The sequence below is a fragment of the Saccostrea cucullata genome, unplaced genomic scaffold (assembly GCF_032062105.1).
Source record: "Saccostrea cucullata isolate Sc308-1 unplaced genomic scaffold, CSIRO_AGI_Scuc_v1 ctg746, whole genome shotgun sequence".
NCBI classification, from domain to species: Eukaryota; Metazoa; Mollusca; class Bivalvia; order Ostreida; family Ostreidae; genus Saccostrea; species Saccostrea cuccullata.
The window spans coordinates 560,326-632,414 of record NW_026938715.1 but is presented as its reverse complement, the minus strand read 5'-3'; the positions used below and the strand labels follow the sequence as shown (position 1 = coordinate 632,414).

The following is a 72,089-nucleotide window of genomic DNA, read 5'->3' as shown; positions in this document are numbered from 1 at the left end:
AGATACCATTCAGTATAGTATTATCATACTTAATATGCTGATACATAATGATGAGAGCTATTCAACTGCATCATGTTTTGACCTTGACCTTTCCTTTGACCTTGACCTAACTTTTCCTAAATCAGTGTCAAACTTCATATGTTGATACATACTGATGTAAGCAATTCAAACACATCAACATTTTTCACCTTGACCTTTCATTTGACCTTGACCTCACTTTTATCAATTTGTTTTTAAGTCAAATTTAAAGAAATCTTTCAAGATTTTTTTAATCAAACTTCATATGTTGATACATATTGATGAGAGATATACAACTACATCAACATTTTTGAACTTGACCTTTGCTTTGACATTTTATTTGACCTCACATTTACTAAATTAATGTCAAACTTCATTTGCTGATACATATTGATGTAAGAAATTCAACTGTATCAACATTTTTGACCTTGACCTTTCATTTGACCTTGACCTCACTTTTATCAATGTTTAAGTCAGTTTTAAAGAAACCATTCATAATACTTTCTTCAACTTCATATGCTGATACATACTGATAAAAGCTCTTTTTAACTGCATCAACATTTTTTGACCTTGGCTTTTTTGACTTTGACCTCATTTTAAAGAAATAAGTGTCTAACTTCATGTGGTGATACAAATTTTTCATGTGCGCAATACTAGTATACCCTTGGCGGGGCATTCATGTCCTATGGATATATTTCTAGTCTTTAATAAGTCTCAATTTTAATCATGATTGCCTCTTCTTCTATTGATCAGAAAAAAAAAATTATGTGTCTTGATTGAGTTGACTTCTGTGTTTATTTTTAGTATACTCTGGAGTCCTATGGAGAAGGTAGATCCACCTGCTGGGCATATGAACCCTACTCAGGTAGGATTTTATTGGTGGTTCCTCAGATTTTCTCATTATTCTGTCTCATTTTCATAGAGGCAACAGAATTAACACAAATTTTTCCTGGAGTTTTTTCTTACCTTAAAAAGTTGAAATTTATTGTCAGCATGGAAAATGCATTGAATTTTTAGATCATATGCCATGGTTTCACGAGTACACATTGATATATTTATTATCCTTACGTGTATAATTGTTAAAAACTTCCAGGTCTGGATAATTGACATTTTTACATAAATTCACTTAATCATACAATGTAGGAGGTAAATAAATCATCCATTAAATATTGGAATTGTCCAACCAAAAAAATTGGTTTGAATAATGCATGTATTTACATATAATTAATTAATGCTATGTATTTAAAGTAACAGGGTTGAATTTAATGAGATTTTTAATCATATTTAATCTATTTTTAAATTTCCTCAGGCCAGCCAATAGATGGACCACAGAATGGGCCAGCTCCCGGGCCCTGGGACATACAGGCCTCACCCCAGACAATGTTTCAGAACTCGGAACAAACTTTTGAGGTGCCACACACTGCCTCTGTCAAAGTAAGATTTTTTGAGGAGGTTTCAGATTGATATGTTGTAAAATCATGTAATTTTACGGGGTCAAATTTTCAAGGTCTGAGGAAAAAATATTGGTTTGTGGGGACTTGATTTGTGATTGGAGAATAATAAGTAGAAAGGAAAAGGAATTTATATTTCTTGGTGGTCATAAATTTGTGGGTCTCTACATATCTCTAAACAAAATTAGACCCCCATGAAAATTAGTGATTTCACAGTATATTTTTCTTTAACTTTTAGCAAAGCAAATTTAATTTAAGCTATGTAATTGAATTTTAAAAAAAGTTATAATAACAGTCTTCTTTTGGGTAATAGACAATTTTAGCTGACAGAAAATTTGTCATTGAGAATTTCTTGAAATCTAGCTATTTATCAATTAACTCCAATTTGTTTCAATCATTTATTTAAGGTTGTGAGTAACTGTGGTAAATGTTTGATGTTTACTGTATTAAATTTTGGCAATTTCATGCTGTGGTAATTTCTTAATGTTTAATTTGGTATACATGTGTATGTATGTGTAATTTCCTGAGACACTTTTCACAAAAGTTCTTGCAATGAAGACTAAAAAAATTTCCCATTCTACAACAAACACATAAGCTGCAAAAATCTTATTTTTCTATTACATGTAGTGTTGGCAAGTATCGGAAAAAAACGAATTTTTGTAGTATACCGGTTACTCAAAGCGTTTTTCTCGGAATCTTCCGATCGAGTACCCGGTTACTCGGATGATTTATTCATATTCATATACAGTTGTATATCATTATCTCATCCTTTACTCATCGAGTATTGTGAATGCTTAAAGATACCCACGCACGCACAATCTTGAAAGAATTTTAAAACGTGTATTTATAATTAAAAATTAATTAAATCAGAAGAAAAAATATTCAGTGTTTCACGTTATTTTTCAATGGTGTTCATCACCTTTTACTTTTCGACTCCAGATATAATTATGTCATGATCGAGGAGAATAATTATTTAGAAATTTGAAGTAACAACCGTACACGATAACTCCAATTCACATAAATTACATTTTACAGGTATCGAATCGGCTGTTCTTTTAAATACTTCCAAGGTTTATGTCTTTGGCGGCATCTTGTTAAATTTTTAATAAGGTAATTATAACTCTTTCTTCAAAACTTGTATAACCTGCTGGCAATCAATGCTATCAATTAACTGCGAAAACTAATCAAAACGAATCGATCGTATTAGTGAAACTCTAGATCATTAAATCTAACGGTAAGTAAAATAGAGAAATGCGTTTGTTTACGCTTATAAACAAATTAACATTTTTTTTTTGTTATTTACTTTATAAGATGTATTTTTATCCGAGTAACCGAATAGCATTTTTACTAACCGATACTCGCATCGTTCGACGGTTAACCGGTTAACCGGGTACTCGTTGCCAACACTAATTACATGATATTAAAATTTTATTATTTCATTGACTGTAAATAATGATTTAGAAAAAAACATCTTTAGAATTATTAAATAAAACAATGTAGAATATATACTTTAAATGTATTATATTTAGCGTGTACGATATTTGGTGGAATTTGACTTTTAAATAAGTTAGCTTAGATTTGATTTAGTGGATTTCTTCATATTCTTATTTATGTGTATATGTCCAAGACATTTAGCATTGTACATGATTTAGCGGTTGCTGTGTTTCGCCAAAGCCGCTAAATAGAATACACAGCCAAATGTATACTCCTGAAGTTAATCAGAGTCTTTTCCTTTCTCTGTTATAGCCCTGTCATGACTGCAACGCTCTAGGCGTAGTCGTATGTGGTCAGTGTTATGGCCAAGGGATGGTAAGTAATAGCAGGCATTCTTTTTCTGACTCCAGATAGAATGAAGATTGTTTACAAGTAGCTGCAGATCTATAGCTCATTACTTTTTTGTGCACAATAAATACATGTATGCACTAATTTCAGTGGGTGGCACTGTAGCCGTCTGATTGTGCATCCCATTAAAGTTTTTCAAACCAGGGAGCTACAGATCTGCAGCTTCAAGAATTTTACAAAATACTGTATACAGGGAACTTTTTACCACATTTTATTATGCCTAGGGATGGGTATCGCAAAAAATTTCATATCGCGATATATCATGATTTTTTCCCAAAATATCACGATAATATCATGGTTTTTTTACAAGCAGTTTTTACAATGATTTTGAATGAATAGTCATTATTTTTCTTAAAAATATTCTACAAGAACAAAATTCACTTTTTTGAAAGTTTTATGTACGTAAAATTAATCATGTCTGGATGGTAAAATGCCATTCTTTTCACCTTTCACAACATTTTTTAGACTTTCTGGAATTGTAATTTTAACAAATATTTATGAATAATTTCTGGAATTTATGATATGTACCTAAGTACCGGTGTTGTAGAGTAGGATTTCCCCCATAGCCAGCTTCCCCCCCCCCTCCGGAAATCGTACTCCAGAGTAGGATTTCCCACCTAGGGGAAATATCACAGCAGAGCCAAATTTCCCCCTCTTTCTTTCTCAGAGTAAGATTTCCCCCCTCGTTATAGAGTCAATACAAACCACAGCCGCAATATTTTTGTGAAAAAGAAAGATAAACGACAAACTGATTTTTAAAGGTAAATGAGTGGGTTTTTTTTACTTATGTTGTAAGGCAAATCATGGAATCTCAACCAAAATATTTAGCTTTCAAATGAAATGTAAATATTCTCAAAATATAATGAAACAAACAAAAATGGATGTCTAGATTTGTATATATTTTTGGACCTATTTTGGTTGTAAATGATTACAATTATAACAAACTCTCTAAAATATTAAAAAATTGTAAACTTAATTATATGATGTTCAAATTTCCACCTTTCTGTTAACCATACTTATTACTCTATACATTTTTTTTATCATGTTAAATCTCCTTAATTAAATCCCATTTTTGTGAAACTTTTAATGAAAAGTTTAAATTTTATTTTACTTATTAAAATAGGACTTAATTAGGCCATGCAAAATTAATTCCTTGGTTCTCAGGCCTTTTTTCAAGAAATATGATGAGGGAGGGAGGCATTTTTTTTTTTTTACTTTTTATTGCCCCCAAAACATGATGAGGTAGCTTTTTACATTGTACAAAACCTCAAAAAATGATGAGGGAGGTGATTTGTTGTTTTTATTTTATTGATTTAGCAATAAAAAGGGTCAATGAGGCACCCTTGGAAGAGATGAGGGAGGGCCTGAGAACCAAGAAATTAATTTTTTTTTGCCTTAATTTGTAATTTTCAAGGTTTGTGTGTATCATCTGTTAAAGATCCTTAAATTATATTTCATTACTAGGGGGAAATTGACTCAGGGGGAAATCGCACTCTATACCTACTATACAGAGTAGGATTTCCCCTGGAAAATTGACTCTGGTGTGGGATTTCTGTAGGGGAAATCCTACTCTAGAGCCGGTTTTTCTGGAGGAAAAAACTGTCTAGAGCCAGTTTTACGGGGGAAAGTCTATTCTAAAGCCAGTTTTCCGGGGGGAAAGATTATCGGGGGAAAGTCTACTCTACAAGACCGGTATTTATGTCACCGTATCACGCAGCAAAAAATTTTGATATACCGGTATACTGATAAAATCGCACATCCCTGTAACTCGACTTACAGTACTATTAGACAAAAAAATATGATAAGTGTAATCTGAATTGTAGGTGATGTGTTCCCTTTGCCAAGGACGCGGTCATTTGTCTCGTTACCATGATGGCCATCACAGTCATGTTCGATGTCATCATTGCCATGGATGTGGGAGTATACAGTAATTTTACCCCTTTATTTAGGTTTTTTTTTTTTCTTGAAAATCTTTACGATATACAGTAAAACTTCTCTAAACTAGCTTAGAATCTGCCAGGACTTAAAGAATTTGGAGATATTTAGGGGGAAGTTTCCTGGAGCTGGTTTTCAGGAAAAAGGGGGGGGCAGTTTTGAGAAGTTTCACAGTTACTATTGTAGGTTTTTTTGAGTTTACTAGTTTTAAATTGTGTAAAAAAAAAACTACTATATACAACTACTATAAACTAGCTATGTGCCGAAACTTAAAGAGTAAGAAGGTATTTACAAGAAAAGTTTCCTGGAGATGTTTTCGGGGGGTTAGAAGATTCACAGTAGTTGTATAGGTTTTGTTTAAGTTGTAAATTGTGTAGAAAATGTACATTGAAACTTGCCTAAGCCAGGCACCACTGGCTTCCTAGAAAATGACTGGATTAGACAATATTATAATCAACTGGATTTACTAAAAGGGACTGAAAATTGACATTGTTTAATTAAGACAGATTTCAGAAAAAACAACTTTTGGATTAGACAATTTTTATTGTATATTGTGTGGTGCTTTATTCCCCAAGTGAAACAAGGTAAGTGCCTGTTGTGTCAGGTACTTGAATGCCCAATTAAAAAAAAAATGAATAAAATTCTCTTGTTGCATGTGGACATGCATAATTTTTTGTGACAAAGCAAAGCAAATCAATGGACTATGCTTTGAATGTATACAATGTCTAATCTACGATATTTGTTTTAATAAATGAAACAATGAAAAGGAAATGTTGCCCAAGGAAACATTTTACTTCAGAACTCTTTTAATATTTAATACGATGAGTGTAAATAACCCGACCCACATGAGTGAAATTTTTGCTGTTTTATTAGGTGTTCCTTTTGTTGTGGAGTTGGAATGGTGATGTGTAGAAATTGTTCTGGCTTTAGAAACTTAAAGTGTTATATCAAGCTTACAGTCAAATGGTAAGAGGACTAAAAATAGATTCATCTCTCAGAATTAAAGCTCTGTATCAAAAATATTCATCTGACAGTTACGGTCATCTGGAGATACTATATAAACAGAAGAGAAAAATAAAATTCTTCTGTTAATTTGAGCAAACCATTAATTAAAAATTTTTAAAATGCATTGGACTTTACTTAATTGGACTCTAATTTAAAGACATAGTCAGTTTCACATTATTTGCTGTATATAATTTCTGCTCTTAAATTAATCTTTGTGATCAGTATACTTAATTACTGAAGATCATTTAATTTTCGTGACACCTTACTTTCGCGAGATAGTCTTTGACTCTTTATGAGCGAAACAAAATTTTCACGAATTGTGGTGATTGCTCTATATAATCTTAAGGAAAACTATTATACGCGAGAATGAAATTTTCGCGAGCATACCGTCTCGCGTAATTACGCGAAAATAAAGTTCTCGCGAATAAAAAATGATTTACAGTATGCCTTAATTTAAATATTTTTGCTCCAATATAGGACAAACCACGTAAATGATCACATTATGGAACATGCCCCTCTCCCTGATCATCTAATAAGAAATGTGTCAGGACAGACCGCTTTTGAGGAAACTAAGGTTAAGGTATGGATACTGTAAATTACTTTTTTTATTTTGACTACTTTAAGTGGACCTGCTCAAGAAAATTTCATTCTAATCTGTCAAGAAATGTTTTTGGGAAGGGTCAGTTTAATGAAGGGTTTGAGAGACAACTCTAAAAAGAAATTCTGACTTTTTAAATCATTTGATCAAAGAAAAACTTTTTAAATCATTTGATCAAAGAAAACATTTTTTATTAGCTCACCTGAGCCGAAGACTCAAGTGAGCTTTTCTGATCACAGTTTGTCTGTAGTCCGTCTGTCCGTCCGTCTGACTAGCTGTCTGTCTGTCTGTAAACTTTTCACATTTTCGACTTCTTCTCAAGAACCGCTGGGCCAATTTCAACCAAATTTGCCACAAAGCATCCTTGGGTGAAGGGGATTTAAGTTTGTTCAAATGAAGGGCACAGGGGAGATAATTGGAAATTAATAAAAATTTGGTGGCATGTTTTAAAAATCTTCTTCTCAAGAACCACTGTGCCAGGAAAGATGAAACTTATATGGAAGCATCCTCAGGTAGTGTGGATTCAAGTTTGTTCAAATCATGACCCCTGGGGGTAGGGCGGGGCCACAATGGCCGACCAAATTTTTACATAGAAATATGTAGGAAAATTCTTTAAAAATCTTCTTCTCAAGAACCACTGTGCCAGGAAAAATGAAACTTATATGGAAGCATCCTCAGGTAGTGCAGATTCAGTTTTGTTCAAATCATGACCCCCGGGGGTAGGGCGGGGCCACAATGGCCAACCAAAGTTTTACATAAAAATATGTAGGAAAATTCTTTACTTCTCAAGAACCACTGTGCCAGGAAAAATGCAACTTATATGGAAGCATCCTCAGAAGTGCAGATTCAGATTTATTCAAATCATGACCCCCGGGGGTAGGGCGGGGCCACAATGGCCGACCAAAGTTTTACATAGAAATATATAGGAAAATTCTTTAAAAATTTTCTTCTCAAGAACCACTGTGCCAGGAAAGATGAAACTTATATGGAAGCATCCTCAGGTAGTGTAGATTCAAGTTTGTTCAAATCATGACCCCTGGGGGTAGGGGCGAGGCCAAAATGGCAGACCAAAATTTTACATAGAAATATATAGGAAAATTCTTTAAATTTTTTTTCTTAAGAATAACAAAGCCATAATTGATCATATTTATATGGAAGCATCCTCAGGTAGTGTAGATTTTGTTTGTTAACATCATGACCCCCGGGGGTAGGGGGGCCAAAAGGGTCAACCAAAGTTTTACATTGAAATATATATAGTAAAATTCTTTAAAAATCTTCTTCTTTAAGAATAACAAAGCCATAATTGATCATTTTTATATGGAAGCATCCTCAGATAGTGTAGATTTTGTTTGTTAACATCATGACCCCGGGAGGGGGGGGGGGCAAAATGGCCAACCAAAGTTTTACCTAGAAATATATAGGAAAATTCTTTAAAAATTATCTTCTTCTTAAGAAAAACAAAGCTATAATTGATCATACTTATATGGAAGCATCCTCAGGTAGTGTAGATTCAAGTCTGTTCAAATCATGACCCCCGGGGGTAGGGCGGGGCCAAATTGGCCAACCAAAGTTTTACATAGAAATATATAGGAAAATTCTTTAAAAATCTTCTCAAGATTAGCAAAGCCATGATTGGTCATAAGACTACTTTTGGATTTAAACTTTTCAATGATACTGTAGATCACTTAATTTTCGAGACACCTTATTTTCGCGAGATAGTCATTGACTCTTTATTAGCGAGACAAAATTTTCACGAATTGTGGTCATTGCTCTATATAATCTTAAGGAAATGTAAAATATGCGAGAATTAAATTTTCGCGAGCATATCGTCTTGCGTAATTACGCGAAAATAAAGTTCTCGCGAATAAAAAGTGATTTACAGTAAACCAATTTCTACTTTTTCCTAGCCACAGTGCTCAGATGAGCGATGTGGCCCATTGGCCTCTTGTTGAAAGATTTCTTTCTGTCCAAAACTTTGCTTTTTGCCAGGTTTGTGTTTGTTCACAAGTTATTACTAAATAACACAGAATGTCTATTTTACACAAGGGTTAATGCTGCACAAGTAAAGCTCCATTCTAAAGATAATGGAGCCAGGCCCTTAATTAGCCCGCAAAATATGAATGAATCATGGTGTAAATAGGAACGTAGAGAAATTTCAGACTTTCAAAAATTGTTCCGTTTAAGGTTTGGCCAATCAATCAATTCCATGAAAGAGAAATTAACGAAGCCTCGGAACGTTTGATCAGCGATCATCAGTTCCCCTCCGAACGAGTTCTGATGCAGGTATGTACAGATCAGAAGTATAATAATGAGCAAAGCGTAAAAGTGAAAATAGTACAGTAAAGCTTGTTTAGCACAAACACAGATATTGCAAATTCCCAGCTATTGTGAAGTTAATTTAGATTCATCAAATTCCTTATATTGATATATTGTACAGTGTATAAGGCTATTTAAATTTAAGTCTCTGTTTCTCAGGTCAGTTTTCTCCAAAACAGATGCGGGAGGGCGGCATTTTATTTATCATTTTATTGGCAATAAAGTAGATGAGGGAGGTATTTTATTACGCAGTACAGTTAAGGTGCGCATTGGAAATATCGGCTAAATTTTGTATTTGAAAATGGTATTCGTAATCGGGATGGTGATTATTTTTAGTACATCATTTATATCGGATAATTGTAATTATGATTAAAAACTAAATATCAAGGACGATTATATTTTATATTTAGACTAGTCACGTGATGCGGCAGTCATGTGATTTTAGCACATTGACTTGAAGTATTGATGTTACATATAAATATCACTAGTGCAAGGGCATAACCAAGTTAAATTTCCAAGTTTAGTATATAAATATTTTCAAAACGCATTGTAGTTTCTAAAAAGTGCTGCGATCCTGTCTAAATTCTGCAATTTCATTGTTAAAATTATACTTGTATGACCGAATGCTGTATTTTTTGCTGGTCAGCGGCATGAAATATTGAATATGTAATTAAACTGTTTTTAAGATTTCATCAGGATCGCAGCACTTTTCAGATACCTTAATAGTTCTAAAGTTGAAATGGAAAAGCTTACTTTGATCCATTGAGTGTATGCCCTTGCACTAGATCGATTTATTAAGACTCCCCACATTACCCTCCGATGTACTGGCATACAAATATACGGCAGTGTCAATTAAATACATAATGTACAGAAAATATATTAATAAAATAGTGAAGAAGACATTAAATTCAAGTTTTTTGCCCATACAATATCTGTAAATAATATTTTATTTAATTAGAGAATACATATTTTGTTGAGAAAATATTACTTGATCTGTCTCTCACTGCATACAAATTACGTCACTTTGTAAGAAATGACGTCATATTGACAAGTGTATTTCGATCAGTGACTTGTTTATAACCTGTTTATAATGTGGGATTTAACTAACGACAAAACAACACGCTGTAGTAAGTTTTTATGTAGTTTGATGATTTCTTACTGGTTAAATTAGCAGATAAATTAATTTTGTGGTATTTTAAAGAAATGTTGTATGACGTATATTGTGTATGATGTCATAGTCAAGTTTTCCCGTACAAATTAGGCTCCGCCTCCTTTTTGTAACCTTAACTGTGCTGCGTAATTTGAATTTTCTTTAAAATAAAGATAATTTTTTTTATTCACAGGTATACTTTCCATTTCTGTTCAAAGGGTTTGCTTTACGCATTGCTTATCAGTGTGTGAACATTGTAGGCAATGTCTTCGAAAGTATTCTCAAAGGAAGTAGTCAAAATCTCTTTGCAAATGGCTACCAGAAGTGATATCTGGATACTAAACTATGAAAAAATGAGGATGGATCTTTTTTTTGCGCATTGATCCCCGCAATACCAACTTTTTATTTTATCAAAAATACAATAAAATTAGCAATGCGGCTACCTCAAAATGGATGCCTGGGCCTGAGAACCAGAATTTCAATTTTAGGTAGCTTAATGTATTACGGATATAGTGAAATTAATTCACAGGTCCCAATGACTTTGTTTTAACCGAGTTTTACTGTAATATGATTATTTTTATATACAATTAATATGTTTGTGAACATTGAAAATACAATGCAATATTCAACTTTCAAGTATGGTTGCAGTGATTTATCTGGTTTTAGGAAGTTCTTTTAAAATGACTTTATGCAAAAATAAAGTAAAATGCAAATATCTTTGAATTCCTTCCTTTGTAAAAGCACTGATCTTTCCTCAACTATTTTTTTTTTATATAAAAATGTCCACCTTCTTATTTCAGAGACACAAAGTAAGGATAGTTCCCGTGACGCAGTGTATGTACAAATGGAAGAATACAGAATCGGACTTCATTGTTTACGGATTTGAACAGCACTGTTACGCACCCAACTACCCCCAGACCTGCTGCTGTGGATGTTCTATTCTGTAACCGGTCTCTCGGCAATCAGACCAGGGGCAGATTATATTCCATTATATTCTAGAATGTTTTTTTTACTTGTTTTAAGTTGTAGAGGACGTATTTTATCAGGGCTCCTGAAGCATTTTTGTGACAGATTTTCTTTCCATTTCTCTGCACAAGAAAAATGTAACCATCGTGTGGAGACAATTTGATTTAAGTCGTATTATTTGATCCACTTCAGAAAAATACTTATTTTGACAAGTGAGTTACCTGAGTGGATTAAAAGACACAATTTTTATCAGATTGGATGTAGATATAGGTTGTTATCAGAGGAAAAGCTGAAATATTATATTCAGGTTACAACAAAAATCTATGTTCCTCTAGCTCATATCTTTTAAATGTTTTATTTTATGGTTGTGAATTCAAGTGCAATATTATACAATTATTGCTGTTTTTTGAGGTCAATACAATGATTTAGCCACCTGAGGAGTACAATATTCACTGAGCCCGAAGGAATAACCTGTTGTTTTAATCTATTTTTTTAGACATTATTTGAAATTACATTGGTGCTTTTAACATATCCAGTAATGTGGAAAAAAAGTAGTTATAACTCATGTAGTTTTCCATTTTAAGGAATTAATATTTAGAATTTCAAAAATGTGTTAAATGTACAACCTGGAGACCCGCGCAAACAAGAAATACATGTATCATCCTATTTTAAAGAAAATGTTGACATGTATATATCTACATATATTCATTATACTACAATACCAACCACTGTGAATTTAAGGACTTCTGATATAAATTTTATATATTTACATTGCTTATAACTATGTACAAGGATCGCAACATTTAGTTTTGATTATGAGGTCTGTTTATACATTACTTACATGTACTCATGTATCTATGTATTGTTAAAGCATGAAAGGTTGTTATATTGTTGTATTAATTTTTCTGTATAAGAAAAAAGCAATTTGAGTATTCTTTTAAATCCTGTAGCATTTATATTTCAGAGTCATTCTTTTCTCTCTTTAATACAAGAGCAGTCATTTCTTTACAGCACTAGTGGCAACTAGGTACATGTATAATATGATTTTGTGAACGTCTAAGAAGTTGCTAATTTGACATTCTTAGTCTCTGTGTTGCCACAATATCTATTCAAAGTAGATGTCTTTTACTTAATGTACCATTACAACTAAGACACGATCATTGCTACCAAATTGTGTGTGATAAATGTCTTGTTTTGGCCCATAATAAAGAACAAAGTTCGAGAAAGTTGTTTAAATAGCCTTTATATTTTGTTTATTATTGACTGTGCTTGTTTATACTTTTAATTTTTATATTTCTTGAAACTATTCATGACTATTAAAACTATATAATATCAATGTTTTAGTATTTGTCAAAAAAGATTAAAATTACCTGCCAGTTACCTGCTTAAGTTGGAGGGGTGCACGTGGGGTTGGGGAATGGATTTTGTTTGTCATTCCCATGGCCAATTCTGTTTCTTGAGAACAAGAGACACTTTACTTACACATGACAGTCCCTTTGCGATTAGATGTTATAGGACCATGCACACTTCAGATGACATCTTATAACAAGAGGCCAATGGGCCACATCACTCACCTGAGTACATGGGCTAGTTAAAAAAACACAAATCAGCTCAGTATTGAAAAGTTTACTTGTTGGGGGAGGGGGGATTTGAATTTTCTATTACTTGAGAATGTCACTATATCAACTAGAGGTACTGCGAGCAATAAGCTCACTAAATGATACCCCCCACCTCCAATTGGGAGTGTCTGTTTTATGTTGTGGAAACCCATAATATGTGTCCGATCGAAAAATAAAATAGGAGGTGCACAATGGCAATATGTAATAATTAGATTCTGTGAATGTTTCATGAAATTTCATTCAATGGTATGGGAAGAATTGCAGATAAGAGATGGGTACCCCAAAGTGTAACAGGCAGACGGATGTACAGGTAGATGGACATACCGATTACTATATACCCTCCCGCTTTTTCTAGCGGGGGTTATAATAAAGCATATATGTATAATTTTGCCATACTTGAAAAGAAGACTTTTGATCTCCCGTTGTGACCCCCCCCCCCCCCCCCCCCATTCAGGAATTATCTTGACATTATTTGAATAAATTTGAATCTTCACTACGTGCAGATTCTTACATGTCAATATGACTAAACAAAGCTTTTCTGTTCTGGAGAAGATTTTTTTTCCTATAATTATATTCTTATGCAAATCTTTGATCCCTAATTGTGGCCACATCCTATTTTGAACAAACCTGAATCTAAACCACCTGAGGATATATACTTCCATAAGTTCCATATAAAAATATTACTAATTATGGATTTGGTAGGTTTTTTTTCAGATATTTTAGTATAAATTCATCCCACATTGTGTCCCCGCTCTACCCCCAAGAATTCGGATTTGAACAATCTTGAAACTACACTACCTGAGGATGCTTCCATATAAATATAACCAAGCTTGCCATGGCTTTGCTGTTCTTGAGAATAAGATTTTAAAAGATTTTTCCTATATATTTCTATGTAAAGAATTTCAAGACCCCTGGGTCAGGGGTACCGGGGGGGGGGGGGGAGGGGGGGGGGGGGGGGGGGGGGGGGGGCTCTTCTTGAAGAATTAATTGTTTGAAATCTGCTCCTTGGTATTAATCAAACAATTTTGATAAGCAAGGATGCCTTTTCCAAAATAGTGAAATGTGTGGACCAAGGGTCAGGGGTTTATGTGTGGTAGTGGCGCTACTGATTATTGCTGAATATTACTGATTAGTCGAAATGCATTTTTTTGTTCCCCTACTTTGTCTATGGGTATTAAGTAACCAAAATAAGCATGAAAAGTGTATAGCTATGATAAGTAATGGTGCCTCTTTCAAAACTGTGAATGCCATGACGTGTAGTTTAAAACATGAACCAAATTCAATCGTTGGAAAGTTGTTGCATGATGCTCAGGTGACCTATAAGGCCTATGGGCCTCTTGTTTTTTAAGATGTCACCCAAGGTACGCAGGGTCCCCACGTCTTATACCAATAGGACACCTTATTATCTCAAATTCTCTTCTGGTCTCTAACCAATACAGCTTATAATGAATGATTTCTTTTTGGTAATAAACAAGTCAACCATGTGTTTACAGTTACAAATATCAAAGTTGCTTTTTCCAGAATTGTAAAATTCATGACCCTAGGGTCAGGGTTTCCGTAGTCAGATGGGACTCTCTAGTCAAAAGTGCATCGTTTCTTTGAAAATGTTTTCTCTTCTCCCGGGTATAAAGCAAAATATTTTACCTCATGTCCTTGCGTATGATCTACTTTTTTTTTTTAAAATTTGCAAATCGTCATATTTCCTGGATGGATTGTTTCAGGGTTTTTCCTTTGACAAGACCTTTTATTTTGGTATCAACATTTTTGAACTCTTGTACTTGGGATTCTTCCGTTTAAAACTGTTTTTCTCACGCTGGTTTGAATTGGCGATGACATTCCATCTTGAAAGATTACTACACTACAGATTACTGTACCGGAATGTTTTACGTATTCAACTTTTCCCGGTCTATTTTACATTTATACTAAAGTGTCCCACAACTTTGAGTATGTTTTTTTTTTTGTAAATAGAAAACAGATTGGGTGCGTTCACAGTTCTGCCGTTGGTAGACAAAAGTTGCCGTTGGTAAAATTAATTACCATTGGCATGCCACTGGTACCAATGTTTTTTGCCAAAACATGTATATTTTTGCTCCTGTTTGTCTAGAGTGTGGTTTTGTGTTGGTAAATGAATCACAGCTAGTTATCAACATTTCAACAAGTTATAAATGGTATCCACAAAATGTGACAATATATAATACATTTAATTGCAGCATCCTTTTTACAAAATAAAATCACATAAAAATCATATCAAACACTTATATTCATGATTTTGAAGTATGATTTAACATTTATTAAATTTTTATATAAAACTGTAGATTTATGGCAACTAAAGAAAAGTGATCCCTGTGGTTTGTTTGTGAATAGGATATGCTATGATTTTCTTCATTCTGGCATGTGCTAATAACTTAGAAGACAAAGAAATCTGTAATTTCCTTCCAATAGCAAAGAATGTCTAAAAAAAATACCCATTGGTAACATTGGTAAAATTGTTAATTTATGCCATTACTGACAGGGTTTATAAAACTGGTACCAAAGATCAAAATATATTGTTAAAAACCTTGTATATTGAAAGTTTTCAATCTCACAACACTAAGCACCCATTGTTGTTTCAGTAATCCTCTTATTTTTTACATTTCAGAGAACTTTACGGAATGAGGAATAACCAATTTTCAGCATGTGCTTTAAAACACCGTAAAACATGCTATAAGTTATGCTCTTGTTTGGTACTATGATGTACTTTTGCTGATTCGTAGATGAATCACAGACTTTCAAATTTCAAGTTATAAATGGTAGACACAAAATGTGATAACATAAATTCATATAATTGCAGCATACGATAATAAAGACAATTGAATTGTATGGAGCGCCGGGACGCCGGGTCTTTTATGAGGATTAAACATTTATACGATGTATATATACGGTATATGATGACCGTCAAGCGAAAACCACCCTTAAGTCAAAATTTTGACATTTTGAGTTGTTTAGTGATCATGATAGACAATTTTCTTCTCTTTCAAATGATATATAACATGTCGTTGTTCAAAGAATAAATATTGGTGATTTTTTTAAAATAAAAAATACATATCCTTTGTCATGACGCTGTGTTTTATCAGACAACGTCAATTATTTTCTTCTCACAATTCCATGGTTGTGCTGTAAAAACTGCACAAGATAAATCACCTCGGACAACGAATGACATTGTACGTATAAAAGATTTTTATTTAATTAATTTTTTATTGTTCCTTTTTATGATCGATAATTTTAACATTTTAGAAGAAAAATCAAATTTTTTTTAATTAACTCCCTCCCCCAGTCCCCTTAGAAAGGAGACAGGAGAGCACGAGATGTTTTGTATCTTTTTAGCTCACCTGAGCCGAAGGCTCAAGTGAGCTTTTCTGATCAAAATTTGTCCGTTGTCTGTCGTTGTCGTTGTAGTCGTTGTTGTCGTTGGCGTTGTCGTCGTCGTAAACTTTTCACATTTTCATCTTCTTCTCAAGAACCACTGGGCCAATTTCGACTAAACTTGCCACAAAGTATCCTTGGGTAAAGGGGATTCAAGTTTGTTCAAATGAAGGGCCACGCCCTTTTCCAAGGGGAGATAATCATAAATTTGAGAAAAATTAATGGCATTTTAAAAAAAAAAATCTTCTTCTCAAGAACCACTGGGCAAGGAAAGATGAAACTTATGTGGAACCATCCTTGGGTAGGGTAGATTCAAGTTTGTTCAAATCATGACCCCCGGAGGTAGGGTTAAATTCAAAATGGCCGACAAAGTTTAACATAGGAGTATATAGGAAAAATCTTTATATATCTTCTTCTCAAGAACCACTGGGCCAGGAAAGATGAAACTTGTGGAACCATCCTTGGGTAGTGTAGATTTTTGTTCAAATCATGACCCCCGGGGGTAGGGTGGGGCCAAAATGGCCGACAAAGTTTTACATAGGAATATATAGGAAAAATCTTTATAAATCTTCTTCTCAAGAACCACTGGGCCAGGAAAGATGAAACTCATGTGGAACCATCCTTGGGTAGTGCAGATTCAAGTTTGTACAAATCATGACCCCCGGGGGTAGGGTGGGGCCAAAATGGCCGATCAAAGTTTAACATAGGAGTATATAGGAAAACCCTTTACAAATCTTCTTCTCAAGAACCACTGGGCTGGAAAGATGAAACTCAGGTGAAATTATCCTCAGGTAGTGTAGATTCAAATTTGCTCAAATTATGACCCCCGGGGGTAGGGTGGGGCCAAAATGGTGAAAAGTTTTACATAGGAATATATATGGAAAACTTTTAAAATCTTCTTTTCAAGTACTTTAAAGCCATGATTAGAGATATTTATATGGAATCATCCTCGGGTAGTGTAGATTCTAGTTTGTTCAAATTATGACCCCTGGGGACACAATGGGGGATCAAAGTTTTACCTTATTTAAAAATATATTTTAAAAGTCTTCTTATCAAGAATAGCAAAGCCATGATTTTTTTTATATTGAAGCATTCTTAGGAAGTGTAGAATTAAATCTGTTCAAATCATAACCCCAAAGGGTAGGTTGGGGCCACTATTGTGGAACAAATAAAGGAAAAAATCCCAAGAACAGAAAAGCTATGTTTAGTCATATTTGCGTGTAAGCATCCTCCTGTATTGAAGATTTAAATTTGTTCAAATCATGGCCCTTTAGGATAGGGAGGGAAACAATGGGGAATCAAATTCAAATTGTTACGCAATAATATATACCGGTAGGAACAAAATGTTTAAAAAAGAAATCTTTTTATCAATAAGAGCAAAGTCATATGCTGTATTGATATGAAAAATTCTCAAATTTTATTAAAATTGAAGCCCCCCCCCCCCCCCCCTTCACCTCAGTAAACTTTCAGTTCTGATCTGATGATGTGTTATCTCCTAGTCGATGTGCTCAGGTGAGCGATGTGGCCCCTGGGCCTCTTATTTAAAATCATTTTCGTCAGTTTATTTTTCTTTTGGGGGGAGAGTGTTTATTGTGCCTTTAATGTCCTTTATCTGATTATATGGTCTACACTCGTAAAATATCGACGGAAAACTCATATTCATCTAAATACTAGAGACTTTTATGCCCCCCCCCCCAAATATACAGTTAAGATTAGATTTATGGAAAGCCGGGACTGTCTTATATGATGATTAAACATTATATGCAGTGTTTCCTTCATTATATGCGGTACTATTTTAATTATATGAAGTAGTTTTTACATTATATCGTGTGCAACTTCCATTATACACAGTACTTCTGTCATTATATTATGTACCTTTATCATTATATGAAGTGCTTTAAGTTATATTTACAGTACTTTCTTTCGTTTGTAAGGAATTTATTGTACAGAGAGGCGTGGCAGTCGAGTCGCGCAGCGCAACGCCTCTCTCCTTACAAATGAAAGAAAGTGTCTGTAAATGTCTTGTGTCATTGTCATTTGCATAGTCACTCCCTCGACATCAAACTGCACGCGACATTACGTCACAGGCCTGAGTCCAACGTAGACGGTTCAAACAAATCAGAAAGTACGAAGGAGATATGTGAGATGGTTGCATTGGAAAGTCAAGTGATGTTAAACGAGTGTGCAGTTGTATATGATGGATTGATTTAAGCAGAGGGAATATTTCAAAAAAACATAAGCATGAAATGGTACTAGAAACCTGGATCCGTCTGCAAAATGATCCGCTTTATTACTGTTACAACGGATATGGTTGCATGTCCGGAGGCGGAGGAAATTTGAATGGAGTACCGTAGGCTAGCCACAGGTGTCAAAATTATGGAATGCATTGTGAAAAAGTCCGAATGCATACTTGTTTATTATACGAACATGTATCAGTGTGCAGTCATATATGGTATATATCATTTCGATAAAAAAAAATTGCTTTCAATTGATTTGCTCTACTCACTATCACCCTCTCCACACTCTTACTCCCCACTGTCTTTCCCCACTCTTACTCTCTCTACACCCTCTCTCCCCACTCTCACTCTTTCTCTCCCCACTCTCACTCCCCTTTCTCCACACTCTCTCCCCACTCTCACTCCCTCTCTCACTCCCCTTTCTTCACACTCTCTCTCCCCACTCTCACCCAATCTCACTCCCTACTCTCACTCCCTCTCCCCACTCTCACTCCCTCTCTCCCCACTCACACTCTCTCCCCACTCACCCACTCTCTCTCTCTTCCTCTCCCCACTCTCACTCTCTCTCTCCCCACTCTCACTCCCTCTCTCCCTACTCTCACTCCCTCTCTCCCCCCCCTTTCTCCACACCCTCTCCCCACTCTCACTCCCTACTATCACTCCCTCTCCCTCTCTCCCCACTCTCATTCCCTCTCTCCTCAATCCCTTTCTCTCCCACTCTCACTCACCTCTCTTCCCACTCCCTCTCTCCTGACTGTCACTCCCCCTCTCTCTTTCCCCACTCTTACTCCATCTTTCCCCCACTCTGTCTGGGGAGAATGGGAAAAGATAGAATAAGATTGGGGAGAGATTGTGGGAATGGAGAGAGAGGATCTACTCTCACCTCCACTCTCTCTACTCTCACCCTCTCTCTCTCTCTCAAAGACAGCAAGAGAGATCGTAGGAGGCTAATGGTGATTAGGGGAGAAATAGGAGAGTAGGCAGAAGTTGTTTAGATAGAATGGGAGGTTAGTAGCCGCCCACTCTCACCCTCTTTTCTCTCCCTCACTATCTCTCCGTCTCACTCCTCCTCCCCTCCCATTGTGTCTTCCTTTCTGTCTTACCACATTCTCACTCTCTCTTTCTTTTTTTGATTTTTGTCTTTCTGACTCAGTTTCTTCTAAAATGAAATTCCTGAAATAAACTATTTATTTGCATTATACATCGATTTTTCATAATTGTTTACAATTAAAAATAATAGAAATAATTCTTTTTCCAAAATCAAGAGAACATTCTTTCGTTGCTGTAAAATAAATTATAAAATGTCTATTCTTGATCTTTTTATTTTAAGTAAACTTATCAGAATTGACCATTTGTGCGAAAAAAATTATGTCATTTAATTTTACAAGGGCGATAACTTAAGACAAGAATTTATAGAGAAGAAAATATTCTTCATTTCATTTTATATATATTTCGGGATTTACATTCACCATCTTTATCCCTTGTTTGCAATCAGTTTATTTGAATTCTATATTTTAAATATGTTTTTTCTGCTCATGCAGACATTGTGATGTTGCGTTGTTACTAGCCAAATGCACTTGCATCTTGACTCCCTCGTTGTTCTACGCTGAGACCAGTATTTTATATTTTTGCTTTGAATTGAATTGTTCGTTTGGTATTTTATTCAAATGTGTACTGTTTGTAAAACTACAAATAATTTTTATCTGTTACATGGTTCTACTCTTCTAACCATAGATTTTAACTTTACAGCTTTTGAGAGGTTAACTGTTAGCCCTTCAGCGTATGAGTAAATGATCACCTATAATTACGGTTTCTGGCCATGCATGCCTCTGGGAAAATACAAATCATTCAGTGTAGCAGTAGAATAATACATTAAAAAAGGAAATTCGACAAAATTCCTTGAAAAAAAAAACATGGCCGTAGGAATCGGAGGGGACGGTGTCCGGGGGAAGGGCGGGACCCTCCTCAATAATTTTCCCGATGTATAGAATACTTTAATAGAAAACTAAGCTACATTTTTTTAAATTACTTTGAAAAGGTTTTGTTAAACAGGATTGCATTTTACAGAAATCAGACTGGACAATGTGCTTATGTAAAAAACATTTTGTCGAATTATCCATAAATGCATTGCACTCTTGAAGGTGTATATCTAGGATCCTGTTTTTTTTATATATGCACGAAATGAGCAAAGTTTAATACTTGTTAATTCATCCAAAATTCTCCCAAACTCAACCTAAATAATTCAAGTTTTACCTCACGCACCCAGTTTATACTTGTAATTGTTCCCGACCGATTCTCTGCATCATGTCGCGAGTATAAAAAAAAGATTCATTTTTTAGATGTTTATTTCTGTCCGGAAAAGCCGTAATGGTGGTCTCATTGTTTTAGTTCTAAGTATTTTGTAAAGCGTGCTTCCCATGTTGGTTACATGTACATGTATATATTTAAATCAATTTCATTATATTTTGTATTAAACCCAATCAAAAAAATTACTTTTTTATTTTGTTTGATGAGATATTGTGTTATTACATTTTGCGTTGTAAAATAAAATAAAATAACGCAAAATGTGACAACCATAAAAAGCACAGTATTACATTTTGTGCTGATCTCAACGCAAAATGTAATAACGAAAAATGTAATAATCTAAACTCTTGTTATTACATTTTGTGTTATTGCATTTTGCGTTGTAACACCGCTGTCAGCTCTTTGATACATATGTTGGCGGCGTTTTATCGTATGGTAGTGAAATCTGGGGTTTTCATAAATCTCCAGAAAATGAAAGACTGCATTTGTCCTTTTGTAAAATCACCCTCGGTGTTAAGGTCATATAAATGCATGCACTTATATGATTTATAGAGAACTGGGGCGATATCCACTTATTATACATGTACAAAGAAAACTTAAAATCATTAAAAAAAAAAACAAAAAAACTGCATTTCAAAATCTTCATACGAATACTCGCGACATGAGAATCGGTCGGGAACAATTACAAGTATAAACTGGGTGCGTGACGTAAAACTTGAATTATTTAGGTTAGGTCCGGGAGAATTTTGGATGAATCAACAAGTATTAAACTTTGCTCATTTCGTGCATATATATATAAAAACGGAATCCCAGATATACACTTCCTAGAGTGCAATGCATTTATGGATAATTCGACAAAATGTTTTTTACATAAGCACATTGTCCAATCTGATTTCTGTAAAATGCAACCCTATTTAACAAAACCTTGTCAAAGTAATTTAAAACAGCATATTTCCTGCATCAGACTTGAATTTCGTCGCGCTATCTTATAAAATTCTTTTTTAGGGCCGTAAGAAGCAATTTCAGTTTGGGGGGAAGGAGGGGGTTTTCAGTTAGGGTACTATTAACTACGAAAAATTCCTTGACAAGCAAAAAAAAAAAAGGTTATTAAACGTATTTATTGAGGGGACACAGACATAATGTAGCTTAGTTTTCAATAGTATTCTATACATAAATTATTGGGGAGGGTCCCGCCCCTCCCCTGGACCCCGTCCCCTCCCGATTCCTATGGCCATGTTTTTTAAGGAATTTTGTCGAATTCCTTTTTTTAATGTATGTTTCTACTGCTACATTGAATGATTTGTATTTTCCCAGAGGCATGCATGGTCAGAACCCGTAATTATAGGTGAGCATTCACTCATACACTGAAGGCCTAACGGACCTCTCAAAACCTGTAAAGTTAAAACCTATGCTTAGAAGAGTAGAACCATGTAACAAATAAAGATTATTTGTAGTTTTACAAACAGTACATATTTGAATAAAATACCAAACGAACAATTCAATTCAAAGAATATAAAATACTGGTTTCAGCGTAGAACAACGAGGGAGTCAAGATGCAAGTGCATTTTGGCTAGTAACAACGCAACCTCACAATGTAGTATGAGCAGAAAAGAAATATTTAAAATATAGAATTCAAATAAACTGATTGCAAACAAGGGATAAAGATAGTGAATGTAAATCCCGAAATGCATATGAAGTAACATGAAGAATATTTTGGTAGACCGTCTCTGTAAATTTTTGTCTTAAGTTATCGCCCTTGTAAAATTAAATGACATAATGTTTTTGGCACAAATAGTCAATTCTGATAAATTTACTTAAAATAAAAAGATCAAGAATAGAAATTTTATAATTTATTTTACAACAACGAAAGAATGTTCTCTTTATTATGGAAAAAGAATTATTTCCATTATTTTTAATTGTAAACAATTATGAAAAATCGATGTATAATGCATATAAATAGTTTATTTCAAACCAGTTAGAAGTAACTGAGGCAGAAAGACAAAACCAAAAAAAAAAAAAAAAAGAAAGAGAGAGTGAGAATGTGGGGAGACAGAGAGAAAGACACAATGGGAGGGGAGGAGGAGTGAGACGGAGAGATATAGTGAGGGAGAGAAAAGAGGGTGAGAGTGGGCGATTACTACCTCCCATTCTATCTAAAGTCCTTCTGCCTACTCTCCTTTTTCTCACCTAATCACAATTAGACTCCTACTATCTCTCTCGCTGTCTTTGAGAGAGAGGTGGCAAGAGTAGAGAGAGAGAGTGCGGGGTGAGAGTAGATTCTCTCTCTCCCCACTCCCACTCTCTCTCCCCAATCTTATTCTATCTTTCCCACTCTCCCCAGACAGAGTGGGGAAAGATAGAACAAGAGTGGGGATAGAGAGAGGGGTAGTGACAGTGAGGGTAGAGTGGCAGAGAGGAGGAGAGAGGGAATGGGGAAGTGAGGCTGGAGAGGGAGTGAGAGAGGGGAGAGAGAGAGAGGGAGTGAGAGTGGGGAGAGAGAGTGGGGAGAGAGCAGAGAGGGTGTGGAGAGAGAGAGGGGAGAGAGAGGGAGTGGGGAGAGAGAGAGGGGGAGAGAGGGGAGTGACAGTGGGGAGTAAAATGGGAGTGAGAGAGGGGAGAGTAAGAGTGGGGAATGAGAGTGTGGATAGAGCGATAGTGAGGAGAGCAAATCAATTGAAAGCATTTTTTTTATCGAAATGATATATACCATATATGATACCTTGATAATGAAACGTCATCACTGCCTTATAGCATACAACTAGGCATTATTATTTCAATTTATCATTACGTGATGTGAACATATATTTACCTTATGTCATTTCTTTATAAGATAATGTAAATATATCTTAACATCATGTCAATGCTGCATTACATAAAGTAAATCCTTTCATTTTTTCAGCACTTCATAACTTGAAGTAAAAAATTCATTATGTGTTTACATTGTTTTAAAACTTTATTACGTGAAATGGATGTTTCTTTACATAATTTCATTTCTTTAATATATGAGGTCAAAATTGCATTACGTCAAGTAAATTGCAGTTTATAATTTAACTTATCATTACATGAAGTCAAAAATCCATTCTTTTTTTTTGGAGAGTGTATATTTCTGTTATATCAAAACATTCTTACCTGATATGGCTTTATCTTTATTTTACGGCGAGAGCATCATGATGTTAGTCGAACACATCTTACCTTTATGTCAGTGCTTTATTACGTGGTCTAAAAAGTGTATAACATTATGTGAACATATCTTTATATTATATCAATACTTTATTACATTATGTCAAAACTCCATTCCGTGATGTGGATATATAATTACGTTATTTCAACTCTTTCTTATGTGATTTAAAAATATCTTTATTATACAAATATGGACTCATTGCAGGTCAATATGTATTTATAATGACCCAGGATGACAGATATTGACCGAAGATACATGTAGTATACCGACCGAGGGCGTTAGCCCGAGGTCGATATACTTCATGTATCTGAGGTCAATATCTGTCATCCTGGGTCATTATAAATGCATATTGTCCGTGCATTGAGTCCATATTTATTATATTATATAAATGATACTTTCCCAAAGTTATTACTGCAATGTATTTTATCCTATTATTTACAGAGATAGTATTAACCATAAATAAGTTGAATGTAAATGTTTCAGAATTCATTGAATATTACTCAGAGGAAATTGTTTTGGCAATAAATTTCCCATATCATGATAATGACGCAAGATATCTATCTCCGAATAACACAGAGTAACCCCTCCCCCAGATAGAGAATCGCTCTCGTTTACACTTGCAGACGAAATGCACTGACAAAATATATACTGTAAATACCTATGTCTTCAAAGAATAGATACAATCTTACATGATATGCTTGTCTATATTTTCTTCAGTCTCCGTAATCGCGAAAACAGCGTCAAAACTCTGATGGCTGAGTGGAAAGGTCGAACTCAACCATGAAATGTTATGTGTTAATTATTCCCGAAAAACATTCACAAATATACTAGTAATTGTTTTGTATTATCAGTCTCAGAGTTCTTCACTATATGTTTTAAATTTTCCTCACCTACAACTTGCGAACTTCCATGTTTGTCTAAAGCGAAAGTGAAAACGAGGCAGCTCGTGCGAGTCATTATTCGCTTTCAGCGGTCGTTATTAAAAAATAAGTACTTCGTATTGACCAATCAGATTACCGGATTTCACAAAGTTATATAATATATTGTGTTAACTCTTTATCATGTCGATTCCAAAAGTTCATTACCTGATGTAAAAATACATTTACAATATCGCACAGCCGTATATCTAGTATATAATGAATGTTGACGAACGTGTTTTAATGACTGGTAAGAGAGGGGGGGTCCTGATTGATGAGGACGAATTACAGGCACATAATATCAACCCCCAGACATAACTTTACTATAGAAAATGTAATGTTCATTGAAAGTACAGCCCCCGCCCCTACTTTTTGTTGAAGTATAGTCCACTGAGGATAGAGTAGTATATCTGAAAAAATTAGGACTGATCGAAGTTGGTCCCCCCTCCCCGAAATAGGATTTTTGGGCTTGGACAATATACCACACGGAATGCTAACTGGACCGGACATAATATTATCAGCATCATCATAACAACAGAAATACTACACATAAGGATCAATATACTTTATATAATGTGAGAAGTACATAATTACGGAAGCCCATTTAGGACCTCTCAAAAATATTTTTGAATTCGTTATAACGATTTTTAGAATTCGTTATAACGAATTTAATTTGTTATAACAGATTTTTAGAATTCGTTATAACGAATTTAAATTGTTATAACAGATTTTTAGAATTCGTTATAACGAATTTAATTTGTTTTTATAGCCTTTTAGATTTCGTTATAACGAATTTAATTTGTTATTACAGCCTTTTAGAATTCGTTATAACGAATTTAATTTGTTATTACAGAGATTTATTGAATTCGTTATAACCAATTCAAGGAATTTGGTTATAACGAATTTAACAAATCTGTAATAACAGATTAAATTCGTTATAACGAATTCAACAAATCTGTATTAACAGATTAAATTCGTTATAACGAATTCAATGAATCTGTTATAACAAATTAAATTCGTTATAACGAATTCAATGAATCTGTTATAACAAATTAAATTCGTTATTACGAATTTAATAAATCTGTTATAACAAATTTAATTCGTTATAACGAATTCTAAAAAATCGTTATAACGAATTCAAAAATATTTTTTGATAGGTCCTAAATGGGCTTCCGTACATAATATACTGACACGCAAAAGAAACGCAACATCCTACTTTAGGGGGAAATAATTATGTAAAGTGAAAAAATTTGGATCTTAAAATTATGGATATCTTCACTTTGGTAAACATCGGTAATTTAACGATTGTTGAACGATTTTCATACCATAACCGGAAGTCAAGTTGAGTCTGCTTAACAAAAATCAAAAATTGCATGCTTAACAAAACATTTGGCAATATTATGGAGTTTTAAGGGTTTTAACTGTTCACCATAAGTAATGCAGCAATATTTCAAAAAAAATAAACTCTCCTTTCGATTCCCGTAACGATGCTAAGGCTTCTTGACTTAAGTACGCATTTCCATTGCTCTAGCTGGAAAATTTCAATGTAAAGGCGATGGAGAGTTGGTGATGCAAAAATTCACAACAATACGCCTCAAAATTAAAGGGTCTTACGTATTATATTCATTAAGGACAGTCCTTGTACCGGAAGTCCAGGGGTGGCTACACTGCTCTAAGTTAGGGAAAATTCGACCTAATTTAAAAATGGCAAAGAATAATTCCTTCGCTCTGATCTCGATATTGATGAACCTATTGTATCGTAGAAATTAAGCTGCAATTGTTGTTTAGGGCAGTCTTGCACGTTTTACTTGAATGGCTGGGAGGGGGTGTTTTAAATAACAGTCATGTGTTACTTAGTAAAGTAAAAAGATAAGCATTTAACATTTTTATCAAATCTCTGATGTTCTGAAAAGTGAGGTTAGCCTTATTGTATTCATTTTTGAAGATCATAAGATAAAAAAATTCAAACATTTGTAGATTACTGCTTGTTGCGTTTTTTTGCGTGTCAGGATATTATTGTTGTGTTTACTGCACAATTGTATTCTTAGGGCCTGCTATGAAGATATGGTTTTACGGGACGATAATGGGATTATGTGTATTAAAGATTGGTTTGAGCTATTTATGTGACGCCAACATTGTTAACATTTGTACATATAAAATAATTGAGCAAAGGATGGTTGATATTTAGAGACAAAATATTTTTTTTCGTGTGTAACGTCATCTTCAAAAGGACAATTGTATCAATACGTTGTAAATAATTTTGTATTACAAAGATATTCAACAAAACCTATTGATGATATATATAAGAGAATGCTCACCAAGATCAGATTATCAAACCACCAGTTAAAAAATCAAACTGGTAAATATAATAATACACTTAGAGCTCAAAGAATTTACACACTATGCTCCTCTAATGATATATTGAAGATGAATTTCATTTCATATTAAAATGTTCATTTTATGAAAATCTGAGAAGTATGTACATTAAGAAGTATTATTATGTCAAACGACGTGTATTTAGAGTTGTAAGTTTAATGAATAGTCAAAATGTAAAAGAGTTGTCTATAATTTAGGAATATTTTTATATAAAGCTACAGCTCTACGAAAGTCTTATTTGTAACTACTATTGATATTTATATCCTTTGTGTACTTTTGTATATAATATTGATATTTATTCTGTACACTTTATCATGTTTGTATGCTGTATGAATTTAAATCTGATGAGCCTTTGGCTTAAAGAATAAAGGCATATAATGTTAGAACTACCGCATATAATGTTTAAAACACTCCATATAATGATAGGTGTACATAATGTAATAACATATCTACATCATATAATGAGAGAAGTACTGCATATGATGGAAGTTGTACACGATATAATGTAAAAACTACTTCATATAATTAAAACAGTACCGCATATAATGAAGGAAACACTACATATAATGTTTAATCCTCATATAAAACAGTCCCGGCGTTTCATAGAATTGCTTTTGCACAGAACGCGTTATGCAATCAGCTCCCCCTAAACATTAATTTGATCAAGTAAATTGAAACGTAAATTAAACCTACATGTATATTCTTTATAATATTGATTTTGTTTTCATTGGCCCTTGTATGTAATGCAAGAAATTAAGGAAATAAAAGTATGGTAGATCCACCCTTTGAGTATAATTGTTTTAGAAACAGGATGTGTTTGTGAAACACTGATGCCCCGTATACTCAACCGTGTAAAAGTTTTGGCAATGGTTTAACTCACATTTTTCAAAAGTACATGTATATCCAACACCAGGCTTATTCAGGTCAAATTATGAATCAATAATGATTGCATCTGTAAAAAGATCGTATCATGTTTAAATGTACCCATGTGATTAATGAAAACATCAGTACCAAGCCTTCTAAAGTTATCATCAACTTGAAGGTAAAAGTTTTGGCAAAATTTCGCAAATGCTGGTCAAAGTCAAAGGACAAAGACAAGAGGTAAAATATGTTGGTACCCATAAAAAGGTCTCGTCACAAGGAAAATTTGAAATAACACCGTTAAAGCCAGCACGTTGTCACTGTTAGGGCGTTATAATGACCTTACTGACAAATAAAACATATCATATGATATACGAGGGCTGTTCGGAAATTATTGAGACAATTTCATTTACTGCATAAAGGACGGAGATACTTTCATGAAAATTCATCAACATTTTATAAAGAAAGAATAAAACACTTGTGCAAAATTTCTTATTCCTATGATAATAAGAAAAGTTTCGGTGAAATGATAAACATGCATATGTCTATCGACCCGGAGCAGCATCACTACGTCATTTAACGTCACGTCAGCCGGAGATGGTTTCGCATGTAAAACGATCGGGAAGCATGTATACTTTTTCCTCTTTGTAATTACATTTAACAGTACAAAAATCAAACAGTCTCTTTTCTTAAACTTCCTTAAAAATGTATGCTGTTGCTACCTGATTGGAAATTTTCATTTGTGGAAAAGGATGACTTAAAATCATGCAGTGCTGATTTGTGCAATGCAGGTCAACGATATAAATACCGTAACGACGTTAATATCGTACGTAGTAACTGATGGTCGTCCGGTGCTTTTGATTTTACTCTGGTTGAATTTTTGAGAAAATGTATACCAATGAAATAGTAAACCCTAACACATTTTTTTCTCGTTGTTGTTGTTTGAGCGGGTCGTTGAGCCTGCAAAAGAGATCTACATTGCGCTACATAAAATTTTAGGTACTGTAGAAGTACTTTTTTCCGCGAGGTCATAATTCCGCGGAATCTCAATTTCCGTTTAATCCGCGGGTAGAAAATTACGCGGATTTCTTAGACTGTCACTTTATGCCTTATATTTATATTAAGTACGCTTGGACAAATTTCCGTGGAAAATTTGTGGCCGCGTACATAGCGTAAATTAATACCACGCGGAAAAAAGTACTTTTACAGTATGTTCGCTGCTCCGCCCTTGACGTCAAAATCCATTTTTTTCATTCTTAGCTGATTTCTCTACCGCGCTTAATTTTTTAATGATCTTAATATTCCTGATCAAAATTCTAACAAATTTGCACAAAATGAATTTGAATGACAGCTGAAAAATTATAACATAAACGGAATTATTTTTTGCTCTTATTATGGGTCCAGGAAGAGTTAGAACGTTGGTGTTACATATTTTCAATATCTGATTTCGAGACTGCTCCGGGTACCCCTACTGATGACGCATTTATATACCATTGTACAGAAAATATTTAATATTTGTAAAATATTTTTTGCTTATATCAATTCTTAGTGTATGTCAAACGTATATGCAAATTTTCACCGAAAGACGTTCAATAGAAAGCAAAATATACACACTATCTCAATAATTTTCGAACAGCCCTCGTACATGACCAGTTGCTAGCTTGCTAGTCAGGTCAACAGTAGATGCTGACTTCTCCTGGAATTTACTGAGTATATTGTTTTAGAATTTATATATAGATCGATCAATGTTTGTTATCTTAATCTATTTATATTTGTCTATCAATGTTAGTACAAGAGGAATACCAAGTACCAATGTATTTTTGTAAGTAGGTACAACCAATTAAAGATCAATGGACTTGGCAGTTTTGAGTTTATGATATATTTATATACCTCTATAAAAAAAAGTCTAATCAATAGGACTGGTTTTATTCTAGACAAATTCTCATTGAATATTAAAACTGCGGATACATCAAACAATTATATTTGAAAAGAAACCGAAAGTCATGAAGTATATAAATTGGTTGAAAGTGATTAAGCTTCTCTCGGATAACACGTCAAGGTATACTTATAAAAATCGAAGGAATTAACTCTTTGAAGTTAATTGTCTTCGAAAAAGTATGACAGTAGCAGATGAATCTGTATCTTAGGAAACCATCGCAGTGCTGAAGTATAAGTACAAAAAAGTCATTAAACAATGTCCAGCATCAAAAAACGAAGATAAAATCATGGATCTGGAGAGAAATGTAATCGTTGTATCCATTTTCTTATCTCTTTCAATTCTTTTCAAATTGTGTATCTGTATCTTCATTTTAGAGGACAAGACGATGAAAATAAACCACCGAAGTAGAATCTATCTGATCATCAGTTCCAACGAAGTGATTGTGGACATCGTGTTGATGATTCTGCTTTCATGGACAGGCGACAGATATGGGCAGCGGAAAGAGCAAAAATTACCATAATGAGAAAACAAACAATTATTTTAATTTCAATGATCATAAAAACTTAACAAATGATATACGAGGGTCATTCAAAAAATACGTAGACAATGTCCTCCATCATCATATTATTCTTACAGAATTTTAGATCAACACATTTTTATATTTAAAAACATTTATTTTGTCAGTGTGTAAAGTTTCATTCCATTTGATTTAATGGAACTCGTGTTAGACAATTTTAAAAGTAGGCATGCTTTGTCACCACGGAGCACGGTTAACAACGCTGTGACGTCAAAACAACGTCGAGAAATTTTCGTAAAATTACATTGCCTTTTCATTTCATCCACGGTGTGTTGCTTCTTCTAAATTCATGAATCTATAGCCCAGTACACCTAGTTCGCTAACAATTGTTTGAGTACCTTAACTTACATTGTCAATGTTTTCAAATTCTTTATAGCGTAACTCTTGTTTGCACAAGTTCCGCAAAAGTGAATCGCACATGACATTTTATGACGTTAATAACTCTTTGACAAGATTTTTTACTATAATTTGTTTCATCGCAGACCGTTCATGGTCCGATTCCAAGTCTCTAACACTCAAAAAATAGTCATTCCAAGTATAAACAAATGCATAGCACATTTTGTATCAATTTCCTTATTCATCAAGCATTCTCAGTGTTCGTTTTAAAGGTTTCCCGAATGCAAAAACAAAATTTTATCGGTACTCCCTGCTCCGTGACGTCCTTCGACGTCATCATTTTTTGCTTTTTTTTCAGGAAGTCTATCTGCGTTTAAAGATTGATATCTTTTAAACGAAGCGATGTATTACATTAAATTTCAGTATCTGAAGTAATTGAACAATTCTAAATTTAAACATTTCAATTTTATTTCGTTTAAGAGCCATTTATTAGAGGTATAAATCTAGACATTATAAAGTATATAATTAGAAAACAGGTATATTTTGACCCTGCTCCGTGACCCCATTTTTTCTGTCTTAAATCTTTAATATTTTTCATAATTATCAATATATTTTCAACTTTTTAAGCTCAAATTATTTGAATTTATTGTTAAAATATGTGTTCTAAATTTGGTTATAATATGATGTTAAATAAAAAAGTTATGACAGAAGTCTACGAACTTTTTGAATGACCCTCGTACAATGCATAATCAACAGACCTTTTCGCAGAACAAGTATACATTAAAGCATAACAAACGAACAAGTACGTAACAAACATACATGAATGCAAAACCAACGATCATCTTTGCAGTACAAACGTACATAAAAACACGACAAACGAAAAAAACTTAACCAACGTGCACGCGGTAAATCTAGTCTTCCCGACTCCCGGCTCCCGACGGTATCGGATTTTTTTTTTAATTTCTTTTTTGTCGGTGCACAGAAACTCTTCAAACTTCTCAGGCACATTTTCTTTTTAAATGAATTCAATAATATGTAAAAACTTAAACAAATTTGCGTATTTATTACTGAATCAGCAGTATCACCTTCAAAAAGCGGTAAATGTAGTACTCCGTTATAATTATGAAAACCAAAAACGGACATCGATACAGAGAGACGTAAGTGTCGTAGATAGTAAAGGTGCATGGGCACAGATTTGAACTTAATATTTTCTGTATAATATTAGGACATGTATATTTTAATAGCATTTCACACAAAAAATATATTAAAAATCTTATTTCATCTAAAAGTTATTAAAACTTCAAATTTTATTAGACGGGTTTGATTGACACATCCTTGCACTCTCACAAATTTTAATTTTATTCTTAATACTTAGGAAAAGTGGCAATCTTGTTTCAATAACTTTAAGACGAAATAAATTAACTTCAAATCTGTGTCCATGTATCTTTAAAGATATTTAAGGTATTGATATTGAGAAGATATTTCTTCTCAAAAAGATTGAATTAGTATTTCAGTGAAAATTGGTGGTGTTAATAAAAAAATGAACAATTAAATTCTATAAAAATTCATAACATCAAAATGATTTGATTTCAAAAAAGATTTTTATCAAATTCTTCATAAAAATAGCTAAATCTAACATTGCACTTATGGTAAAATAATGCAAAATGAAAGTACTGCATTATTATACATTGACGTAGCATCATTTTTAAAAGGAGGGGGTAACCAAAGAAAAGAATTCAATCTAGCTGAAAAAAAGATTTTTAAAACTTAACAAGCAATAACAAAAAGGAAATTTAAATGATATAGCCCAAACTCGAAAATCTCGTGTGTGTGTGTGTGTGTGTGGGGGGGGGGGGGGGGGGTACATTAGGTTCAACTTCTTTCAGTGCCAATTTTTTTCCTAATATACATGTACTACATAACCCTTTTTTGACCTTACTCTTAAAATTGGGAATTGTTGCTACGTACCTGTCATATGATATGCCACTGTAATGTAAAGTTATCATAATAGATTCTTGTAATATTTAAAGAATTGGGGAAAACCAACTTATGTAACAAGAACAACAAAAATTGACGAAACGGCCTTCAGGAGAATGAGATATCTTTCTACATTTTATGTAAATTCTTTTCTTTCATTTTAAATTTTTAAGATGAATTAACACCCCCCCCCCCAAAAAAGTAAAAAAATTAAGGGGGATCCGAGGTAGAACCACGTCCATGTTGTATAGCCTGGGAACATAAACATAATGTGGCAAAGAGTTCTATACAAAAAAAAATGTGTGGGGGAATTTCTATGCATAAAAATTATCTAGCATGTAAATGAGGGTTTTCATTTATTAAAAAATATAAACTGTACCTCAGTTTGTTGTTTTTAATCGCGATTTTTACGAAAACATTTGTGTCCCTTTTTCAGTGGTTTTCGCATTTATAGCTGTGTACTAGATTTACCGCTTTTGGCAAATGATACTGCTGATTCAGTAATAAATACGCAAATTTGTTAAAGTTTTTATATATTAATGAATTTTTTTAAACCTAGAAATTTGCCTGAGAAGTGTGAAGACTTTCTGTGCGCGCCGACAAAAAAGAAATCGGCAAGAAAAAAAAAAACGGGACCGTCGGGAGCCGGGAGTCGGAAAGACTAGATTTACCGCGTGCACGTTGGTTAAAGTTTTTTCGTTTGTCGTGTTTTCATGTACGTTTGTACTGCAAAGATGGTCGTTGGTTTTGCATTCATGTATGTTTGTTACGTACTTGTTCGTTGGTTTTGCTTTAATGTATATTTGCTCTGCGAAAAGGTCTGTTGATTATGCATTGTATATCATTTGTTAAGTTTTTATGGTCATTGAAATAAAATAATTGTTTGTTTTCTTATTATTGTAAATTTTGCCCTTTCCGCTGCCCATAGGCAGACTCTGGTGTAAGGTTTTCCTGTACATTTACCCTATTGCACGTCTGTTTACCTATTTTCTGCTTCTTAATCTCTGTTTAGAAAGACTTCTAGCTGTTTATCCCAGTAAGCAGAACATTTTCCACAAAATGAGGTCAAGCCGTGGCAGGTTATAGTATATGGTTGTCTCTGTTCTCCTGGCTTCGTTGATATACGTACCTCTTGTTTATAATGTACAAGTTGAGAGAAAAACATCTGTAAACATTAGATGCAACTATACAAAACACAACCTTATGGCTACATATTCCAGATTTGTAATTGCAACATTCTCGGTTCTGATTCTAGGAATTTACGTTTTCCTGCTGAGAAAAATTAAAAACCAAACTAGAAAATTTACTTGCAAGCAACTGAATGTTGTGAGGGAAAATAACTCTTACGTCTAAGACCGGCATGCAAAATGATCAAGAGATACAGGTAACACTCAGTAAGCAAACAATAGAGAAGAAAACAGGAGAAGAAAACCAGGATTTCAACTCAACCATCGAAAATCAGAAAGAGGAAAAGAATTTACCAACCATGCCAATTGCTTCAAAAGTAGAAGGTAGATGTACAGCGAACAAGCTTCATTGCTCTTTAAAGAAACCAGCTTCCCAGTTAAATCAACATGTTTGGCAACAGCGTGCTCACAAAATGCTGCAGTATGCGATTCTCGTAATCACGATACCCTCCATCGCTAACATTATAATACAGGCAATTATTTTTGGGTTGCCGAACGTTGACAACAGAGCGTTGGATGTGAGTTCTTTGTTGTGGATACTTTTACCGTCTTTTTTATACTCTTTCTGTTCATCATTACTATTAAGGGTATTTTGTGTTGTAAAATGCGTCGATAAAAGATTGATGTCAATAAAAGGACTCGAAAAACAGGCACGTAGCAACAGGGGGCCAGGAGGGGGGGGGGGGGGGGGGGGGGCCCCAAACGTTTTTTCTCAATATTACCTTTACTATTGAAAATGTCCAACTGAAACGTTGGTTCTCCCCCCTCCCCCCACTTCTTACCACAGTATAGTGTTATGAAGGAAAGGTAGTATTGTATGCAAAAAAATGGAAGTGAAAGGTAGTTGGGCTTGGAAAAATTTGGCCACTAACTGTGTTAAAATCTAGGAATCAAAACTTATGAGTACTGTACATTTTTTTCCTCTAGAAAATACGCTACAAGACGCATGTCAAGTTTATACCTCAATGCATGTCATAATGAGTGGAATTTGAATGTAATTATAAAGTTAATATTCCAATAATTTCTTTGAAGTTAGTATCAAAAGTGATAATGGTTGCATCTTGCACATATTATGAACTCATTTATAATTTATCGTTTTCTCAAAAATCTACAGCTAGTGATTGAATATATACGTAGAACAAGTTATATAACCGATTTATAGAGCGAAAATTACAACATAATGAATATCTGTAAAACGAAACACAGTTAAATAATATTCATGTTAAGTGGATTAATTTGATTTATAGTAAATGCATTTCCATGTAGAAAGATTGCATGTCATAGTACATGTATTTATTTTAATGTGATGAGATTGCTATACGCTCTCTTTTTACATTTTTTTAATAAGTCAAGATTTGATTCAAATGGCAAAACCGCAGTATTGCAAAAAATGTAAAAGATGAAGAAATTATCAAAATTAAAAGTGCGTTCATAAGACAATAATAAAATTAAGTAGTGTTTGCCTCTAAATGTACATATGTACAAGTTCCCTTACACCTCACAAGTGAGCATTTAATAAGGTCCAAAATGCACAAGTGGGCATATGTTCAGTAACCCAGTGCAAGACATGGACACTGTCATTCTTTCTTAAAAATATTGAAGGGTATCCATCTTTTATCCGCAACTCTTCCTACACCTCTGAATAATTTAATGATACTTTCACATATTTTTTTATTACATAATGCCATAGTGCACCTCCAATTTATTTTTTCATCCAACACTTTTTTCGGGTCTCCCAGAGTAAAACATGGACTTTGCCATTATACATCTAATCATATGGGAGTCAGAGGGTATCATTTAGTGAGCTCAGTACTCACAGTACCTCTAGTTTTTTTTTCAACACCAGCTTGTATCTTTTTTCTGGTGACATACATGTATCATTTCAAAAGTAGAAATAAATCTTTTAAAGGATGATGGATGAAAAGGAAAGTTACAATATGCCTTTGATCATTGCATCCCAACCACAGACACCATAAAGGGGAGGGGGCACAATTATAGAACCCTTCTGTTGGTATGTTTTTTTAAGGAACATGTAGCAAAAATCATAAAATCACTGAACTTACAACATAAGGTACTTAACTTTCAGTAAGGGGAGTTCTCAAGGACTGACTTATACCTCATGCAAACTCTGAATTTCTAGCAGATATAATTTAGGAACCAATGACCATTCCTTAAGTTTTATATTTAAAACAGCTAGAATAAAGGATAAAATAGCTAGAATAAAGGTTATGCAAACATTTCAAATTACTTTTCCAGTGTTTCTTGAACAAATGAAAAACACAAAATATATACCTCAAAATCTTTTAATTAGTTGAAACATAATAACTCAAAAGGTTCAGCACTACATTTTCACTTTTTCCACACAATAAATGTAAATGGTCTTTCATCAGCCTGTCCTTGGTATGATATTAGTGAATTTATTCAGTGTCTAAGTGTTACATATTCATTACAAAGCTGCTGCTCCTGAAATGATCTCAATCAACTCTCTAGTGATCACAGCCTGTCTGGTTCTGTTGAAGGTCAAGGTCAGCTTGTCAATCATCTCTCCTGAAATTTGAAAATAATTTTTAATGAAATATGGAGATAATTTACAGTTATCAAGCTGAAAAGTTCACTGAAATATCACAAAGTAGGAGCAGAGCAACGAGGTCCTCTTAAAAATCAAAGGCCTGAAGGGCCACAATGGCGCCGCGCTTTAGATATGGCAGTGATACCGTGAAATAATTATATAGCTTAGTTGTACATGTACATGTATATCTAGATAAAATACCCCGATTTCAGCATTTATGAAATAAAAGCATTCAACTCATATGGTCCAACTGAACAGCTTGAGAACAGGTTTTAATGTGTAGTCACTAGTCAGTACCCCGGTAAAATAGTATTACGACCATACTTGCCAACACCCAAGATGTAAAAATCTGGTCATTTGTGTACATGTATTTATAATTCTTCTATTTAAAAAAAGGCTATACTGAATTATTTACTTACAATGATGAAAAATTATTGATTAAATTGATATGTTAAATAAGAACATTGGTTTCATTGTCCAGCATTGACCTGAATTATGGTAAGTCTGCATTTAAAAAAAGCCTTTTCGGTTTGTGCTAACAGGGACCTATATCATGTATATACTAATATATATATATATTGTTTATATATAGGTCCCTGGTGCTAAATTTGAAAGTAATTCCAATTTTAGAGAATTTGAAATTACTTTTCCTCTCTCATAATTAGGCCTAATTAATTTAATTAACCAGTGTAATGTGTACTAAATGTACAGTAAGACCTACATTGTTTTCGAACACTATTTTATGTGATGAAAGTTGTTTTCCAAGATTCATTGACGTGTACATAAATATTGTTTCTCTTTCTCTTTGTTCAATTTGTTCCTGCTGGTCTTGATAACAATCTTGTTCTATCGGAAGCCATTTTAAAATTTGATTTGTCAAAACAATTCCAGTTAATTGTTTACACCCCCACCGATAATTTACTGGCCTACTGAACCACATAGCCAACGGGTTTGTTTACGTAGATCAAGCTTGGGTTGTAACTGGAAGTTAAAAATACAACCTAATTTCTTTCTCGGGGATTCGGGCGATAAGCATGACTCGCCGTGTCATAAAAAATAATCAGGTTAAGGGTCGAAAAGTAACCCGACGAAAGTGAGTGAGTTGTCAACTATGTATAGGACTGTTGAAATTGTATGATTTTCAAGCAATTTATGGAATAAACGCAAAAAGTGGCATGTATATTCCTACGCCAGATACATGAAGGTCTTGGTTCGAGTACTATATTATTTGGCGCATGAAGAAAGCGGTGAACAGTCAGATATATTTCATCATAGCTATATGTGCGCCGAGCTAAAGCTCGACGCCATAAAAAAAATCAGTGGGATCAGGTACCATGGAGGAGTAAACTTCCTCTGTTGATTTGTAACATATTGGGTCATTTGAACATTTAAAGTTTTCAGAATTTTTCATCTTTCAATAAGAAAAGGAAATGTCAGGTCTAAGGCAATTTTTAATAATTTCACGAGAATGAGAAGAGATTTTATTCGTAAGATTATGTATTTTGCACTTCCCAAATCTGCTATTCTCCTACAGTTTGATCATTATAGTTTTAAACTTGAATCATAAAAGTAACACTTATGTATCCACAATTTTGCTTACACAGTTACATTCTGATCGCACACACAAGTACCTGCATTTCGTGCTTGGAAAGTATGCCAACTTAAATACACACCACCAGTGTACCAACACAATAACCTACCTGCGTTTTTGCTAGCACTGTCCATAGCTGTCATTCTGGAGCTTTGTTCACTGCACTGGGCCTCCTTCAGACCATAGTAGATCATGGTGGCTAGTGTGAACTCGTTGTAGGCCTGTAGGACTTCATCATCAATGCTGTCATACAGATTGTAATTCTCTGCTCCAGCTAGGTTGTTTATGGTTGGCAGGGCAACATTGCGGGTATTGAAGGATACAACACTCCTGTTATTAAAAGAAATTTATATTTACATTTGCATATTTAAGTAAACAAGGTAAGATACTTGTGTGCAATCATGAAAAAAAGTTCTTACATTTGAATTTCATCAAATCTTAGCCGGTATTTTCCTATAGCACAGATATCAACCTCAGGAACAGATGAATTTTTCAATTTTATGCAAAATGTACAAGTCTGGATGTAAGTTTGATAATAATCCACAATATTGTTAACCAACATGACATAATTAATTTGATGGGTCTAGAGCATGACATACCATAAATCTGGAAATTTTTACATCAATTTTATTTTGCGAATCTGGGTCAAAATGCTGTTGATAATTTTTTATCTTTCAAAATTTTTCAAACTACTTTGTATACATTTTCTTATGCTGAATTATTTTTAAGAAAGATATTTTTGCGAATGCAATGAACTCGCAAATTTCCTAACAATTTATCTATAGCAATCTTATCTACAGCAAAAATTTCCAAATTTACAGTATAAAAGAAGACAATTTTTGATGTCTCCCTCATTAGATGTAGGGTAACAACTGTATAGTTTCCTTTCAGATGAAAAGAAAAAGGAGTAAGCTAACAACTGTGTCATCTCCCTTTAGATGAGAATAACACAACTCCTATAAATACATGATATGGAAGCTTTAAACATTAACTTCTTATGGTTATATCAGAATGATCTTTTGACATATTCATTCATGTCTTTTGACTGTTGTAAAAAAAATTCTGCATTAGGCCATCATTAACATTCCAGGGCACAATTTTTTTTTCTTTTTATTACCTTATCTGTCAACAAATATGTTGAAATTATTTGGGTTTCCCGACTACCACCCAATAATTTTACCCTGAGTCAGGAGAAGGCAAACAATTATTTCAGAGTTCTTGAAATCTTTTGGTCCTGTCGGCAAGACTGATAAAAACAACCGAGGACCAACTACCTTGCGTTCTGTGTCAGTCCAAATGACTGGTAAATGTTGACAGAGGAACTTGTGAAAATCTGACAAAATTTCGTACCAATTCCATATAACTTTCAAACTCTTTTCTATCTTGTAATGGTTTCTTTGATGAATGCAAGTGTCACTATGATCAGTAAACTGATAAAACAGCCTTAACAGGTTTGTTGACGGTGCTATGGTAAGCCAAGTGAGATAATCAAACTAGATTAAAAACTTGTAATGAAATTCGACCCCCGAGATAATTCAAGGGAAACTGACAATCAAATCAGCATGAAGTGTGCAGTGTTTAGTGCACAATGTATTGATAATAAAATCGAACAAAGTTTTCATCTTTTGATTTAATATTTTTTTGGGACTGATAGAAATCTCTCTGGACTGACAAACTTCACATGGCAGTCAGTCCACATGACTGACAGTGAAAAAAAGATTTCAAGAACTCTGATTATTTAAAGATGGCCTTACTTAATGCAATATATAATAATCGGGATTGAACCTACTTGAAGGAGTTGAAGTACATGGTAACTTTAGTGAAGTCCTGCAGGCCAAAGGAAATAGCTGCCAGTGCAATCTTTGAAGCATCTTGAAACACCGGAACAACTTTGCCGATATCATTAAAATGTCCTAGAACTTTCTTCCCATGTAGTCTAAAACAATAAATAATAGAATTGAACATATAGGGTGAACATAAATATCTATGTCAATTTTTAGGAGAAAACTACATTTCAAATCAAAATCTTCTGAATTAAAATAAGACTGCATAAATAGTATTGTCCTCCAGTTTGAGAACAAAACTTTTCACACCTCACATTCAGTGCAAAAATGCAAAATAAAAAATGAAAAGAAATCTATATTGATTTCTAAAACTTCATGTAATCTGTTAAAACAATATATATTTCAACCCCATTGATGCTAATTACTTTTATACTTTCTAAATTATATCTAAAATACTCCTCTCTTTTTATATAAAATCTCTTACAGGGCTCGACATTAACGCTTGTCCAGTACAAGTGAAAAAAAATTACGGCCAAGTGAATGTCCGATTGGACAAGTAGATTTCAATGTAAAGTAGTCTCCGTATAATAAAAAAGAATGACTGTTGAAAGGTAATTGGTCGTTTCAAAATGGAAGCTGTACATAAAACCAGACTTCCATCCCGATATTAATGCGAGTTCATATTGGATCAGGATCCAAGTTCACTTATTGCATACTACTGGTGAGGCAAGGAACTTACAAAGTTTGGATTCTGTTTGATGTTGACAGGCTCACTTGTGAACATTTATGTTGTTGTCAGGACAAAAAGCCTAGATAAAATTTCGTTTTATGTGTTTGTTGTACATGCATTTATCAATAATATCATGAATCAATCAAAATTTATTGAAAATTTTTCGGACAAGTGAAGTTGAAGTTCGGACAAGTAAATGTTTTGGTCATTTGTTCGAATGAACCAGTAGGAAAAAAAGTTAATGTCGAGCCCTGTCTAATTCAGAGTAATTCTACATTCCTACTTTTGTAACATGGCCTTGGCTTTGTCCCCGACCAGTAAGAGTTTAGCGTCGTCCTTTTCAGCTAGCCGGGCCTTGATGGCCTTGACCACACTGGAGTGGACTGACCCACAGAGACCTCGGTCAGAGGTCAAGGCCAAGATCATCTCCGTCTCTTGATCATCCTTCATGTTTATATTCTGTTGAAGAGCTGTAAGAAGACATACATACATTTTGTATTGGGCAAAATACATCTGAAAAGAGGGTAACAGGCAATTACATTACTTTTTGTAAAAGTACTACAAAATAATGTCCAACAGGGTTTCCCTAAGATTTGAAATAGCAGGGGATATTAAAGAAGTAGAAGAGCGTCTTTGAATCTTCCCCTTACTGGAGGATAACGTTATCAATATTACAGACAAGGGAAACTCCCTGGCCCCATGTCTTAAGGACAATCCTGGTACACGTAACTGATAACGAAGAACAAACTTTAAAAGTAGGCATTTTATTTGAAAGCTTTGGTTAAAATCTATGGGAATAACATCCTTTTATAGGAAACTACAAACCAGTAGCTTGCTCTCCGTAGGGCTTGGCAGGCTTCAATTCTCGTTCAGCTTTTGCATATTTGGCTGCTGACACCATCTTCATGGATTTGGTGATTTTCTGAATATTGGTGACAGATTTTAATCTGACACGAACTGGGAAATTAAAAACAAAAATTATTAGCTTAGTTTATTTGTTCAGTATATAGGGAAATTACAAATCAATTTTGAATTAAAACATACATTGCGGTTCTGAAAATTAATTGTAAATTTTTAGGATTCAGATAACTTGGATAATTTTTTAACTTAGTTGTCAAAAAAAAAAAAAAATCCTTAAAGGTACTCACTTTCCTTCAATGTCGCCATTCCACGCACTTGCGTGCTGCAAGAAAAGACAACATGTGCATCATTTAATAGTGTAACATGTTTAAGAAGCATATCTGCAGAAATTAATGTTGATAATTAATTTTATGAGGTGTTTTCATTATCATAAGCAGAGAAAATTTCTTCATTCAGAACATGGATTGTAATCCTTGATAAATAATAATACAGTCATAACTCTAACACTGTATTATTTGTACATGGATCTCATTATACCCAATAAGTCATCATCGAGGAAATTCGAGTTATACTTAGCCAAGATTTTATTACTCCCTAAAAGTTTGCTTTGTCAAAAATAGTGACAATGGAATAAATGAAAGGAACTCTGGGAATTACATTAAATATACATTTATTCGTCATATTATTGCCTCAAAATTGCTTGGCACCGGTAAATCTACCGAGTTTGCATGTTAGAGGTCACGAGTTGATAAAGATTCCTTGTCAAGATGGACTCTCGGATAAAAGGAATGATAATGTAAAATTACAATTTAAGTTCTTTTGTTGCATTATTTTTAAATTACATGTTCTTTAAACTTACCATTGTGGAAGAAATGTTTGCGCCGTCCGGCAAAACATGATTGTATATTGACGGCAGCTCTACCAAAACGAGGCGAGGGTGAAGGTCACTAAGTTGTCAAGAGATCTAACTCTGCAAGCACCTGCCTCATAAATTTTATTTTCTATTAAAATATATCTTGTTATTAATAAGTTAATTAATTATCCGAAAAAGCGAAACGATTCAATTACTTCCAAATAAATTTATTGACAACAACTGAAATTTCAAATGAAAAAAAATAGTAGGCTTAAGCTATTTAAATAGTTTGCAAAGAAAGAAGGGGGTGGGGGTGTTCACCGTTGAACATGTATAAGTTTTGACTAATTTTGAATGGAAATAACATGAATAATAAATTTTTAGAACAATAAAGAAAATATTAGTTTTACATGCTGCTTTGATAAAGCGACATCTCATCGTTTCTCTGTAATTCTATTTATACAAATTGAAAATATGGCACATTTTTTTGACGTTGTAAAAAAAAATTAGTGGAAGGAGTCCAACTTTTCCATAACCAATTTTTATCAATACTTTATCAAACTGCTACAATAAAAAAATGGGATAAGCTGCAACCTTTCAATGATAATTTTCGATATAATAAATTTGAAGATCATAATGTTTGTAAAAATCGGGGAGGGACAATTTAAACCCCACATACCTCCGTTTCATGTAGCCTTTTAAATGAAGATTTAATAGTTTGTATGTAAATTCATGTAAATTAATTGGCTTCCCCCAAACCTTTTGTTGCTGTACGATTGAACGTAGGCAAAATTTAACGCTTATCCCCCAAATAATACAGATACACAACTTATTCAACTAGATTAATACTCATATATAGCAATTTAATGGCAAAGTTGTTACCCGAAAATTATTGTGTGATGCGTACATGCAGTGTGTGTGTGTGTCTGTCTGTTTCTGTGCTTGTCACTCTCGCTTTCAGCTCCACCCCATGACTAGCAGTTCGCTGCGAGAGAGTTAGCAAACAGGCGCGTAGCCAGGCGTACGTTTGTACGCAAAAACGTCCACATCATTTTCAAAAAAAAAAAAAAAAAAAAAAAAAAAAAAGAGGGAGGAGAGGAGAGCGAGGCAGGCGTAATATTGTAAAGCGTACCCATCATTTTTGCAAAATATTAAGAATTGACGATAAAAAAATTAAATGAAAATCAACAGAATCAGTTTTAGGGGGAAATACGATATTTTACACCTCACTGAAATCAAAAGAATTTCCCGTATTTTGGTTTACTATAGAATATTGCTGATTTTTTTCCAAGTGTAATTACATTCTTGAAGAGTTTCTCTATTGTAGATGGCACATAATAAAACCCTGGCCGTCCGCTCCCTTAAAACAAACAATAATTTTATTTAATGCCAACAATTTCAATTTCTCTTAATGGAAATTGACTTCCAATCGCAAATGCTTAACTTCTGAAACGGTAACCCCCCCCCCCCCCAATTTTAACCTAATATCGGATTCATGCGAGACTTAAAAAATCATAATTCAGCTTTATATATGAACATCAAAAGCGAAAAATTGGTAAAGTTCAATTTAACCTTAAAAAAAAAAAATAATAAGGCCTATTTAAGTATTGACATCTGTACACTACCTTAAAACCATGCAGTAGTATATTTTACATGTTTTTATAATTGTTGCAAAAAGTTTAAGATACCAGATTTGTGAATATTTATGAACATTTATTTTAAAATGTATACAATGTACATAAGTAATGTGTAAGAAAATGTGTTGAAAAGAATTCCTCTGTCTTTGTTATTTTCAATCTTTAGAGAGTAATTCTTAATATTAATGTAAGCCTGCACTGTAGCTGACTATCAGTCAATTACGCCACTCTAACCAACTACCGTATGTTACCATACGTATTTTGTCGAGCTTCAAAAGTCTAAAATTGTTTTAGTGGGTTTGCTTTTGGACAGATCTTTTCTCATTTTTGAGTGACTGTCCGCATTTTGTACAAGGAAAGAACAAATGTGACTGCGTAACAAACTGAAAAAGTGCAAGAAAAATGCTAGTAGAAGGGTCAAACATGTATATCGAAATCGTCGAAAATTCACCACCTTCCGCGGGCTTCGCCCCTTGGGCCCCAACCAGGGCTTCGCCCTGGACCCTTTGGGGGCCTTATGGCGGCCCCCAAACCCCAGCCTATCCAGGCGTCCACATCAAATGTACCCTGGCTACGCCCCTGGCAAAATATGCAAGTCTTCTCAGTCAGGTATATAGCATCTCCGCAGTTAGACCTATGTGGCCCAGATATGGGATCCTCCTCGAGGTTGCAGATGGGCATTGGGTACCTTACGGTCTCAAGCAGCACAAGATCTTGGAGGAGACTAGGCCCCTAAATGCACGGCATGCATGGTACACCGGCATGTGGATATGCCCTGATGCCTGTAATCCTAGTCCCCAGCTATGGGTCAACTAGACCCACTGCCTTGTGGGAAGGCTTGGGAAAGACAAAGGCTATGGAAGATAATCCAGACAGAAAATCCGTGTAGATGAGCACAAAATCAGGGGAACGCAATCATCTAAGGGAAGGACAACCCTGAAAGAAAACCACTGTTCCGAGCTTCCGAGTTCAGGGATTTTTGCTTATGGCCAACAACCCTAACATGTCAAACAATGCAGCTACAGAAACCTTAACCAGAGACACTCAGGATACTGATAGTATGACGCGCGAATCTCTCACCCTGATAGGAGATGTCCTTCGACCAAAAAAAAAAACAAAAACAAAAAATAAATTAAAAAAAACACGTAGAGTGGGCTGCTGGAACGTGCAGACCCTCTACCAAACAGGAAAACTAGCACTTGTAAGTGGTGAGAGAAGGAGCATAACAAGATCCAGCCTCTTGGAGTAAGTGAAACTAGATGGACAGGCACGGGGTCAAAGTTAAAACAACTAGTGTCAGGACATCAAATACTCTACTCTGGAAGAACTGACGAACATGCATAATAATAGAGGAGTAGCAATAATCACAACAAAAGAAGTTCATAAAAGTCTATTACAATGGAAGCCTGTGAATGAACAGATCATAACAGCAAGATTCAACTCAACTTTTGCCAAACTTACTGTAGTGGTATCCTATGCACCAATAGATGATGTAGAAGACGATGAGAAAGAAAGTCTCTTTTTACGACAGCTTACAAGAGATAGTAGACAATACACCATTTCCTGCTTATCTTGGGAGACTTAAATGCAAAAGAACTTCCCATATGGTCATAGTTAAGAAAAACCAAATGACCATGTCATTATTAATAAAAGATGTAGAAGAAGCCTCCTGGATGTGGTTGCAAAACAAGGAGCAGACGTGGAAATTGACCACTCATTAGTATTAGCTAAAGTCAAGTTGACACCAAGGAAATCAAGGAAGAAAGATCAAAGACCGCCTCCTATTACATCCAAAAGCTGAAAGATGCGAAAATTATGAGATCTTTTCAATTAAAAGTCCAGAACAAGTTTGCGGCTCTTATGGACCACTCAGATGAAATGATATGGAAACATTTAATGAGGTTCTATTAGATACTTGGAAAAGAAAGAGCAAAAAAGAGGAAGAATACAGCAACGTAAAGAAAAGAAAAAAAAATCCTGTCCACTAAATCAGAGACAAAAAGATCTGCTCCAAGCGGAATATTGGACAAAAGACATAAGTAAGGAAAAATGAAAGAGCAGACAGGAAGGGATTCACTGAAAAACTAGCTAATGAAGCAGAACAAGCAGCTTCAAAACAAGATATGCAGACCCTCTATCGAATCACCAAAACACTAGCAGATAAATTTCAGTCATCATATTTACCGGTAAGAGACAAAAAAAAAAAAAAAAAAAAAAAAAGAAATGTCTTATCAAAAGAAGAAGATATACAGAAACGATGGAAAGTACATTTTGAAGAAGTGTTCCCTACAAATGATACAGGAAATAAGGTCCTGATAACCCCAGCTATAAACACATTGGATATTAATACAGATCCACCCACTGTAGAAGAGGTGAAAAAGGCAATAGGGTAACTAGAAATGGAAAGACTGCTGGCATTGACCAGATAAATGCAGAGCTCGTCAAGGCCGAAGAATATTGGACACCTACCATCTTGACAAATATTCTACAGAACATATGGGAAATCAGAGGAGACACCAACTTTCTGGAGAACAGGCCTTATAGTAAAACTTCCAAAAAAGGAGACCTTTCAAACTGCAACAAGGGTAATATAGAGGGATAATGCTGCTCTCGGTATCCAAGAAAGTGCTAAGCAGAGTGATATTGAACAGAATCACAGACATAGCAGATCCTCTACTGCGGAAAGAATAGGCAAGTTTTAGAAAGGGAAGGTCATGTGCCGATGTTCACTATCAGAGAAATATTAGAGCATAGCAATGAATGGAACTCTTCACTTTACATCAACTGTATCGACTTTACAAAAGCTTTTGACAGTGTTAATCGCCTAGCCTTAGAAAAAATTCTCAGATGTCATATGGAATTCCAGATAAAATCATCTCCATCATTAAGATGCTGTACACGGATATAAATGCCAGAGTTACCTGTGGATCAAACCTATCAGAGGAGTTTAAATCGAAGACTGGAGTAAAACAGGGATGTCTGTTCTAATCTCCCTAAATAATGAAAATATAGAAGAGATCACAGAATTTTTCCATCTAGGATACAAGATCGCTGCAGATGGGAACTCTGAGGTAGATGTGCTAGCTCGGATTTCTAAAGTCACAGGAGCGTTTGTTGCACTAAGAAAAATCTGGAGGTCAGCAAAGATCAGCATACTTAGTAAATACCAAAATAAGGATCTTCAAGAGCAACATGCTTGGGGTCCTCCTATATGGTGCTGAAGCATGGAAAGTTACAAAAGCCATTTCAAACAAGCGAGATGCCTTCCAGACACGTTGACTTCGCAGAATACTACGCATCTTCTGGCCTAATACCATCTCAAACAAAGAGCTGTACGAAAAGACTAATCACTCCTCTACCCCAAGTTATAAAGAAAAGGAAATGGCTGTGGATACGACATATATGTAGAATGCACCCAACCACCTTCCCAAGGGTTTCATTGAGATGGACGCCATCTAGCAAGAGAAAGAGAGGAAGACCAAAAGAAACATGGAGAAGATCTGTAGAGAAAGAGATAAAAGAAAATAGCTGAACATGGGGACAGATCCAAATTAGATGGACACAAGACAGGCCAACGTGGAAGTCTCTGGTGACGGCCTCATGTGCTAACCAGCACAAAGAGGATTAAAAAGTAACCGGTACAGTATACATGGTATACTTGGAGGGGAAAATACGTCCATTTCGAAGATAAAGAGGTAGGCATGAATATATTTTTCCTCAGAAAGAGGACGCTGACACGCATTCTCGCTTGTCTTTAGAACACAATTAGCGACAGGAAGCATTCAGTCACCCAAAACTATTTTCATTAAAATATTTCCTTTAAATTAGAATTAATATAAAGTTCTCTGACAATACAATGCATAATATTAAAAAATACAATACATCTAGATTTTGCACCGGGAAGCAATATCCTGAAATGTAACCATCTGGATCGACATTCACGCAATTTCATTTTAAAAAAATTAATGTTTGTTTGACAAGATATGATTTACAATGAAAAAGAAGAATTTGAAGAAGAAAGTGAACACGGAAGAAATATGAGGATTATATACACGTGAATTAACAGATTTAAATCCCCATAGTTTGTTCACATGTCATGCTATCCCATCGACCGATTGCTCTATCTAGACACACATGTCGGTCTGAGGGATTTTACCCCGCGATCCGCGGATGATTTCGAGCTGGACACTGGCTACGTTGCTGGTCAGCGTAACTTCACGTGAAGTTTGGACCTCGCTGTGTTATTCCAGGAACTGCTTTATGACGGTAAGATTTGATATTGTCATAGCAAACTACTCGCTTATACCTAACATCGCCTAAGCTGTCATAAGGCCATTAAGGGATGTTGGCGATTTATCCTTCCTGTTTTATTTTTGGTACAATAAAATATAACTACATGTAAATTGGGTTTACTGAATTCTAAATTAATTTGTAATTTTTATTGTAAAAGTTCCCTGTGGTAACATTTTTTTGTGGTATGACTTGAGGTTGTATAATATGTAATATAATTATCTTCAAATGCTCGGAAAATGTTACACCAAACATTATTAACATATGTAAACATGATAAATTCTACTACTTAAAAGTACAAAATATTTACATGTATTATTTTTCAGCAGTGTACAAAGTTAATACTGTTTTTAAAAGACAAACACATGAACAGGCAAGTGATGTGCGTGATATATCCGATTTTTTCCATTATACCTGAAGCGTAAAATGGTTGACAGCATTCTTATAATACCAGCTGTAACATTTATACAATGCTGAAAAATGACCCGGTCCGTGAAATACGCTGGTGTAATTTTATTTGTCACAAGTGGTTGCCATGGCATTCGCCTTACCCGGTAATTGATGCGTTTCAAAGTCGAATTTCGGCAAGCATCATATTTACAGAAAAAATGCGGTTTAATTAATAGTGGAATTTTTCCACAAAGAGGACTAGCCTTAGTATGAACTTTATACGAAAATAAGTTTTCTTATGGAAAACTCGGAAAGCGGAACTCAATATGTATTTTTTTAAAATCAAAGTTCTGCGCTATTGACAATAGTTAAAATTTAAACAAAAATCGTATGTAACATCGGTCCGTGTAACACTTAACAATTCAAATTTCTAAAATGATTTTGAGTTTTAGAATGTTAATATATTAGTTCAAATTTCTAAATTTCAAAAACTCAAAATGATTTGGTATATTAAAATTTAATATTTTAGTTCAAAAATCTAAAATGTCAGATTTCCAAACAGGTTTTTAAGATTTTAATATTTTAGATTTTTACCTTAAAAAATCAAAATTCAAATTTCCAAAAACGATTTTTGTAATCTAAACGTTTGAGTTTTTAGTCTACTGTTTGCTCAGAAAGTTTAGTCTTTTGATTATTTGAAATCAGCTTCAAACTTCTAAAATCCAACTTTGAAACCTTTTAGATTTTTAGAAAATTGGAAGTTTAGTTCAAATATGCTAATTTCAAATAACCTAAACACTTTGAGTTTTAGAATTTTACTTTAACAATCCAAAATACCAAGTTTCTAAACCCGATTTGATTTTTGAATATCAGCTCAATATTCTAACTATCTTAAAGCTCCTTTGCTTAGCCAACAGTGTTTTTGTAATAGTTTCAAAATTCAAACCAGGTTTGGAACTTGATATTTTGGATATTTGAAGTAAATATCTAAAACCTCCAAGTGTTTTGGTTGTTTGAAATTTGAATGTTTGAATCAAAATTCTAAATTTTAATAAAATCTAAAACGTTTTGAAATTTGAAATTTAGAAGTTTGAAGTAAATTTTGAAATATCAAAACTCGTCAAACTGAATTTTAGATTGTTAAGCGTACACTTATTAAATAAACAGTAGGCTAAAAGCTCAAATTTTGAAATACAAAATTTGTTTTTGGAAATTTGAATTTTGAATGTTTAAGGTATAAATCTAAATTTCTAAAATTCTAAAACCTGTTTGGAAATTTGAAAATTTAGGTTTTGAACTAAAATATTAAATTCCAATATAAGAATCAGTTTGAGTTTTTGAAATTTAGAAATTTGAACTATTATATTAACATTCTAAAACTCTAAATCGTTTTAGAAATTTGAATTGTTAAGTGTTACACGGACAAACATCAAATACATCATTTTGAAATACGCTTTAAAAAGAAATATTTGCACTCAATTAAAATTGCTTTTTTACACAGTCCTGTTTATTTGTTTGTGTAGTAAAAGGTACAGAAAACAACAACCATGCCATAAAGTGATACATTTTTGATTAAATATTTTTTCCTCAAAAAGAGGATGTTGACACAGTTTAATTTTCGCTTATATTTATAACAAAATTAACAACAGGAAGCATTCAGTCACCCAAAACTATATGTTCATAAAAATTTTATTATTTTAATGTTTATTTTAATGTTAAAATTGATTATTTTTTCAATAAATAATTTTTAGTTAACAACATTTTTCAATAGAAATTGTCAATTTTCCTGAGGCAAGTGATACATATTAGATATTAAATGTAGAGAAAGAGAGAAAAACGTAGGGATTAATGAATGAAAAAAAACCCAATGAAATAAATAGAATAAAGTTAAAAAAAAAAGTAAATAGTTGAATAAACTGCATTTGAATATTAATTAAAAACAATAATAAAGATTAAAACACAAAGAAAATCAATAAAGGTTCTTAAAAAAGACAAGACAAGAAATTATATTTAACTCGTAGCAGAACTTACAAGAATACCGTTTTCCTAAAAATTAAAATAGCGGGTATGGCGAGGAGTAAATATTGCTCTTACTGCTAAATTTGTGATATACCGTATTTGTTGATTGTTGTTTGCACTTTATGTTATATTATTTTCCCATTGTTATAGAAATAATTTTTTAACATCAGATACACATCATGAACAAAATATAATGGAGTATTTCATTATTCAGATATCACATCCGACAACTGAGAACTTTACCTGCACCGTGGGATATGAAAATGGTTCGTATTTTTTTTTATCTCTCTATATGGTAATTTATGGATCCCTTAAATGCAGATTGAAGTAATATTTTAATTATCAAATGTGTTGAAAGTTTCATTGGAGAAAGAAATAAATATTTATAAATTATCCCAAAAATAATGTTTACAGTCTTTCGCAAAACCCACATCTCATTCAGGTTTTTTCTCTATTTTTATCCTCTTCACGGCCTTCTAATTTTTTATCAAGAGATGTTAATCATCTTCATCAATATATTTTTCTTTATAAAGAGTTTCAGAAATTCAAGAAGAAGTATGCAATTCTCGAAAAATACGACCATCCACCCATAGGACTGCTCCATGAAAAACTTAAGCTAACATTTCTGAGACTTCAAGATTATTCCAAGACTCCCCATCAGGAAATAACTAAGTACAACAGCAAGGGTCTAGAAAATGTCACACACGGATTAGAAATTCACGTCAGAATACCTGAAAGTAGTGGTAAGAACAAGCTAGAAAGATGCACACACACCCAAATAAAAAAAAAAACTTCGTCCAAGAAATGTTTCTATATACAGGGTGTGTATAGGTTAATAGGGCATATGATCAAATCTTCATTTCAAATAGGAACAGCTGAAGAAAGTATTTTAAATTCTATTAATTGAATCAACATTCTACAGTGTATAATTCTTATTTTATTCATAATTTGATTTTCTTTTTCACCTATATTTAATTTTTCAAAATTTTTCTGATCAGATTTAACTTGTATGCTACCTTTTCATCAAATTAATAAAATTAATGCTTTTTTATTTCAAGGAGGGATGTTTCAGCTTTTAATTGTTAAAATTATTCTCACAGAGAACAAACGTGTTCTATATCTGGAACTGAGCAGCAAAAGCAAACATGGAGAAAACGATAGATTTTATGAAAGATTTCCAAAGAAACGAATATTTAATTTTTCCTCAACACGTGCAGTAAGTTTATTTCATTTACAGTGTATTTTCAATTCAAGCAAATTTTGTTATTATAAGTATTATATCTATGAATTGGTATAACTTCGTTTCTTTTAGGTAACTATCAAAAATCGTCTTTGTCTTCAAGATATCAAGCACTGGCCTGTCTCATATACATTACTTCTAACATTATATCAGCCTCATATGACCCCTTTGTCAACAGAACATTATCTGTCTTTTTCAAAAGGTGAGATATGTTTTTCATATACATGTAATTTATATTCAAACATGTAAAGTGTGACATTATTGAGTAGTTTAAAAAAATGACAGAATATGAAATAATATATTAATTATTATTACATTTTTTTTTATTCAATAGATATTTTGATATTGCTAATTGCATAATTCGTTTTAATTAATTTTATTTTAAAGACAATCTTGCAGTAGCTGTCTCAAATTTTCCAAAGAAAAACGATATCCATGTCGTCTTTTACACACCTCAATTCATGTGTGTTAAACGTCTGTTCTTGTGCAATGACACTGATTACAAAACATGTGAGAAATTCATTAGGAAATGTCCAGAAAAACTTGACATGGTAGGTATTTCATTCCGATCCACATTGCCTATTTAGAAATCACAAAAAGATGAAAAAAATTTAGTTAAGTGTTAACCAGGTTAAAGAAGAAAAACTTCTGAATCTAATTAGTGATTCCTGAAAAAACAATAATGAAATAAATGTTCAGCCTATAAAATGAACATTTTATTTAACTACGTTTTGTTTCCTCTTGATATAAAACTAATCCTATTTTTCTGATCATGATAAAATTTATTTCCTTTAGATTTCTCACACAAATGTATGCACATTTTTTGACATACTTCCAGGGGAATACTATATCAAGGTAATTATATTCCGTTTCTATACTGTAGTTGGCAAGATTTTAAATATCAATCCTTGTAATTTTGAATGGAACATATTAGGATTAATCGATTAAAGTAGTAAATTTGAAAATGTAATTTATTTTTGAATAAATTTTATTTATTTACACATCTAAAATGTATATTGATTGACATGCATGTATATTTACAGGTAGAAATTAATTGCCCCTCTATGGATATGGAGGACGGATCTTTCTACGCTGAGTCGTATTCTCCTGTGATAGAGATCCCAGGACCTCCTGGAAAAGGTACAGCTCTATAGATATCTTGATGATTGGCAAAGATTTAATATTGAACACAAAATTTACTTTTGTTCTTCGAATTCCTTATTTATAGATAAACTATTGGAATTAAACATTCCATGATACATGTATGCAATATTGTACGATAAACTAATGTTAAAGGTTGTGTTAATCTGGCTTCATATGACCAGAACATGTCAATATTTTGATTTTGAATGTCTTAAGTTTTATTTACTATGTATTTCGAAAATTGCATGGATGTTAAATATTCAGGGAATATAGCTATCTATTCTTGCGCGTTTCCAAACATGGTATTAGCTATTCGATCAAACTTTTGTTTCATGACACTTAAAATAAACATTCTCTTTTACAGATGTGATGATAATGCACAATAAAAGTCAAGAGGAGACAAGCAATACCCCGTTTATTATCATTGGATGCTTAATTGCTCTAATCCTTTTAATTGTGATGTATATTGCAGTGAAGAAAAATGGTTTGTACAAATGATATCAAATGTTTTAAGAGAAAAATGTTGTCTTCTGCAGCTTTTTAAGAAAATACGGGAAAATGCACAAGATCATGATTTCACAATCAGCATGTAGGAAAATCTATGTGTAGGGTTTTACAGCATGGTATTTCAATAATTCCGAAAAGATGAATTTTAATTTCTTACATCATTTCCATATTTTATAAAAATCAAGGCAAAATTTGTGTCGAAACAGTACCTTGTTCTGTGTGATTTTCTATTATGTTGAGTTTCTAGAATCAACATACATGTATATAATATCGAACAGAAGTAATAAGTTTTCTTTGAATTAAACCGATATCTTGAGAATTTTTAATAATCATAAAGTTGATGTTTTTATTTTTTAATCAGTTTCCCCGATTCTTGAACGGAGAAGGAAAAAGTCCCAGGCTGAAGAGATGAACCTATTCAACCAATCAGCTGATCGTTCTACGCAGCCTTGTACACATTCATCTGAAATTCTGTCAGAATCGATAAATCAAGTCTCCGAGGATAATATACACATTAGACTCAATGAGAGACTGCATTTAACAAATTATGACCCAGTTTCAAACATCGCAGAAGAAAATGAAGATCTGAAGAGAGATTTTTGCAAAATTAATAGAATAAAGAGAAATGAAAAAGCTTGCCCTGTTCATGGTTATAGGTCTTAAATGTATTATTTTTGAAACTCCTAAGACATGATTTAAATAATTTTTGTATTTATAGTGAATAAATATTTCTTTGCTTTTGTTGTTTTTTGTTCATCACACTATATAGGATTCAATTTTAATATACTGTTTGAAAATCAAATCTTGCAGACATATGGATTTCATGGAAGTCATCATAGTTTTTTTTTCCCTATTTACTTTAGCAATAGTTAAAAATTGATACACTAGCATAGACAATCATTTGCCGAGGATATTAAAGTCGTCTGATCAAGTCCTTAAGTAATTGAAAATACTCACAAAAGTGACTCTGAGTTCAGAGCAATGTGCATTTAGTACTTAAACCAATCATGGTATTTCTTCAAAGTTCGGCATTATCAACTGTTATGCCTGAATAAATCATAGAAGGAAATTAATCATACAAGTATGTATCTCAAAAAAAATTTAGAAAAATGCAAATAGAAGCACCAGCTTGCATTTCCTAATTGAACATTGATCACCAAAATAGTTCGGTAATAAAAAATAAAATAAATTATAGGTATCCAAGGACTTTGAGGCAATAATTTATCTTTTCAATAATTGTGTAGTATTTCTAAGCCTTCTTATTGTTAAAATCTGTATACATAATATAGAGCTTGAAAAGCTAATACATGGAATATTTAATATATACATCACATATTACTTCTAACTTCATATCTTGCTAAAATCATTGGAATTTAAGGGTAGATAAAGGAAATTTGTTTTCACTCAATATGTTTTGGGTTTTTTTGGTCGGTTAATAATATCTATATACAAGTCTGCTTTTAAAACTTCAAAGAAGCTTGAATCTTTCCTTTATGCATGAAATAGAAATTGTTGAACAAATAGATTTCAAATACAAGCTTTATTATGAGTTTTACATTTTAAAATAAAACAATTATTTACGAGTTATCGTTCCTGGCGATGAACATACATCCTTTATAAACTACGCAATTCGTAACAACGCATTTAAAATTGGGAAGAAGTACTGTCATTCAAATCTCAAATCATATTTTTATGTTTATCGATATTGTGATATACAGCGATGACTTCATAAGAAATGGTAAAAATCCATTTGCGAATTACATAATGGATAAGCCTTTGGAAAATGAACCTCTGCAAAATGCAAGCATCAGTTTTTGATAAAAGTGAAATTGACGAAATAAAGAGAGTGGGTAATTAAGGTTTCTTGCGGTAGCGCAATAATTATATTTTGGCTTCGGATTTCTTTTTTTACAAAAATTATCAACACATCAAACATAAATGAAAAATTAAAAGTTTAACAATCATTGGTTCAAAAGTTTTCTTTATTTTCTTATATTTGTATAGCTATATATTAGGCATTTGTTGATAACAATAAAATATATATATCGAATATTTAAAATGTAACAAAAAGCAGACATAAAATAAAGAATAACAATAACATTTTGTATATAATATCATATGCGTTAAAACAGATATATGAAATCATATATCAGTTGAGCTCATACTTAAATATATGTGGATGTACAACTATGCAGTTGTCAAAATATAAATTTATATTTTCTAACTAATACTGTAAACAGGTTTTATATTAAAGAACAAATAAAACAAAATATGGGATACGAAATTTTAGAGTTCTAGAAGAACTTCAAATGAACCTTGGCTAAAACATTCTTGCATATACATTTTTTCCATTTATACATTGCTAACTTTAAAAAAAATCATTCATAAGCATTAATAACATCATTTAATTAAAGTCAACCATAACATGTTTGTTTTTCTAAATCATAATTTCTGTTCCATCATCATGTTCATGAGAAATGACGTCAGGCATCGACGTCATAGAATGGTAATGCTCTCTCTGATCTTTACTTTTGTTTTTGTATGCTGGCAAAGTGCTGGACACAAATTCACCCTCTTTATTATTACGTAAAACTACACCATGAACACTCTGTGGCATATCACTTCTTTGGTTTGTATTTAAAAAAGCGATTTGCGGACTCAATGAAGACGGCTGAACACCAGCTGAAAGGGATGAACCTCGTGGTCGCCTAACATCTTGGTTTGCAAAAGAAGTTGGTATCTGGTAACCAGCAGTTGAATGTGGAGCAGTTGGAATGTATATATGTTGATAACCAGAGGAAGGATTTCCTGGGTATCCCATAGCCGGTACATATGTACCAGGCGAAACCATTAAAAGTTGTGCATTGTTTGGATTTCCTTGAAACTGTATCGGAATACCTGGATACATGGCTTGAGTGTCATGAATAGCATCAAGGTACATGGGAGATATGTGCGAGGATGGCACTGGTGCTTGATAGGACGGGATCGCCATTTGGTCTCTGCTGCCTGGTACAGTGAGGGGCGATATCCCAGGTAAAGTAGTTGGGCGTTGAAAGGGGTCATTAAATTGACCACTTACCACGCTATCATTCAGTGAAATTGCACGTTGCCGATAATTTAAGTCCAATTCTTGCTGGGCTAGTTCGTCCTCATCTTCTATTTCAAGATCCTTTGCTTGGATATAGTTAAGCTTTGAATCTGTATCTTCCAAATTGTCAGATGAACGTGATCTTTGTTGTTCATTTACATTGTGTTTGGGATTTCTTAACATAGAGTCATCTTGTGTAATCTGAATTTGGGGAATATTGTTATCTGCAGGGTCCAGATATGTAGCAACTGAGGCACGCGATCCGTGTTTCAAAATATCGTTTGATGGAACTTCTAACTGTAAGACGTCGGAATATTTAATTGGTGTTTTAACACTTTGCGTTGTGCTGTTGGACACATTTCGGGATCCAGAGTGGCCTGATCTCATTGATACTACCCCGCTTGTCGAAGAATTGACGTGCTCACCATGTTCAAAAGATGTTGTACGTTTTCGTCTTTCTCTATAAGGTTCTTCATAGATATTCAAACTTCCCAAACTTGGACTTTTCACTGCAAACGAACAACTTTTCTAACATTATTATTATTATTCACAAATCATAACGAAGGACCAATATCACAAATTCGTGACGTTAAAACTTTCAATCAATTCATGAAGCCTAATCTGACAAAATACTAATTAGATTTAACTCGAACAAAGGAGAGGAGAAGCAGAGTAACTTACTTATCATTTCTTTACTTTGGAATGACTGAGTGGCTTTCTGTTGCCTACACATCATTACTGTTAGGAATATAAGAACGAGCAGCAGAACACCTATCACTACAGCCAAGGTGATGTTCAGAGGAGTACTATTGTCTGACGTCTGCTCCTTTGGTAAAGGCGTAGTAGCTGCAGTTGTAGTTGGCTGCAAGGTGGATGTCACGGGACAAACTGCAAGGCACGGCGCTCTCAAAGATCTTGCCGCTTCACATGTTGCTTGTAGGTCATTTTCTGGAATGGGAGGGTTACCCTCTTTGTACGTTTTTATCCTTGTAATGTTTAATTTTAATTTTTCGCCATCTGTTGATGAATACGAACCAACCTGAAGGTAAAAATAGATAATATTTGTTATTGATTACTAGGGAAATATTAACGTTTCTTTTCATGTTTGTTAAACATATATATATATTATGACAAAACAGTGTAATGTTTGTATTTGAATAAAAGACAGTCCCCTTCATTACATATAATAAGGTATTTAAATGCCATAGGTAGAGCAACTGAAAAAGTAGATGTTGTTTTGTAAAATAACAAATCTTACATTAACATATTCGTAATTATATTGACCGACTGCTTGAATATTGTATACAATGAATCCCATGTATCCATTTCCATCATCTTTAAACAATCTTAATCGTTCACCGTTACTTTTCACAAGTTCAGTGGATTTGATGGCAGAAATAAATTTGTCGGCACAATCCCGGTTTCGAAAAGTCTGGCATGAAACAACATTCATCACTTGGCGATAAGCTTTTTCTAAAGCAAAGGTAGCTTTTTGAACATGAACACTTCTCTGGGATTTGGAGAAATTTTCAACTTGTTGTGCTGAAAATTTGATCCCTGTACCACAGGTTTTAGTATACCGTTTATTGAAGGAACCCGGATAATCACATTCGAGCACTATTTGCCAGAACTGTCTCATCCATGGATTTTTAGTTTGAGAAGAAGAGGTAATATTTTCTAAGTAGGTCTTGAAAGAATTGGACATATCGAAGCTGTCGTGAGTGACAAAAACTAAGGCCCCTGCTGCAGCCTTGCCTCTGTCCCCTGCTAGAATCCTGGTATTTGTTCCCCATCCTTCGCTGGCAACAAAAGTAAAATGAACATCAGCAATACTTGACTTAAGCTTATCCAACAACATTTCAGACACCGTGTCAATTCCAATGTACAGGACAACTTTCACTGAAAGAAAATATGAAATTCAGTTAAGAAGTTATCACATTTTATCGTTCATTCCATTTCAAAAATTGCATTTTATAAAGTAATAATAAAAATACCTCTTTGAGCAGTCAATGTTTCGATTATTTGTTCTAGTTGTTGAGATGTGAAATCTTCTGTAATAGGAAGGGGTTCCTCAACACACATCTTCATGTGCTCTGTCATAGATAAAAACGATTGTTTGGCATTTTGACCATACGCGTCGTCTAGGTATATAACTCCCACATGGCTGTATTTTAATTTTTCTAGCAAGTCGACCAAACCCTGGACCTGGAAATGATCACTTGGAACTGTTCGCAGGAATAAAGGATATCGGATTCTATCATCCAAAGAAGCAGAGGAAGCACCATAAGATATCAAGGGGATATCAAGTAAACTCAATTGATCAGCTATTATTTGTGTAACCTTACTGGACAGTGCACCAATGACAGCAATAACTCTACTGAAGTCAATCATCTTTCCAGACTCTGGATCAGTTAAGTGACGCTTTCCTGTAAATAATTCAGACAAGATATACGAAATACTTAGTGGATTGTAGCAGTCATCTAGGGCAATGCCTCCGACAGAAGTACTAGCAAGGTTTTGCTCCTGTAGGGTTTCAATGGAGTGTAGAAATGAAGAGACAGTGATAGGTGCGTAAGAATTTCGGAATGCGCCACATTTGTATTTGTTTGCCGAATCTGTGGAAGATGTTGATCCATCCTCCCGCAGTGAGAAGATTCCCAGAAGTAAAACATCACCTGGAATATACGCAAACTCAATGTCTTCTGTATTCCAACACTCTTCGCAGGTTAACTTGCATTCTGATGTTAGCTCTAGCAACTTGGATTCATCATATACAACTATTTCATCATTCTTGAGGCTTGCTAGCTGCACAAAAAATACAAAAATATACTTTAGATTAATTAGTTGAATTACAGTGACTGCAGTGCTAATTCAATTTACTTTGTACATTTTAAATTCATCAGCAACATTTATATGTATACCTTTTGTAGTGTTGCGCCTGAAGAATCAAACAAAGAGAATTTAAGATCATGAAGACTTTGGAAAGAAAACGCAAAACTGTCATTTGTTAAAGTGAGATTTTTCAATTCATCTGGAATGACATTTGAGTTTTCTATATCTTCAAAACTCGATGTATCAAGACGGAGAAACTCGTTAGTTAAATTAGATCGCAATTCGGGACAAAATTGTAAATTACTTTGGGTAGAACACAGTTCTCTCTGCATTTTACGCAGTGAAGAAGCAAACATCATAATGGCTGTCACGGTAGGGAGCACGCTTCCTGGTTGTCTGTATACTGCAGAAAGATCATTTTTATTTCCACCGTTGGGACCCAACATCTGAAGCTCATACTGATCCAAATAAGGTTTGGGCAACTGATTGTACTTATTCGAATTCACCAGCTCATCTACGAAGAAATTTTTGAAAGATGTCAAAGATCTGTGTTGTTTTTCTACAAGTATGACTTTTGGTTGACTCTGTTGCTGTTGAGTTAAGGACTTCTTCAACGTGTTTTTCAGAGTATAATCCAGATTTATATTTGAAGGCAAAATCCATTGCAGTTTATGAATTATTACGTTGGTTTCACGGTTACTTATGTATTCAAAAAGTATTTTCGCTGTTTTTGTGTTTCCCAGGAACACTACACTTAACTTTTCGTCAACAAGTTTCTTCTGTCTCTTTTCTAATTCTTCAATGATTGGCTTTAATTGGGTTGTAGATTTTGTTACATCCTTTTCCTTCAACTGAGCTGTATAAACCAAGCATATTCCTGATTTTTGAGATTGATTTACTAGATTCTCATACATTGCGGCACCGTGTTGGTCATCCAAATATAAAACAGCTATCATAGACCATTTTTGATGTTCCATCAATTTCACAATTCCCTGCAAGGATTGTAAATATATGATACAAACCTTTAAAATAAAAATTAATTCTCGATTTATTCGATTTACACGTAGTTATATTTTTATCATAATTTTGATGCGCATGTATTTTGTTTTTATTATAAGCTATGAAATTTTGTTAGTCTTAAAAGTGTTCAGTTGTTCCATTACTAATTTTCAAAATTTTAAGGAAAATGTGTTTTTTTAAGTATTTGTTTTTTCAAAAGCTGAAATCAAAATGGTAAAATTTAATCAGTATATTAGATGCAAATCGCACGGTTTTAAGCTGATTTATACCCTTTTAAGATAATGACTCAATAAATTGTCAAAAAAAAAATCAAACATAAAACTGAACATTTTTCCAAGAATGAATTTAACTTTAATTTTCGTATTTTTTTTAAAGTAGGTTGAAGTCCTTTAAACGATCAAAACAAAAAAAATGGTGTAATATTCAGGAGTGAAAGAACAAACAAATTTACATTTTCAAAGAAATCAAATCAAATTTCTAGAAGCTCCTCTATGTCTATTCAATGCATAAAAGCGTGAAAATTCAAAGTGATCTAAGATGTTATGCACAGATATATCAAGGCGGATATTTGCTAAAAAATTTACAATCAGAGTTTTGGAATATTCTTTATGTGATTTTTATGCAAAAGAATTTAAGAATGATCTTTAAATAAAATCGAAATGAGTGATGTAAAATAACGTAAAAATAATGCTTGTCTTGACGTGAAATACGGTATTTAATGTACATTTTGTCTATTAAAAGGTAATATACATGTAAATGTACATATAGGATGAGTCAGTTCTATTTTTTTTAATTCTATGCCATAAATGTTTGTACACTATATTCAAAAATGTTTCTGAATGAATACTTTTACCGAAATAAAACATACAAAAAATAATACCCACAATCTATTATTTTTGCTCTTTATAGTTTTTTTTTATCACTCTTACAAACCCAACTATATTAATTATTTTTGTTTATATTTTATAAAGTATTAAAAAATATATTTATAGTTTTACGTACTCATAATATACATATTTGTTAATTTACCTTGATTTCTTCTTCTTCTGGCAATGTAAACATCAATCGTCTGTCATTTATTTCTTTGTAATTCGACTGGGACGTCACGCCTGTGATGGCGGGGGAAAGTACAGAGAGGGCAGCAGACGTAGCCTCTGGTGTACTTGAACTCAGCAACCCTAGCATCAGTGTTACATAAAGATTAACATGTTATCTAATAATGTGGACTGTTGTTTTTTTAATCTACTACTGTCTAATGAAAACGATAAATGTAAAGTCCAGAGTAAAAGTAGTTTTACTATAACTAAAAATCAATTTTAAATAACTCTAAGGTCTATTATGGAATTTTTTAAGTTTAAAAAAAAAAAGCAATGTTTTGATGCAGAAAAATACCTTATGTGTTTATTTCTTTTAAACTGAAGAAAGATAAGAAATAAATTTCGTTTCATTCCTTAAGAATTCGAATTATCTACATGAGGGTATATACCTAAAAATGGTGGTTGTGTCGATGGACATTGATCATCACATTTCAAAGAAATATTAGGATCTGTGTTTGGAACGTGTTCTGAAACGCCATCAGTTGAACGTGATATAATCCCACAATCGTCATAAATGTCATAACCTAAAAAAATACATAAGATTACATAATTGTGCTTAGTAGTAATCTTACTTTACTATTAAGTTTACTTGAAATTCAAACGAAGTATAAATTGGCCCATTGAACCATAATTATATATGCTAAAATAAATGAAATCTGCAAATATGATATAAGTGTATAGAGATAAAGTCTAAACCGTGTATGTTACCAATCTTACGCTAAAGGCCAATATAGTAGGTAATTAATGGTAGTTAAGAGTCATTGCTTGAACCATTATTACGTATATTATTTTAGCATCCTTTGACACTAGCTTGCACTGAATAATACAATATCATTTTTCTCCTGAAGAGAAGAATTTGAAATTTCTAAATAATGTGTTTACTCTGATCCATAGTAAAAATTATAAATATCCCAGTTTAACGATAGGGGTCATTCAAAGCTTATATTACTTTTGTTACTGATAACCACTGACACTATGAAAGGTACAAAAATGAAATTGTTTAAGAAACCGTGTTTGTTCTACTCTAGTATTTCTCTTTTCAAGGTGACCTTCCACATACGTTACAAGGTTAAATGAATGAGTTTAGTTGACCTTTCTGCTAGAATCAGGTCAAGCATGAGAAAAATAGTTTAGATATCAAAATGGCATATAATATATATATTAACTTAATTTTAGACCATAACACAGATTCATTGAGCTTGACTATTTAATCATATATATATGTAGTAGAATTCTTTTGTATGACACACATCACGATAAATAATATGATTAACATAATTTAAAAAAAAAATTAAGTAAAATATTTCTTTTGAAGTTTACAATTGCCTAGTATATATTTTTTGCAAAAAGGAAAGAAAAAATACGATGTACACCCTTTAGGTTCTGTATAGTTAAATGCACCTTTAAGCAGTAATTTTCTTCTTTACAAACAAAAACATTTCTACATTGCGTAATGCTTTTGAAATATGAGTAATTTATAATGAATGAAGCCATATGTGAGTGCATTTTGAAACAGTTATTATAAATTTTAGGCTAAGGTGAGGAAAATTAGTTATTAAAAAAACGAGAAAAATGACTTATAAAAACAAGTGCCTGAAAAAATAATTGGTATTGTTAAGATGAACTTAGATTTTTTATGATTTACTTTAATCCTTCATAAAAATTATGTTTTTTTCTAGATTAATTCATTCTTATTTGTTTTGTTTTTTACAAAGGGTACTAATAACTACCAGCCTAAAACACAATTTATCATGTTTCTTATTATAAGAAGGGATTTTTTTGAAAATCAATTGCAAAATCAAAAGTGTATTTAGCAAGTGATTTATAGCTTTAAATGTAATTATTATATAAGATGCAAAGTCAACGAATATATTTTCATAATGGATTAATCTTTTTTTGTTTAAACTTGTTAGACCATACAAAAGGAATTCTGGTAAATCTTGCAAAAACATAAAAAAGAAAACGATTTGGAGAAAGTTTTTCTTTATAATTTATGTTTTAAAAAAAACCTTACAATTTATTTTTTTCAATTTTGCTTTTCATCCCACATTGACATAATTTCAACAAAAATATATTTCAAAATTAAAATCTAATCCTGGGTTTGATTTTTGATAACAAAATTTATAACACATCTTTGGTAGCGATTAGATATATTAAAAAAATAAAATAAGTTCAAAATCTTTGGGTTTAACTTGCTAACAAATGTATAAATTGCAGATGTTAAAATTATGTATTATTTGATATTTTTTCATACATCTGTTATTTTAATTCTTCCAAAATGTTGAAGTTTTGATAAACACGTGTCTTTTTTAATTTCTTGGCACGTTTCTTTGAGTACGTAAAAGATAAAAAAAGATGTTTTCAAATTTGTGTCAAATAGAAAAAAGGATATTTAAATAATTGTTGAGAAAAAATGGTAAATGATTTTTTTCACATTCTTTTGGATATTTGTATATAAAATCGACAATTACCAAAGTTGATATATTGATTCCACTATACCCTTTAGTTTTCAATAAGTGGTAAGAGATTTGATGTAATATTCAAATTATCAAAAGTGCATCATTAAACTCATAATTACTATTGGACTTTTATTGATCCATCTAGAATGATGATGCAGTCTACTGTATATGTTTTGAATCATCTCTTCTGAATAACGAAAATTCAATACAAACTATATCGTTTTCCTTCTATGTAATAAAAAATACTTTTTGAAGATAAACTTATGATTTAAACACAGTACCAAAGAACAGTAAAAAGAACAACAACAAAAATACAGACCCAATTTTATGCCTGGCACAAAAGCGTTGACAAAGTTCCCTGCCCCGTTTAAAATGTCTACTATCCATTTGACTGCCATAGCAGTTTGGACCCCACTGGGGGATATGTCACCACACAGGTGATCACCATGTGGTTCGTGAATCCCAATAGTTGCTGCAAAACGGACTTGACCAGTTTCTGAAAACGTCTGCTCATGACAATAACCCTCAGGTTGACCATCAGAATAGTAACAGCGTGAAGAGGACATGCATTTCAAGGGTAAGAAAAGCAGAATATAGGTAATACACATCCAATACCCCATGTTGTTCAATTCCATTTATCTTCCGGATGTGATATAACTTAGTTACGTCATTAAAACAGAAGTTGTAGATTTCACCCAGGTTGTAAATTTACACACCCTCTATTATTTCGTCTTCCCTTCTTCTTTCATAATTCCTAAACATAACATGAATGAAATGTTTAATTCATACAAACATTCAACCGCCTGTGCAGCTTATGCGGAAACATAAATCGGTAATTCAAACCGCAGAATAAAAACGCGGATTTAGACGTTTGTCAACAATGGCTACACTCCAGTGCTTCTGATTTACCTGGACCTCCGAGTCACGCGTTCTGGTTTTGTTATTTTAAGCTGTGTATTCATCCCATATCCTACCAGATAATTAAAAGTAATTCCTTAACGTGAGGAATGCACGATTCATGATGGTCAGCAGGGACTTATCCTCCATTTTTAAATTGCGTATCCACCTTATCCAATGATATTTCATTGATTATGTGTATACCTAAAATTTAATAGACCGTGAAGCAGAATAATTTAGTCTTCTCTGACAATAATAACAAAAACAATATCTGATGTAATCAATACAGTGTGCATATATTTGATTCTAAGATATGTAACTGAAAAGCAAGATCATATACTGAATTGTAAATAATTAAATTGTTTAAGATAATTAAATGTTTTAATTTCATCGTTGAATTTATTGAAAGATGCATATTTTTGTACATTTAAAAAAATGAAAGTTGATATGAAAGACAAAGCTTTAATTTTTCAATTGCAAAACTTCTATTTTATCATTGTTTCAATTACAAAAATTACATTAATTAAGAACGCATATTTGCTATGCATAAAAATCATTCATAATCAATATTATTTATGAGGACAACGCTAAAAGTATAGCCAAAAAAAAAAAAATGAAGAAGAGAGAGAGAGAGAGACAGAAAGAGAGAAAGTAATAATTTACAAGTTCTTGTCTGGTATCGATATTATTAATTATAATTGATAAATCATAACAGAGGAAACAAGTAAGGACCAAAATTCTCTCTGTCTTTATTTCTTATTGCATGAACATTAAATACATCAAAGTATAAGATCATTACATTTAACTAAATTTTTACAATACTCTAATGAGGAGAAAAAAAGCAGAAATATACAAGTACATTAAATTTTGGCAGTTAGTTTGCTGTCAGGAGTCGAGTAAAGTAAAAATGATGAAGTATGCCTTATAATAAAGCAACCATACTTTATAATATAAACATGGTAGACTTTGTATAAATTGTAGTTAGCTGTAAAACAAATGCTGCTGCATCCACATGGAATGGAAAAAAAGAATTAAAATACAGTCTGTAAGTGAACTGGACCCAACAAAGTTAGAAATAGTGCTTGAGATTGATTTGGCACATAACAGAAAAAAATATGAATAATAGTGATCATGTGGACATAGACCGGGGGCTTGGCACATAAAAAAGTCCTCAATCCTAGTTCTCAATCTGTGTATTCCCTCTCAGATGGGATTATGTCTAAAACAGGTTGTAAAAACAACCTTTAAAAATGCCAAATTATAAACTTTAAATAAAGCAGGATTTTGGATATTGTGTTGACTTTTCCAGATAGCATGTGTAGGTCCCTCTGTTGAAAGGGGAAAAAAAGGAAGTGTAAGAGTACATTCGTTGACATCTAGTTTCAAGATGAAGGTTTGTGAAAACTGCTTTTTCACACATATTTTAAAGGTTCTTTTGTGAGAATAAACCTTTTTTAAAATACAAAAATAAATGGTTTTGGATATTATACATGGTAGCTGAGAGTAGGCTACTTAAAATCAAAATTAATGGTTGGAGAGATTGCATGTGAAAAAAGAACAACAACAACAACAACACCAAAAATAAATTAAATGAAAATTGTGAAAAAAATTACTGTTTAGTATGGGTTTATATAATCATCTCACATAAACATTTAACAACTGAAATTTGATGTTATTTTTTTCAATTTCAGATGGATCTGGAGGAAAGTAAAGTAAAAGCAAGACGAGTATCAACTAAAGTAAGAAATATCGGATCAGGTGAATTTTTGCAGACCCATTGCACATAAATTATTAAAAGTATGCAAGAGTGTTAAAGGCAGCATGGAAATCTCATTGATATGATTGAGTAAAAGTACACATATCATTACGTAAATAAGGAGAACAACTTTGGTGGATATACCTTTGTCATGGTAGATGTCAGAGAGTAATGGCAAATATGACAAGAATTGGATAGGATTGATGCCTACACCATGTTTTCAAATGATATATATTTTTAATAAAAATGTTTCGATTTTTATAAAATTTATATTTCTAATACCTCAAAAAAGTCCAGAAATAAAGGAGATTCAACTATAAGTATATTGCCTATATATACAAAAAAAAATCTTGAAGATAAAACAAAATCCAAATTATACAATTATGGACAAAGAAAATTAAACATACTCCACTGTTAGTTGAGAAACTTCTCTAGTAATCTTAATGCAGACTTGTTTAATCATAACTTAGCTGATTCACCTAAATGCTTAAAATGTGGTTATTGTTTTGAAGATTCTGTTCATTTTTTCTTTCAACGCCCATGTTATGATTTTGCCAGGAACTCTTTAATTACATACATGAATGACCATGACATACCAAGAGATGTCAATATTGTATTATCAGGTTATGATTGTCTACCTCTTAGAGAAAATATGTTATTCTTTGATCAAGTTCATAATTTTATAAAAAACACTAAAAGATTTTAGAATTAGAATATTTATTAAATAATGTGCAGCATGTCTTTCAATCTTGACCTTTAGGTTGAGAGTATATACACATAAACATTCAAGTATGGGTCTGAGCTTTCCTCTCCATATTCTTATTACTTAATTTTTTGTCTGTTTGTTTTTTCCATCATTAAAAAAAAATTATTTTATTGTTTTCTTTACGCATTTTTCCCTCAATTTTTCTTCAATTATGTATTCTTTATAATTCTCTCAATATTAATTTATAATACATTTTTTGTGGAACTTAAAATATGTGCAGTTATTTAATTCATGTTAATTGTACCTTGATCTCAAATGGAGAGAACTGCTGTTCAATCCATATTCATATTGTACACTTTGTATATTATGAATAAAATATTTCTTAAACTATATTGCCTATATATAATATTTTCATACATCTAGAGAACTTTGTAAAGTGTTTACCCAGACTATATCAAAAATGTAACGAGATCACATCTAGTAGTTGAAAAAATATGAACTTTAAACAAGAGACAGAGGGGTCAGCGACCTATTCAGCAATAGAGATTTTCTCTTTTAAATGGTCGTTGACCATGCCGAAGTACTCATATAATGAATAAATATCCTCCGCAAGTCTTAAAATGCTAACCCTTACATACGTTTTATCTCATGTAAAAATAATCGGGTTCTAGCAACACATGATAAAATACACAAGGTAGTAAAAACGTTGCATTATTAAAAAAAAAAACTTTGTAGGAACAAAAGTGCAAACCCACTCTTTAAAGTTGTTATGATTTGATTAACATGAAATTGCAAGACTTCTGTGGCATTTAGCGGCATAATAAACAGAAGTTGCGAATTTAAAATTCTCAAAAAGCGTTCTTTATACAAACTCATCCAGTATTTAACAGGTCGAGACCACTAGATTTTCTGACGTCAGCATAAATTTGCATGTAAATTAGCTATCTGTTTACTTTACCTACTGCTGAATGAGCCGCAACGCATTGTGGGCTACTACAAGTACCTAACTGTGTTGAAAATAAACGGCAACTTGAATTGTGCCTTTGAAACTTATTTTCAATTCTTTTTTGAGATTTGTGAAAGAAACATTTAAAATTATGTATATTATCTTTCATTTCTATGCTCACATTTACAAAATTTGCTTTATGAAGCCTTATATCAACTTCTAATACATCGGCCTAAACCATCGTTCAAAGAGACATATATAGGCATAGGTGCTATCGTGTCGATAAAACACCGAGTTTTTTCCACATGATATACGTGTACATAGTTTTAGCAGGTAGTATAGGTTCACTTGGTTTTAGATAGCAGGAGAAGATGTGCAATTCTTATTTAACTCCTCAATATTATCAGAAAGTTTTTATGTACATGCAAAGATCTAAGCGTTTGTAAGGTATTCGAAGCAACTATTAATCATCTAAAACAACTCTAATATTAAATGTGAGCATGGAGCAATGTCTTTGGAATATAATCTTTCGATTTCGGACTTATAAAGTGATAAAGAAGCTCTACGGTTTTTCCGGTGACGAGTTAAATATTGTGCAGTAAACTGACGAAAATCACGTATCGCCATTGAATCGTAAACACGTAGTAGACTGTCATGCTTTGGGGCTCATTCACTTGATTGGAGAACGGGTGTGACGAAGACATCGTCACGTGTTGAAAATTGCCTTCCATATAAGGTAGTGGTCTCGACCTGTTTAACAGCTGTTTAATGTTTCCAAGTTTCCCTATAGTTAACCCGATACTAGCTTTTACACATTTTTTTTTATTTTTATGTATGAAATTGTCTGTTTTCGAAACAAGAGCTCAATGATAATCTTGTTTTCATTTCTTTTTATATTTGATAATTTACTTTGAGAATAGAAGGTGTTACATTGAATATTCAACTTTATACTTACTAATAATAAATGACTATTAAACTTTGGAACTAAAATTTAATATTTCCTGTTCAGATCAAAATTTAAAAGGGAACCTGAAAGAGAAACTGAAATTCTTCAGATGGAAGATGGCTATTCACGGCTTATAGAAAATATCTTTACAAACTGCTAAATATATTATGGTAAATTAGTGAATTCACCATCAAAGCAGTTTGTGAAGATAATTTCTTTTATTATATACCTAACGTATATCACTCAGTTTTACTGTAGAATTAACGCAATCACGTGACGTCGTGATCCGACTTTCCGGATCACCACACTGTGGTTTTCTGAATCCATATCACCACTTTCTAAAACTGATGACGCAGTACGCATAAACGTAACGTTATTTTTCTTACGCGTTAAAAAGTCCATTGTTGTAATGCTTTGTTTTATGTTTAAATATTGTACAATTGATCTCTAAAGTTTCATTTTTCTATATTTAGCTAGTTATAAGGGGGTATATAATAAATTTATCATAATAACAGTAACTTGATCCGAAACGTAATATCATGTCCCATTGACAGGCGCGGATCATCAGATCAAACTCGACGCTTCGCGTCTGGTTAGATCTGATGATCCGCGCCTGTCAACTCCACATGATACGACACTTCGGATCAAGTTACTGTTATAATAATATATATATATCTAAGCTATTCTTATGACGAATTCGAAAACTTACATGTATAGATAAAACATAAATTCTCAAACGTATAAATCTTAATGCATAATATTCAACTTTGAGCCTTTGATGGAGTCAATATAAATTGACAGTCATTAAAGGGAAAAGTTTAAGATTTGGATCAATTGTCGTACATAATCCTTTATGGATTTATCTGTTACGTATTGTTTTGAGGATTGAAAACATGTACACAAAAAGCAATGCGTTAAACATAAAAAAAACTTCTAAGATGATGTAGATTTGCTCGAAATGAATTACTTGTTGCTTAAAAAAATGAAAACAGCTTAATATGTAAAAATGTAAATATACTTGTTGATTAACCGAAGTTTATCATAAGAGAAAATTCAATTATTATAGTTTACTAGTATTGTCATTGAAGCAGAGCTTTTCAGTGAGGAAATCTGAAAGAAAACTGCTCAATATATATAGGTTTCATTGTGTTTTTGTAGATATACATGTATGAATTTGAAAGCTTTTAAGTTTGATCACTTTGCATTGAGAGATGGAGATAACATTTTTCTTCCTCATAACCTTCATCAAGCTAAAAATAATATATTGTATTCAGATATTTATTGCTCGTTTATTTAATGTCCCTTTCGAGGATTTTCTCTCATATCTAGAAGTTTCCACTTGCCGCTGTAAAAACAGACGACAGAAAAGAAATTTTCTCACTTTTTCATTGCATTTGATCTCCCCTCTCAGATATTTTGGAGGTTCGTGTGTGCTATGCTCCTATTTTGTAAAGTTTAATGGACTTTAGAATTCGAATATTGTTCCGTTATATCCACATATTTCGACATCTTTCTGCGAATGGGGAACTTACCTATTGATGATACTGGCACTTAACTGTTACCATGGGGAGATGATACGTTAAACGATGTTAAAAATGAATACCTATTTTCATTGTACAAACAATTATTGAAAGGAAAGGTTGCTTTGGTTGATGCAATTACTATTATTTTTTGCGAATTCTATACAGCTTGTGTACTATATAAAGAATGTACTCTATTGAATATTTGTTCCTCTGATAATTATTTTTTTCTGTGTTGATGCTGATGCTGATGTTTCCAGCACGTGGCCTAGACTATTGTCATCAGTATATATATCACACCTTTGAACTCTATAATTAGCTGTCGTCAGTATCGATTTATTGACTACTTGTTCCCTTACACTGTTACACAGAATTCACCAGAACAATGACTACTAATATTAATTTGGGATTTTTTTGCTTAACAGATTATTTCAATATAAAAAAGTGCCTTGTCACTTGTCAGAAATATACACTAATCATCCTCAACAACAAAACACGTCATTTCGGAGTGCTGCTCGCGAGAAGATTTGATTAATTTGTAGCAACATTTAAGAACAGAAAAAACAATGGATGTCTTGACAAATAATTATATGGCAGCATTTATTCATTATCAATGTTATATTTTCAAATAAAATGGAAGATTAAAAATTGATACATAGTGTAGAATTACGTCAAATAAATGTTGTCAAATCATCATAAAAGACAAATCAATGTATACGAAAATGACATAGATATCTTTTCTGTATCCTCGTGCTCATTTAACTTAACGCTCAGGTGAGTATTTTGACCCACATGCGTTTTTTCGAGTGAGTTTTATTCTTCTTATCCCCCCCCCCAAGAGAAATTCTGCAAAAGAAGGATTATAATGTACGAGGGGTTATCAAAAAGTTCGTGGACTGAGGCTATAAAAATAGTATTATGTAGTCTGAGCTTACAAAATTTTTAAGGAATATAAAACAACAAAAAATAAAGAAATGTTGAAAATTTTAGCTTGATACGTTCATTATCTCCCAA

The 72,089-nt window shown here is 33.0% G+C and overlaps 4 protein-coding genes and 1 long non-coding RNA gene across 5 annotated transcripts in view; 3 read left to right on the top strand and 2 right to left on the bottom strand.

Moving 5' to 3' along the window:
* LOC134251048 (protein SSUH2 homolog) overlaps positions 1-12,613 on the top strand; it is a gene marked incomplete at its 5' end in the record, with an annotated part of 21,762 nt that extends 9,149 nt beyond the window's left edge. Inside the window, 8 exons of the mRNA XM_062733413.1 lie at positions 823-883; positions 1,328-1,452; positions 3,216-3,278; positions 5,135-5,238; positions 6,120-6,212; positions 6,729-6,831; positions 9,034-9,132; positions 11,116-12,613. Coding sequence (XP_062589397.1) covers positions 823-883; positions 1,328-1,452; positions 3,216-3,278; positions 5,135-5,238; positions 6,120-6,212; positions 6,729-6,831; positions 9,034-9,132; positions 11,116-11,262 — 795 coding nt within the window. The remainder of the gene's footprint in view (positions 1-822; positions 884-1,327; positions 1,453-3,215; positions 3,279-5,134; positions 5,239-6,119; positions 6,213-6,728; positions 6,832-9,033; positions 9,133-11,115) is intronic.
* An 11,636-nt stretch (positions 12,614-24,249) lies between these two features.
* On the top strand, positions 24,250-24,670 carry LOC134251053 (uncharacterized). The gene is made up of 2 exons (XR_009988658.1): positions 24,250-24,301; positions 24,390-24,670. It is a non-coding gene; the product is annotated as an uncharacterized LOC134251053 (long non-coding RNA).
* An 11,811-nt stretch (positions 24,671-36,481) lies between these two features.
* On the bottom strand, positions 36,482-42,699 carry LOC134251068 (ATP synthase subunit gamma, mitochondrial-like). The gene is made up of 7 exons (XM_062733433.1): positions 42,589-42,699; positions 42,017-42,051; positions 41,694-41,825; positions 41,152-41,338; positions 40,144-40,290; positions 38,464-38,684; positions 36,482-36,741 (listed from the first exon to the last, which is right to left on the bottom strand). The coding sequence occupies exons 1-7, from the start codon at positions 42,624-42,626 to the stop codon at positions 36,641-36,643; spliced, it is 861 nt and encodes a 286-aa protein (XP_062589417.1). The 5' UTR covers positions 42,627-42,699; the 3' UTR covers positions 36,482-36,640.
* A 5,446-nt stretch (positions 42,700-48,145) lies between these two features.
* On the top strand, positions 48,146-54,548 carry LOC134251016 (uncharacterized). The gene is made up of 10 exons (XM_062733377.1): positions 48,146-48,485; positions 51,133-51,184; positions 51,452-51,661; positions 52,019-52,134; positions 52,231-52,360; positions 52,546-52,709; positions 52,954-53,013; positions 53,202-53,298; positions 53,666-53,785; positions 54,170-54,548. The coding sequence occupies exons 1-10, from the start codon at positions 48,390-48,392 to the stop codon at positions 54,469-54,471; spliced, it is 1,347 nt and encodes a 448-aa protein (XP_062589361.1). The 5' UTR covers positions 48,146-48,389; the 3' UTR covers positions 54,472-54,548.
* A 1,387-nt stretch (positions 54,549-55,935) lies between these two features.
* On the bottom strand, positions 55,936-65,318 carry LOC134251025 (uncharacterized). Its single transcript, XM_062733387.1, has 8 exons — positions 64,624-65,318; positions 62,235-62,369; positions 61,778-61,926; positions 59,818-60,720; positions 58,891-59,701; positions 58,155-58,795; positions 57,578-57,935; positions 55,936-57,405 (listed from the first exon to the last, which is right to left on the bottom strand). Exons 1-8 carry the CDS (start codon positions 64,937-64,939, stop codon positions 56,246-56,248), a joined length of 4,473 nt encoding a protein of 1,490 aa, XP_062589371.1. The 5' UTR covers positions 64,940-65,318; the 3' UTR covers positions 55,936-56,245.
* Between the last annotated feature and the right edge of the window lie 6,771 nt (positions 65,319-72,089).

Excerpts from the sequence above, each read along its gene's own strand:
- LOC134251068 (XM_062733433.1), bottom strand. The coding sequence starts at position 42,626 with ATGTTTTGCCGGACGGCGCAAACATTTCTTCCACAATG. Across the intron at positions 38,685-40,143 it reads ATGTACTTCAACTCCTTCAA|GAGTGTTGTATCCTTCAATA; the intron begins GTAGGTTCAATC and ends TTTTAATAACAG. Across the intron at positions 36,742-38,463 it reads CAGTGCTAGCAAAAACGCAG|GAGAGATGATTGACAAGCTG; the intron begins GTAGGTTATTGT and ends TTCAAATTTCAG.
- LOC134251016 (XM_062733377.1), top strand. The coding sequence starts at position 48,390 with ATGATTTCGAGCTGGACACTGGCTACGTTGCTGGTCAGCGTAACTTCA. Across the intron at positions 48,486-51,132 it reads CCAGGAACTGCTTTATGACG|ATATCACATCCGACAACTGA; the intron begins GTAAGATTTGAT and ends TTCATTATTCAG. Across the intron at positions 51,662-52,018 it reads CAGAATACCTGAAAGTAGTG|AGAACAAACGTGTTCTATAT; the intron begins GTAAGAACAAGC and ends TTATTCTCACAG.
- LOC134251025 (XM_062733387.1), bottom strand. The coding sequence starts at position 64,939 with ATGGAATTGAACAACATGGGGTATTGGATGTGTATTACCTATATTCTG. Across the intron at positions 60,721-61,777 it reads CAGAAGAAGAAGAAATCAAG|GGAATTGTGAAATTGATGGA; the intron begins GTAAATTAACAA and ends CAATCCTTGCAG. Across the intron at positions 57,406-57,577 it reads CCAAAGTAAAGAAATGATAA|TGAAAAGTCCAAGTTTGGGA; the intron begins GTAAGTTACTCT and ends GTTCGTTTGCAG.